The 72089-nt window shown below is 45.9% G+C and overlaps 1 protein-coding gene across 1 annotated transcript; it reads left to right on the top strand.

Moving 5' to 3' along the window:
* Nucleotides 1–13630: 13630 nt before the first annotated feature.
* On the top strand, nt 13631–53100 carry LOC138798685 (pulmonary surfactant-associated protein A-like). The gene is made up of 6 exons (XM_069979227.1): nt 13631–13953; nt 16266–16355; nt 16462–16506; nt 25149–25196; nt 32672–32758; nt 52534–53100. The coding sequence occupies exons 1-6, from the start codon at nt 13788–13790 to the stop codon at nt 52905–52907; spliced, it is 810 nt and encodes a 269-aa protein (XP_069835328.1). The 5' UTR covers nt 13631–13787; the 3' UTR covers nt 52908–53100.
* The last annotated feature ends 18989 nt before the right edge of the window (nt 53101–72089 follow it).

The following is a 72089-nucleotide window of genomic DNA, read 5'->3' as shown; positions in this document are numbered from 1 at the left end:
TTCCTGATGGTATCCTGAAGGTAAAAACGGACTACTGTAAGGAAATGCGGATACTTTCCTAATAGTTTCCTGCAGCCTTTTGAGGCCTCCTGATCAGGATTTCCTGACAGTAAAAACTGACACAGATGTGTGAATGGGGCCTAAGCAAAGAAAGTTAAGCAATATCATATGCTCCTTCAGCATTGCTGCGACTTCACAACTCTTTCAGTGATTAAGTTATTGTTACATCACTAATTGGGTTGAGGCAGGTAAAGATGCTGACATCACAACTGTTGTTAGACAGGTAAACTACTGTAACATCACAAGAAATTTTTGTCTGGTATGCCATCCACCAAATTAGAAAATGGGGTCCTTTAGTGTTTTTGCATGGAGATCTGCTTGTTATGACCCCCTAAGTTAAAAACAAAGGGGAAGATTTATCAAAGGGTGTAAAATTTAGACTGGTGCAAACTGCACACAGCAACCAATCACAGCTCAGCTTTCCTTTCAGCACTGCCTAAAGCTGAGCTGTGATTGGTTTCTGTGGGTAGTTTGCACCAGTCTAAATTTTACTCCCTTTGATAAATCTCCCCCAAACTGTAAAATAGTTAAAGGACAACTCCGGCGAAAATTTTTTTTGGCTTATTTAACACACATTACAAAGTTATATAACTTTGTAATGTGGTTAAATACCCGGTCTGGCCCCCTTCCCCCACTTTCCGACCCCCGACCCCCCACCCCGGAAGTTAAAGAATATATACATTACCTATTACGGTCGTCACGGTCCTCTTCTCTGGTGTCGGGTGATGTCAGAGCTAAGGGCGGTCCGGGTCTTCTTCCTCCTCGGCGTCTTCATTGAGAGTGAATGGGAGAGAAAAGGCTGCTGGTGCACATGCGCACCAGCAGCCTTTTCATTGGCTGGAGCGCATCACATGGCTTCCAGCTTGCTCAGCCCTGATTGGCTGAGCTTGCTGGAAGCCATGTGATGCGCTCCAGCCAATGAAAAGGCTGCCGGTGCGCAAGCGCGCTTGCAGCCTTTTCTCTCTCATGGACCCGGAAGAAGGAGACATCGCTGGACGGCGGACGCAGGTGACGGTGAGACGGACGGCGGGCGAATGGAGTGGCGATCGTCACCGGAGGGATGGTGAGTATGGTGTCTGTGTTTTTTTTTTTTGGGGGGGTCCCGCGGGAGTTGTCCTTTAACCCCTTAACGACATCGGGCGTAAACTTACGCCCTCGCGCCCTGGTACTTGGCGCATCAGGGCGTAAATTTACGCCCGATGTTTCCCCGATCGCTGCGTGTTCACACACAGCGGTCGGGGAAGATGGCCTGCTATAAATCATAGCAGGCCATCATAGCTCCACGGCACGGGGGGTGGTTAACACCCCCCGTGCTTACGATCGCCGCTATAGGCTGATCAATTCAGATCAGCCAATAGCGGCGATCGGAACCTTTCCGGGTCATCGGCGACCCGATGACCCGGAAAAAAACTGTAAAAAGTAATGGTGATCGCCGTGCCACCGGCCCGATCGCCGTGAACGGGGCCGGTGGCACGGCGATCAGAGCCCCACAAAATAGTAAATACCTGCCCTGGACCCCTCAGCTAGGTAGCCAAGGGGTCCAGAGCAGGTATTTGTACATTACTCACCTGTCCCGGGCTCCTGATCGGCGTCTTCCGGGTTCGCTGCGTCCTCGTCTTCGTTCGGGTCTTCGGCTTCTTCCGTGACGTCACGTTCGGCTTCTCTCGGCTATTTTCGGCTCCAGCGTCGGCCTTTTCCGTATTTTGCGCTCTGCTGCCCTCTAGCGGCTGATATGTGTAATACACTTATCAGCAGCTACAGGGATGTTCAGAATGTAGAAATTTTTTTTTTTTTTTTTTCAAATTTTTTTTTTTCTATTTTCCGCACCCTATCGCCGCTGAGTGTTGATCAGCATCGCAAGAAAGTGCGCTGCTAATCAGCAACTCCTCCTTTTTGGCGTAGGGTGTTTTTTTTCTATATTCTACTGCCACGGTCTGCTGATAAGTGCCGCACATAAGTGCGGCATTTATCAGCAACTCCTTTGTTGGCGTAGGTTGTTTTTTTATACTTACTGTAAAAAAACACGTAAAAAACACTACATTACACCACACTACATTGAATAAAGTTTGACACTACACCACTACATACCCCATATACCAATCCCCGTATAAAGATGGCCCCCAGGGTGTTTTCGGCGTCAGAGGGATATGTTATTATTGCCTCCGACACCGAAACAGCCAGTAAGGATGAATGGGGGGATCCTTCTTTTCTCCATTCATCCTCATCATCCTCATCATCCAGTGACGTGTCTGGGGGTAGCGTAGTGTACGCTGCCCCCCAGACACGTCTTTTCTGCCAGTACCGTCCCAATAAGAGATGACGGTATGGAGTGAAATTCTACAAACTCTGTGAGAGTACCTCAGGGTACACTTACAGATTTAGGGTACGTGCACACTGCGGAATGGCGAAGGATAACCCTTTGTGCATTCCGCAGCTGGAACCCGCCGGCGGACTGATGGTGGCGCATGTCTCCACCCATGTCATAGACTCCATGTTATGCATGGGCGGATTCCATCGTCCGGCCAAAGAATGAACACGTTGGACAGAGAGCGGAATCCGCCCGTGCATAGAATGGAGTCTATGACACGGATGGAGACGTGCACCTGCATCAGTCCGCCGGTGGGTGCCAGCTGCGGAATGCACGAAGGGTTATCTGTCGCGATTTCGCAGTGTGCATGTACCCTTAGAATGTATGTAGGAAGGGACACCCGAATCCAGCCCCAGATGCCCCCTCCCCCCCCCCCCATCCTCGGAGTTAGTGGGAAGATCGTCCGGGAACTGATCTTCCCACTGCTGGATAAAGGTTACCACCTGTACGGGGATAACTTTTATACCAGCGCCCCCTTCTTCCGCTCCCTCGCTGCCTGAGCTACTGTAGCTTGCGGCACGATCCGGACATATCAGAAGCCGTAATAGAGCCCTAATATTTAGCAGCCATGGAGCGGACCCTGCCCTTCTGGATATGAAGGACCCCGTATCGCACCAGGACAACATTTTCCAGGTGACGTCCCCCACACTGGAGAAAGGGAGACCCCAGAATATGTGCAGAGTGTGGCGTAACAGGGGGATCAGGAAGGACACCATTTACCAGTGTGACACCTGTCCTGATCCCCCCGGCCTCTGCATACTGGATCGCTCCAAGGTGTACCACACGTCATTGGGGTTCTACATTATCTAAATTCTGTCCCTTATTCCTATTTCAGGGGTCACGTTGATCCGGGGATTATTCTGATCGCCAATATGGAGTCGGGAAGGAATTTTTCCCCTGTGATGAGGCTACTGTCGTCTGCCTTACGAGGGTTTTTTTTTGCCTTCCTCTGGATCAACACAGGTTGAATTTGATGGACACCTGTCATTTCCAACCTTATAAACTAATAATTGCCCTAATACCCCCAAATAAATTAGAATTGTCCCTTTTTCCCCAGCTAAATAGGTATGGCCGCCATTCCCATTAGAGGATGCCATGATGCAATTACAAAGCCTCTGTGCGGCCAGGACAGTAGAAACCCCCCACAAGTGACCCCATTCTGGAAACTACACCCCATAAGGAATCTAACAAGGGGGGCAGCAGGGATATGGCCCCCTGGTGACGGCCACGTTTGGGACGTGAAAATGAAAAAAATTGTATTTTTTATTTTCTCGGCACATGTTCTACGTAAGTGCCCGTCACCAGTGGGGTCCATATGCTCACTGCACTCCTTGTTAGATTCCTTATGGGGTGTAGTTTCCAGAATGGGGTCACTTGTCGGGGGTTTCTACTGTCCTGGCAGCACAGGAGCTTTGTAATTGCGACGTGGCCTCCATCCTCCATTCCAGCCTCTAAATGGCGCTCTGTCCTTTTGGTGACTTGCCCTGTGCCCATATGGCACATTATGCCCACATGTGGGGTATTTTCGTACTCAGGGGACACTACCCTACACGTTTTGTGTTCATTTTCTTTTTTAACCCCTTGTGGAAATGGAAAAAAATCAAGGCTAGACCAACATTTAGTGTAATTTTTGTAAATTTTTTACTCTAAATCATTAATCTTGTCATGATTTTTTCATTTTCACAAGGGGTTAAAAGATAAAAAAAAATTTAATGTGTAGCGCAATTTCCCCTGAGTACGGAAATACCCCACATGTGTACATAAAGCGCCATTCGGGTGCAGGGTAAGCCTCCGAAGGGACGGAGCGCCATTTGGTTTTTGAAGGCTGGATTTGGATGGAATGGATTTCGAGGGGCCATGTTGCATTCAAAAGGCCCCTGTGTTGCCAAGACAGTTGAAACCCCCCACAAGTGACCCCATTATGGAAACTGCACCCCTCAAGGAATGTAACAAGGGGTGTAGTGAGCATATGGACCCCACTGGTGACTGGCACAAATGTGGAACAATGTGGCGTGAAAATGAAATATTACATTTTTTACACTATAATGTTGGTTTAGCCTTGAATTTATCATTTTCACAAGGGGTTAAAAGAGGAAAAAAAAACAAAATGTGTAGAGCAATTTCCCCTGAGTCCATAAATACCCCACATGTGGACATAAAGCGCCGTGCGGGTGCAGGGCAAGCCTCCGAAGGGAAGGAGCGCCATTTGGATTTTGGAGGTTGGATTTGGCTAGAATGGATGATGAACGCCATGTCGCATTTACAGAGCCCTCATGCTGCCAAAACACTGGAAACCCCCCACAAGTGACCCCATTCTGGAAACTGCACCCCTCAAGGAATCTAACAAGGGGTGCAGTGAGGATATGGACCCCTTGATGACGGGCACATTTGTGCCATGAAAGTGAAAAAATGAAAATTTTCCCTTTCACGTCACATTGTTCCACATTTGTGCCCATCACCAGTGGGGTTCATATGCTCACTGCCCCCCTTGTTAGATTCCTTGAGGGGTGTAGTTTCCATAATGGGGTCACTTGTGGGGGGTTTCCAGTGTCTTGGCAGCACGAGGGCTCTGTAAATGCGACATGGCCCTTGAAATCCTTTTCAGTGAAATTCAGCTTCCAAAAGCCAATTGGCGCTCCTTCCCTTTGGAGGCTCGTCCTGCGCCCCCTTGGCACTGTATCGCCACATGTGGGGTATTTCCGTACTCGGGAGAAACTGCGCTACACAATTTTTTGTCTTTTTTTGCCTCTTATCCCTTTAAGAAAATGAAAAATTGAAGGCTAGAACAACGTTTTAGTGTAAAAAATAAATTTTTCTTTTTTCACGCCATATTGTTCGGAAAATCTGTGAAGCACCTGTGGGGTCCAGATGCTCACCGCACCCCTTGTTACATTCCTTGAGGGGTGTAGTTTTCTAAATGGTGTCCCTTTAGGGGTGTTTTTTAGGTTTTGGCACCCCAGAGCCTCTGCCAACCTGAAGTGGTACAGTCAGAAATGACCAAATATAACGGAGGCGTTGTAATTCACTAGGCGCTCCTTTATATCTGAGGCTTGTGGTTGCGTCAAATAGCGCAATAGGGTCACATATGGGGTATTTCTATAAACTGCAGAAACGGGACAATAATTATTGGGGTGAATTTCTCTGGTAATAGGTTTATAATTATGAAAAATATTGGATTACAATAAAATCTCTGCACAGAAAATTAAAATTTTCAAATTCCTTACACACTTAGCTTTTATTTCTGTGACTCCCCTAAAGGGTTAAAACACTTTCTGGATATGCTTTTGCAGAGTTTGGGGGGTGCAGTTTCTGAAATGGGGTGCTTTGTGGGGCTTTCTAACATACAGGCCCCTCAAATACACTTTAAACCTGAACAGGTCCCTAAAAATATCTGATTTTGAAATTTTACTGAAAATTTGGAAATTTGCTGCTAATGTTTTAAGCTTCCTATTGTCTAAAAAAAATGAAATATAGTTTAATAAATGCCGCCAACATAAAGTAGACATGTTGCTAATGCTATTTAATATATAATATATGTGGTATAACCACTTTCTGTATACGCAAAAAAGTTTCAAAGTTGGAAAAATGCATTTTTTCACATTTTTTCACATTATTTGGGTTTTTTTCATAAAGATTTGTTATGAGTATCGACTCCAATTTACCAGAAATGTAAAGTACAATATGTCACGAGAAAACAATCTCAGAATCAGCCGGATAAGTAAAAGCATCCCGAAGTTATTAATGAATAAAGTGACACTGGTCATATTCATAAAATTTGTCTCTGTCATTAAGGCCATTTCAGGCTCTGTCCTTAAGGGGTTAAGGGGTTAAAACAACTATTGCATTTGTTAGTTTAATTTATTTTGAAAGCATATAACAAAGGAGAGAAACTTAGAACTAAACAGATATTTAAGGTCAAGTTACAAGGTTTTCCTTAAAAACCCTGACATTACTGAGTAATGAACTCTTGTCACCTGTATGCAATTGTTACACAACTATTTAAACAATTGATATGTTGTCTTCCAGTAAGTCAGATTCAGCTTCCCGTAATACAATCATTGGCACTTTACATAGTTACATACTTTAGACTATAAAATACACATGCACAACAAGGGCAAGCATGGAAATTAACAGGGATGGGTGGGTATACTGTAGATAACTTTGGACCCCCAGATGTTTTACTGTTTTTTTTTTTTGTATTGCAACTTGGATGTAATGGTAGTACATGGGAAAGTGCAGTCCTAATCTATGCCTCTACCCACTTGGAATATCTGCTGAAAGTTATGGCCTCCAACCTCGGTAATTTTCCCTTTCTAAGTGCTCAGGGAAAGTAGAATAGTCAGCAAGCCTTACCAGAACTGGGCATGTCAGTGACGAAATCACAAGCAAAACCATAGTCACTAGTCAGAGCCAACATCAAAGCCAGGAGATATCAGGGAAAAAGTTATAAAACTAAACCAGATGTTAGATGCCATAATCAGATCAGGTCAGAATACTGTAAATCCTAATGACAGGAGATCAATGCCTGTGAAGTACAATCACAGATGACTGTGGCCAGCAGTTGCCTCTTTTGATTTGGCACCATAAGTGTGAAACACTGGTGGTGAATATGATTGGCCCTGTGTCTTTGCTCTATGATGTCATGAAAGTTCAAATCTCGGCACTCACCATTTTCATGCTTCCAGAAATATTTTATTATAGAAAATCCATCAGATTTTTTTTTACAGCGGTAAAAAACAGGACGTTTCGGCGTCAAGCCTTCCTCAACTGTCTAAAAAAAAAACCTGATGAATTTTCTATAATAAAAGATTTCGGGAAGCATGAAAATGGTGAGTGCCAAGATTTAAACTTTCATGATGCTATAGGAATTTTTTCCTACTACGAGCATCACCCTCGACAAAGACGTGCCGCCCAAAAAGAATTTCTTTGCTCTATGATGGTCTAAACAGACTCATTGTCAGCAGGGCTGGTTTATATAACTGCAGAGTTACAGTGTTGGCACCATAAAAAAGAGGAGACAAGAAATCTTGCTAGAATGTGGCCATCTAAGTATGTTACAGTATCCATCCTTCTACAACAGTCCAGACTTGGCAGGATGTAGCTTATAAAATCTTGAAATGAATCTGCCCTTATAAATGAACCTTGCTGGCATGCACACCCTCAAGAAGATAGCCCCTCCAATGAACAAGATAATGTAGGGACCCCTGTGCCCTTCTGGAATACAGGATTCTGGAGACCTCAAATCTGTCTCTGTTGTGGGGCAACAGTAGTAACAGATGTTATTGTGAAACCTACTATTAATTTTAAAAGTGGACATGTGGTGACCCCAACCTGGAGGTGCAGCCGGTCACTTGCCAGATAGTTAAGTGTGACGCCAGTCCTGTGGTGGTTGGCCGAGGTATAGCTTTGCACAGTGGTAGTTTGTTTTGACACCAGTGCCGGTTGGGCACACAGGTATGGTGGCACACCTGCTTTTATTTTAGTGGGCTGGCTATACCTTGTTCCCCTGTGGACAGTGACCTGCCAGGTTGTTGCGGCGTCTCTTGGTCTGGAGTGAAATAGTGACCCACCTGGACTATTGGCACTGCCACCCACAGAAAGGGGAGATGACCCAAGGAAGGTGTGTGTGCTAAGTTGGTGCTTAATAAGGAATCACAGAGTCCCTTTAGCATAAATATAATACTGTTTCCTCTGAAGATACTTGAGGTAGGCAGTAGATTATACAGCTTTGCCTTGGTACAATTCTTTACATTTGATACACTAGTTAATTAATACTTTAGGCTATGTTCACACTACGTAAAACTACTTGCCGCAGAACTACGGTCGTAGTTTTGAGGTGTGTGACATAGCTTTATGTTCAATGGGATCCCAGCCGGAGCGTACACACATCGTATACACTCCGGCCGGGATCCCATGCGGCGCAGGATAAAACTGACGTCAGTTTTCTGCGTCCGGAATTCAGTGAATTCCGGCCGCAGAAAGACCTGTCAGTTCACACAATGAAGCAATCGGCTCCGGCCGCTTGCTTCACTGTGGGCTATGGGAAGCTCTGATGCGGGCGCACGCTGATGATCCGGGCTAAGACCGGCCGTTCCGTGACCGTGTTCCGTGGGTGTTCACGCAATGTGAACATAGCATGATGAGAGGTAGGTGAGAGGATCAGAAAAGCGGCGAGGAGGATGTCGAGAGAGTCCCAACCCAAGTAGTATTGTGCTCTGCTGTAACTTCAGACGTAGAAATAGATGAAAACTTGAGAGTAGAGAGAATACTTGTGCCTGTGTTTTGACTCTTTGGTCTTTGCACCACCTATTGCCCACCAGTGTTGAGAGACTGTCCTAGAGGGTGACACAAGCCCCAGACCTTGTTATCTGGGAAGAGCAATATGCTGAGGGGTTCCTACTTACACCCGCGCTGCGAGATAGAGGACACAGGCAGACAGAGGGCAGTTACTGAGGGGGCACAGCAGGGAAGGGGGCATTATTACTGTATGGGTGTACATCAGGGCAGGTTATTAGTATATGGGGCATGGCAGGGCAGGGGGTATTACTTCTAAATGTGGGAGCACAGCAGAGCAGAGGAAAGTATTACTATATAGGGGCACAGCAGGGGATCCTACATACACGGGGCAAATACCTACTGACTTGCACATGACACAAAAAAAAGTGGAAGAAAGTTGTTGGAAGTGCGGAGCCTAAGATGTTTGTCTGGCAGGTTCACAAGAGAACAATTGTAGCTGCAAGAAAGCATCCAAATCATTATGGTGGTCTGGGCCATATGGAGAGGGAAAGGAAAGTGACGCCTCAGAGCAAAGAAGATGTCACCTGTGAGTAACTGAATGATGTTTTTAGCATTTTAAAATAATACTGGAAAACACTGCTCTATGCCACGCACACTTCTTCTTCCTAACAACAGTGCCATTTCTAGGGCCAGGCGAGTCGGGGCACCGCACGGGGTGCCCACAGCTAGGGGGCGTCCTGCGGCATCCGACAGTACCCGGCCCGCAGCCCCTGCATCCTCAGGACTGGCCCGGGGATCTGGAATATAAGTTCCAGATCCCCTGGCCAGAGCAACCTTTACCTGTGCGTACGCATGCACAGCTAAAGGAAACAGCAGCTTGGGCAGAGACAGAGGGGCTTCCTGTGTAGGCGGCCTCTGTATGACAGGTGACTGCCTGCATCGGAAGCCAGAAGAGGACGGACTCACCAAGAAGAGGGAGCACAGCAGAGCAGAGGAAAGTATTACTATATAGGGGCACAGCAGGGGATCCTACATACACGGGGCAAATACCTACTGACTTGCACATGACACAAAAAAAGTGGAAGAAAGTTGTTGGAAGTGCAGAGCCTAAGATGTTTGTCTGGCAGGTTCACAAGAGAACAATTGTAGCTGCAAGAAAGCATCCAAATCATTATGGTGGTCTGGGCCATATGGAGAGGGAAAGGAAAGTGACGCCTCAGAGCAAAGAAGATGTCACCTGTGAGTAACTGAATGATGTTTTTAGCATTTTGAAATAATACTGGAAAACACTGCTCTATGCCATGCACACTACTTCTTCCTAACAACAGTGCCGTTTCTAGGGCCAGGCGAGCCGGGGCACCGCACGGGGTGCCCACAGCTAGGGGGCGCCCTGCGGCATCCGACAGTACCCGGCCCGCAGCCCCTGCATCCTCAGGACTGGCCCGAGGATCTGGAATATAAGTTCCAGATCCCCTGGCCAGAGCAACCTTTACCTGTGCGTACGCAGACACAACTAAAGGAAACAGCAGCTGGGGCAGAGACAGAGGGGCTTCCTGTGTAGGCTACCTCTGTATGCCTGCATCGGAAGCCAGAAGAGGACGGACTCACCGGTCACCCAGATTTCCCAGCATCCTGTATGTCAGTGTAATTGAGGTCACACAGCTTTCCCAGTATCCTGTATGTCAGTGTATAATGGAGGTCACCCTGCTCTCCCAGCATCCTGTATGTCAGTGTATAATGGAGGTCACCAGCTCTCCCAGTATCCTGTATGTCAGTGTTTAATGGAGGTCACCAGCTCTCCCAGCATCCTGTATGTCAGTGTATAATGAAGGTCATACAGCTTTCCCAGTATCCTGTATGTCTGTGTATAATGAAGGTCACCCAGCTCTGCCAGCACCCTGTATGTCAGTGTGATGGAGGTCACACAGCTTTCCCAGTATCCTGTATGTCAGTGTATAATGGAGGTCACCAGCTTTCCCAGCATCCTGTATGTCAGTGTAATGGAGGTCACACAGCTTTCCCAGTATCCTGTATGTCAGTGTATAATGGAGGTCACCAGCTTTCCCAGCATCCTGTATGTCAGTGTAATGGAGGTCACACAGCTTTCCCAGTATCCTGTATGTCAGTGTATAATGGAGGTCACCCAGCTCTCGCAGCATCCTGTATGTCATTGTATAATGGAGGTCACCAGCTTTCCCAGCATCCTTTAGGTCAGTGTATAATGGAGGTCACCCTGCTCTCCCAGCATCCTGTATGTTAGTGCATAATGGAGGTCACCCAGCTCTCCCAGCATCCTGTATGGCAGTGTATAATGGAGGTCACCCAGCTTTCCCAGCATCCTGTATGTCAGTGTAATTGAGGTCACACAGCTTTCCCAGTATCCTGTATGTCAGTGTATAATGGAGGTCACCCTGCTCTCCCAGCATCCTGTATGTCAGTGTATAATGGAGGTCACCAGCTTTCCCAGCATCCTGTATGTCAGTGTATAATGGAGGTCATACAGCTTTCCCAGTATCCTGTATGTCAGTGTATAATGGAGGTCACCAGCTCTCCCAGCATCCTGTATGTCAGTGTTTAATGGAGGTCATACAGCTTTCCCAGTATCCTGTATGTCAGTGTAATGGTGGTCACCCAGCTCTCCCAGCATCCTGTATGTCAGTGTATAATGGAGGTCACCAGCTCTCCCAGCATCCTGTATGTCAGTGTATAATGGAAGTCACCAGCTTTCCCAGCATACAGTTTGGGACCTTATAAGTGGGAAAAGGGGAAGTTGCTGGAAATGTGCAGAGCCTGAGATGTCTGTCTGGAAGGTCCTAAAGAGATGAATTGTAGCTGCAAGAAACCGTCATGGAGGCCGGGGCCGGATGGGGAGGAAAAGGGACCCGTCAGATCAAAGAAGACGTCACCTGTAAGTCCCTGTATAATGATTTTGTGTCCAGTGGAACATTATTTGGCAGGGGTGCAACACTGTTCTATGCAACAATACACACACTGCTTCTTTCTAATAACCCGAATCTTGATAAAAGCCCCCCTGCCTTCCCCAGGCCTGAACTGAGTGGGGTGGGGGTGGGGGCGCTTTTATCAAGATTCGCCCAGTTGCCGAAATGACCTAGAAACTGCCCTGCCTAACAACAACCCAATAACCCCCCGGACATCACTCAAATTGGGGTGGGGGTGGGGGGGGCTCCTGTGTCAAGATTCGCCCTGTAGTGAAACGGCTCTTATAGAGTGCATAGGCTTCTAGCAACTTTGTTCTATCCGGATCAGTTCCTTTACTTCCCTGGGATACTGTCCTGCACTGTGTTCCTCTGGTCCATGGCATGGGTTAGGATGATCCCTGACTTGTCTTCTCTAGCAAAAGTTTAATACTGCATATAGTGTGGAGTGAGGATGCTTGAGAGAAAACTGTGTCTAGCTGCATGTGTTGTCCGTCTAGACCACAACTTAGACTGGGGACCTGGCAGGAGCCAGGTCCCAACTTCACTGCTGTAAGGAGCATTCTAGCTTGCGTCCTTCCTCTACAGAATCCAAAGGCAAAATAACCTACACTTCCTCTACCCATGTGACCTCCTTTTTACAACGCATGTAAGGTGTGCTGTGAGTGGGGGAGGAGTGCATGTGAAGAAGCAAAGAGAGAGATGATAGGTGAAGAGAATAAAGAACTCTCATTGGTGTGCAGATCCATGTGATACACAAACAATAACCCTTTGGTTCCTACAACTGTGCAATATCTGAATACACATTGTTATAACAATGACATTTTGAGCCAAAACTCTGGTACTACTACATTACCACTAACACTTAACAGTACAGGCTTTTACGAAGGGTGTAACCAATAGCAACACCCGTGGTTTAGAACAGAAAGAAGAATAAATAATATCAGTAACAAGTAAAAAAAAGTTTCACTAGTCCATTCAGCATAATATGGGGTCTCGGACATTGCATACTGGCAAAGGATAATAATCCCGAAACAGCTGTCTGCAGATGTGTATTCTTTCTTTTTACAAATATTTGTGGCTTTATATATATCCCCAGTCATGGTCTAGGACCGATAGTTGCAGGGAAATACGGACTTGAAGGGAAAGCCACTGTAACTCACTGGCTCTAGCTCAGTTCTGACCACTCCTTTGCCCAACTATAGGTTCTGGGTCAGCTTGTGTCCTCGCCAGGGGCGTAACTAGAAATGGCTGGGCCCTATAGCAAACTTTTAATTGACCCCCCCCCGACTGACCACTAAACGGTCAAGTGAAGCCATAACTACATAACTGCTAGCTCTGGTCAGGAGTGCTTGCAGTTAAAGGGATATTTGCAAAACCCAGGAGACCAGCAGGGCCACCCGGTGCTGCAAATGATGACGGCTCAGGGGGCCCAGTGTATTGCAGGAGCAGGCCATGGGGCCCCCTGATGCGGCGGGCCCTATAGCAGCCGCTATGGCAGCTATAGTGGTAGTTACGCCCCTGGTCCTTGCTTCTTCCCAGTATTTGCTGCTACCTTCCACCACTGCAATGCCACCTCTGCCTACCTAGGGTGCATGTTGCAGTTTATTTTCGATTTAAAGGCCCAGTTAACCACTTTACAATTAAACAAAAACAAATAAAACACATCACAAAAACATTCTCCGAATCACTTGAATTACAGTATACGTCAAAACTAAAAACTGGTATATGTTCTCCAGAGCCAGTCAGCTTAATTTTTAAGGGGTGCACAATATATCATTGTATGGAAAACAGTTATATCCCATTTTAAGCTTCACCTCATTTAAAAAAACTGTATGATTTTACAATCACATACAATATTTTATTGTAACAAATAAAAAAAAAAATATTGACCTTTCCAGTTTAACGTTAACTAAGATACGATATCTCTAACTAATCAATGAACTGCCGTATAAAAGGCAACGCACTTACTGCTACTGACATAAATGAGGTTACTACAGGCTATTTTCTTAGCTAAAAACTTGCATTATTCTCATTTGTTGATCATTTGAGGCAGTTTGTGAATTTGTGAATGTGTATATAGTGAATATATGTAGGTGAAGCAGGCTAGTGGACACATAGTTTACTGTTGGAAAATAGGTTCTAAAATAGGTTTTAAAATATATATATATATTTTTTAAGGTGAGATGTTTTTCCCTACCCAGACCATCAGCTTCCTAGCTGTAATATTTATAATGTTATTCACTTTGACTCTGTCTGACACATCACCTGCATGCTGTGCAATACAAGGACTTCCAGGTCTCAATGGACGGGATGGAAGAGATGGTGTTAATGGATTAAAAGGCGATCCAGGTAAGAAAAATTGAGATTATTTTTACTCTTTGTGTCTTTCTCTGGCATTCACTAATATAATTACATGTTGGATTTTTTTTAAACAGAATGGAAAATTAAAAAAAAAATATATTATTGCTTTACAATAACATTGGTTGGTAAACTAAATTTACAGATTACAGTCCTAAGCAATTCTGAGATATTCTAAGAAATTCTGTGCTATCCATTGTTAATACTTTCTCTGTATAGATTTATTAAAAAAAAAAAAATCTGAATAAATAGCTTTCAATTTATCAAGCAAAGGAATAGTTAAGATACTTCAAATTATAGATAAATTTATAGATAATATAGAAAAGTAGAAAGAGTGCACCAGCACTACAGGTCGCAAATCACGCCACTGATATCATGTGTAGGATACTCTCACCTTTTTGGTGTATTGGTGGTGCTCTGTTCAGAACAGTAGTCCATGGAAATCACATATAGAAGAAATAGGCGAACGGCACATCACCTTAAAACGAATCCACCTTTATTATTCCATTAGACAGCACAAAAGTCGGAACATCTGATGTTCCGACTTTTGTGCTGTCTAATGGAATAATAAAGGTGGATTCGTTTTAAGGTGATGTGCCGTTCGCCTATTTCTTCTATATGTGAAATTTATGGATAATCTATATATAAAACTTGTCTCTACATAGTGAGGTAATTGTTGTAAATCAATTAAAATTTAACTATACTTGAAATAGTAGTAAGAAGGTAAATTGTATCCCTCCCACTGCTGCAAGATGATCATACAGGACTCTGGTCACCATATAAAAATGTGTCAACAGATATTCATACTGTGTGCAATAATGTGTTGTGATCCAAGCACTTTGGATCTTTACCAATCTGGTTTATTGCATGCAATATCTATAATTGAAATACGTATGAACAAAGCTGAACTTACCAGAAATCCAGGTCGAGGTCTCCTGAAGGCACATTTTCTGGTTGAAAAAAAAGAGACTAAACACAGGTATTCTGGCCAGTACAGAGATGCACAGCTCAATGTGTCCATCAGTCACATGACTGCCTTCTCTCTGTGAGTGCTCAGATGGCCTGGGATACACAAGAATTCCTGTTTTTTGAGGGGAAAAAAAAGAGTCCGAAAACAGGAAGTACCGTGTTCTCCATGATAGCAAAAAAAAAAAAAAAAAAATTATGAATGTAAATTGCAAACTTGTTTTCATATCACGTCTACTGTTGATTTAGAATATGATCACTGTTAAGTGTCAGACAAATTCTCATATGCACACAAATAAAATATAGGACTTAAATATGTAAAATATCAAGTGCTAAAATATTAACAATAGGCTATATACTCTGCTGAAACAGGTCCACAATGCAAAAAATATGACTTTTGTCTTAAAATGCGTCCCCCTGTAGTATCTCTACTAGATGTTACTTGCCCTGCTCTGTACATTAAAATCTGTTAAAGTTTTTGTATGGAAGTTTATGTAAAAAGGTTGGTGACAAACACTAAATTATACCACCAACATCAAAAACCTCCACTAATTGATAAATCATCAGTCCATCTAGTCTGCCCTTTAAGCATTTCCTTTTTTATTATCTTAGGATAGATGTATGTTTATCCCAGGCAGGTTTAAATTCTGTTATTGGTTTAATGCAAATGTATTATCAGTACATTCGCTTTATGTCTTGCATATGGCTAGAATGACACAGGTGGGAAAAACCGGTGCCGTGGTCCTTTTTTTTTTTTTGAACCACAGGTTCAAAAAGAGGACCGTGGATTTAGCTTCCCTGCGCCAGTGCGCCAGTGTAGCTCATTAGTCCATTTTTCCTGTAAAATCCCTTTGAAGCCATGATCACACACTGTATTGAAATTATTGAAATGTAAAATAACATTATTTTCTATGGAACAAGGGCAGTAGTGTATACACACTGTATACACTGCGGCTGCTGTTCTGTGTGGCTGCACAGAAAACTCACATGTCTATTTTGTGCGGCCGATATTCAGAGAACAGCGGCCGCACAAAATAGCCTGTGCACACAGTGTAAAAGAAGGCTCCGGCCATACTATGGTTAATTGAAGCACCCAAATGTGCCCACATTCCAATTCAAATAAAGTGATGTTTATCCAGCTGCTACTGCAGTACCAGCCAGGTGAGCATCACAGACAGCGGCCACTGTGTGACACGGTCGTGTCACAAAGCAGTTGCTTTTTTTACAGCATGTGAACCTAGCCTAAATCTTATTCTACTTTTAGTTGACTAAACATACTGTATAATTAAAACAAATCTTAGAGCAATAGGTGAAACATGAATATCTGCTTTCTTTAGGTCCTCCTGGTGAGGTAGGAAAACCAGGAGTGAAAGGCAGCAATGGGTCACCGGGAAAACAAGGACCTATAGGAAAACCTGGGTCTAGTGGTAATGTCTCTCAATTTTTTTTTATACTTTATACTCTATAATTTATCATTACATTGCATATGCTGAGTAATTTAATCATTATGTTTACTTTTGTTTATCTGCTAAGGATTACCTGGTCAAAAAGGTGAAAAAGGAAATATTGGATTGCAAGGTAAGTATTCTTGGCAACAGATTTCCTTCTCTGGAGTAATATCTGACTATTCCTGTGTTTTGAGACTCCCAACTGAGGCTCCACAGATCCCTTTCTTGTATATTCAAATTTTATAGGGGGCAATGTTTCATTGGAGACTCTTGAATAAGTACGCCAGTGATTTTTATGTGAAAAAGGAGAAATATTGGAACACCACATATGTATAGCCAACTATATTAATACAGAGATACATCAGTCAGAATAATGATGTTGTTGCTAAACCAGATGGTATGTATTCAACCAGCTCTGACCCCAAGCCACAACATGGCCAGGCATAGTAAAGAGAAATTTGTCAGATTTATTTGTTGCTTAGCTACAGACACCATGGGATAGCTGTTAGAGTATACAAGCAAACTGTACCTTCACTAGAGATGACGGTGGTTGCAAAACTTATAAAGTTTCCTTTTTCTCAGCCGAGTGTCAAAGAGGTGGGGCCCACCACCCTCTGCCTTACCTTCAAGCCCCTCCTCAATTTATGTACAGGGTTTGGTAGGTCTGTCAAGGAGGGTCTGGTTGGTTGAATGAATACCTGCAGCCATAGTGTGGATTCAATAATTTCTTTGTATACACATGAGAAACAAAATGTGCATGCAGTTCATGCAGTAACCTAATAGGGTAAATAATACAAGAAATCTGGCCCTAACCCCCTATAAATGTATATAAACAACTGAAACAGAATGTTCGCACATCTTAAAGGGTATTTTAGGGGCACTTTGTGCTATTAATAAATTATATGTATATGAGCCTTGGCTTTACAAAAACTAACAAAAAATTATTAAACTAAAAATAACGTATCACAGAAAGGGGGCAAAATTTCTTGAATAACAGAATGAGAAGAAACTTTACAATGTCTAAATCTGCATGTATAAAAAAAAGTGGACAGGGACTAGGAACAAGGACTATAGTAGCCTGCCCTCCCCAATAGTTTTATATAGTGGCCAGCCCTCTCCAATAGTCTTATAAATTAGCCAACCCTCCCTAATAGTGTCTTGTATAGAAGCCAGTCCTTATGGCCTACGAAATTATAATATGGGCAGTCTGAGTGGCCATCCGGACCACCCATCTTATAATCTGCTGCGACATCAGGAGGGCCAGATGTAACACAGCAATGGAAAAGCACGGCGGGCCAAAAAACAATGGCACCACGGGCCAGATTTGGCCCGCGGGCCAGAGTTTGACATGACTGGTCTGGATGACATGCAGAAACCGAGAGGGAGGGATTTATTAGGACTGACATTTTCTGTGCTGGTCTTTAATATTCCCCCGTGGTGCACAGCCTCACTGGATTTATGTAGAGATGAAATGTCTCTATAAAAATCCAATCCACATGTGGTGATCAATATCCCCTGTGAGCTCAACATTATGAACAGAGGTCACTGATCCAGCCCTTCTAGTGTTCCTAATTCCTAATGTGAGGAATATCTAGTGTCCAGACCTGAGACCAGGAACTAAGTGGGTCATAAACACCAGGACCCATTAAACTTGTTTACAGAAACAATCCACATCCTGGTCTGTCACAAGCCAGAGACCCCGAGAGGTTAGGTAAGGGACACCGGAGGTCACCCATAGAACACCATTCTGGCATCTGAACCCTCCAGAAATATGGAATTCACACATATTCTAGAGGTATGCTTTTGCAGAGGTACACAGGACACTGATACAAACCTACAGTATTAAAAGTGGCCTTATTGTCTGTAATGCCTGGAGTCGTAGATCCACTGAACCGTCACTAGTGATGGTATTAACCGCACCAGGGAGCGGAGTCTAAGGGGCCGCTGGTTTTCACCAGAGCCCGCCGCAAGGCGGGATGGACTTGCTGCGGCAGGCGACCCCCAGGTCACTACCACTGGCTTGGTTGCTAGTGACAGCAGGCGAGGCGTGGCAGGAGAAGTAGGCAAAAGATAATGCAGGCAGAGGTCTGTAGGCGTAACCGCAGGTGGCAGGCAGTGCTCAGGAACAATGGGTAAGCAGCGGACAGGGACTAGGGACCGGGACAGCGGACAGGGACTAGGAACAGGGACTGAGGTCAGGAACAACAGGGAGCTGGGCCAAACGCTATGGGAAGCATGTAGAGGCTCCAACAGGGACAGGGCATGCTTGGATTTATAGGGAGTGATTGTGTGCATACACCAATTAGAGGCGGACTGGCCCTTTAAATCTGAGACAGCCGGCACAGACGGAGACTGGAGCGGGACGAGGTAAGGCGCCCTCCCGGGCCGAACAGGCGGCAGCGTCGGGTCCCTGCACATGGACCCCGGCGGCTGCATGGGGAAGAGAGAGGTCGCGGCAGCGGCCCGGATGAGATCTTGGTCCAGGATGTTAGTCTCGGGTTCCCAGGACCTCTCCTCAGGACCAAATCCTCTCCAGTCCACTAGCAAGAACTGTCTTCCTCTGACAGTTTTCATGGCCAGAATGTCTTTATCAATGCAGACATCGTCTGAGACGGCTTGTGGAGCAGTGAACGAAGACTTATTGGAGAATCGGTTGAGGACCACTGGCTTTAAGAGGGAAACATGGAAGGCGTTTGGAATCCGCATAGTAGGGCGTAGACGGAGTTTGTAGGTGACTGGGTTGATGCGTTCTAGCACCGAGAAAGGACCGAGGATTCGCGGACCCAACTTGTAGCTGGGAATCTTGAGTCAGACATATTTGGCCGAGAGCCAGACTTTGTCACCTGGGAGAAAATTTGTGGCAGGTCTTCTTCTCTTGAGCAAAGATTGTCGAGTCTGTTCCCAGATCGACTGCAGGTCAGACAACAATTCCTCCATGGCTGGGACCTCGGAGGATGGAGAGAGAGGCAAAGGAGGACGAGGGTGACGCCCATAGACCACATAGAAGGGTGACTTGCCTGTGGAGTCCAGATGGTTGTAGGAGAACTCTGCCCATGGAAGCAGACTGGACCAGTTGTCTTGGCGAGCAGAGATGAAGTGTCGTAGATAATTGCTAAGGACTTGATTGATCCTCTCCACTTGCCCGTTGGTCTGGGGATGATAGGCTGCCGAGAAGTCCAGCTTCACTTGGAATTGAGAACAGAGAGCACGCCAGAATCTGGAGACGAATTGTGATCCTCTGTCGGACACAATATGAAGAGGAAGACCATGTAGGTGGAATATATGCTGAAAGAACAACTGGGCCAGGCAAGGAGCAGATGGTAGTCCAGGAAGAGCCACGAAGTGGGACATTTTGGATAAGCGGTCTGTAACAACCCAAATGACAGTGTTACCCGCGGAGGGAGGCAAGTCTGTAACAAAGTCCATGCCTATATGGCACCAGGGACGGTCTGGAACTGGCAAGGGCTGAAGTAGGCCGGCAGGTCTTAGACAGGAGGACTTGTTCCTGGCACAGATGGTACAAGAAGCCACAAAGTCCTTGACATCTTGGAGTAGGCTGGGCCACCAGTAGTGGCGGGAGACCAGTTGCCCGGTCTTTTCAACTCCCGGATGCCCGGCCACCACAGAGGAATGACCCCACTTCAAAATACGTCTTCAAAAGTGCAGGGCGCACGTAGGTTTTTCCGGGAGGCCCTCTCTGAAGAGTAGAGGTGGCGACTGGCACTAGGCGATCGGGAGGTATAATGTGGCAAAGGGATTCCTCTTGTCCCATAACATCAGATGCTCGGGAAAGTGCATCGGCTTTCACGTTCTTCTCAGCAAGACGGAAATGAATGATGAAATTGAAACGTGAGAAGAAGAGCGACCACCTGGCCTGCCGAGGATTGAGGCGTTGGGAAGATTCTTGTGGTCCGTATAAATGTTGACCGGATGCCTAGCCCCCTCAAGGAGATGACGCCACTCCTCCAGTGCCAACTTAATCGCCAAGAATTCTCGGTCACCAATGGTATAGTTCCTCTCAGCAGGGGAGAAAGTCTTAGAGAAGAATCCACAGGTTCTGGTCTTGCCTGATGCGTCCTTTTGCAAGAGGACGGCTCCAGCGCCCACTGAAGATGCGTCGACTTCAAGTGAAAATGGCTTGGTGGCATCCGGGCGGACTAGAGCAGGAGCAGAGGCAAAGGCAGACTTTAGGCTAGTGAAGGCTTGCTCGGCCTCAGGTGGCCAATGGCTGGGATCCGCCCTCTTCTTAGTGAGAGCTACGATGGGTGCGACCAGGGTTGAGAAATGTGGGATGAACTGCCGATAGTAGTTGGCAAATCCTAGGAGACATTAAATAGCTCTGAATCCCACAGGACGTGGTCACTGGAGAACAGCTGAGAGTTTGGCTGGATCCATCTGTAGACCCCGATCGGAGACAATATAGCCAAGAAATGGAAGGCTGCGCTGATGGAAAACGCATTTCTCCAGCTTGGCGTACAAATGATTGGCCCGTAGTCTTCGTAGGACCTGACATACTTGGGTCACGTGAGTCTGCTAGTCAGGGGAGAAGACCAGAATGTCGTCAAGATAGACGATGATGCAGACATAGAGGAGGTCACGGAATATGTCGTTAACAAATTCCTGGAAGACTGCTGGGGCATTGCATAGGCCGAATGGCATGACCAGGTATTCGTAGTGCCCATCTGTGGTGTTAAAAGCGGTCTTCCATTCGTCTCCTTCACGAATACAGATCAAATTGTACGCTCTCCTGAGATCCAGATTGGAGAAGATATCCCCGAATAGTTCGGGGATAAGCGGAAGAGGATAACGGTTCTTGACAGTCACCTTATTAAGGCCCCAGTAGTCTATGCATGGGCGGAGAGAACCGTCCTTCTTCTGCACAAAGAAGAATCCTGCGCCAGCAGGGGACGTAAATTTACGGATTAAACCCTTCTGTAAGATTTCCCAGATGTAGGAGGACATGGCCTCAGTCTCGGGTACGGAGAGAGGGTACACCCGACCTCGTGGAGGAGAAGTTCCAGGAAGGAGGTCTATGGGACAATCGTACGTCCGGTGAGGGGGTAGAGAGTCTGCCTCCTTGGCAGAGAAGACATCAGCCAAGTCTTGGTATTCTGCCGGTAGGCCGGGTAGAGGGCTGACGAAGTAAGGTGACATTATAGAGCACTTGGGCTGAGGAAGCTTCAGATACCGGTTTGGACAGTCCAGGCCCCAACTGAGAATCTCCCCGGTTCTCCAGTCTAGCTTAGGGGCATGTAATTGCAGCCAACGAAGGCCCAGGAGGATGTCGGAAGAGGACTGGCGCAAGACGTAGAAGGAGATTTTCTCCTGATGTAAAGCGCTTACCTGGAGGACTAGAGGTGCAGTCTGGTAGTGTACAGCTTCGGTGAGAGTCTCGCCCATGACCGAGGAGATAGACAGGGATCGGGCTAGCTGGGTCACGCGTAGCCGCAATCTTTGGACCAATGTGTCTGCAATGAAACTGCCTGCAGACCCAGAGTCAATGAAGGCAGTAGTCTGGTGAGTTTGTCCCGAGGGCGTTTGGATGGAAACGGGCATAGACAACCTTAGAGAGGTGGCATTCACACCTAGGGAGGCCTCTCACACCGGACCTAGGTGCGAGCGTTTCCCGGACGCTGAGGACGTTGGGGACATCTCTGCTGGAAGTGATCAGATCCACCGCAATAGAGACAGAGATTCAACTCCAGTCGGCGAGCTCTCTCATCAGAGGTCAGGCGAGATCGTTCTACCTGCATCGGAACTTCAGGAGTTAACTGGGGTACCGGTGTGACTGGATTCTGGAAAACCGGTGCCAGCCGGTGATGGCGACGGGGCAAACTTAGTCGCCGTTCTTGCCGGACCTCCTCCTCTCTCTCGGAAAACCGGTTGTCGACTCTGGTAGCCAGTAGAACGAGATCGTTCAAGGAGGTAGGAAGGTCTCAGGCAGAGAGCACGTCTTTCTGCTGACTGGACAGGCCCTTCTTGAAGGTGGCTATTAGAGCGGCCTCATTCCAGTCTAATTCTGCAGCCAGGGTGCGGAACTGGATGGCGTAGTCGCCAACAGAGGAACTCCATTGAGAGAGATTGAGAAGCGCAGTCTCAGCCGAAGATACACGGGCAGGTTCCTCAAAGACGGAGCGAAACTCGGCCAGGAAGGTTCAGAGATTGGCAGCAACAGGATCATCTCGGTCCCACAGCGGCGTGGCCCAAGCCAGAGCTCTACCCTCCAATAGGCTGATGATGAAAGCCACTTTAGAGCGCTCGGTGGGAAACTGACTACTTAAAAGTTCAATGTGCATGGTGCATTGAGTCAGGAATCCTCTGCACAACTTGGGATCGCCTCCGTATTTACTCGGGAGAGCCAGTCGAAGTCTCGAAGAGGCTGCAGGAGGTGATGAGCGCAGGGCTGTAGTATGCTGCTGTAAGGCGGCCGTCAGTTTCTGGATCTGCTGAGACTGTTGCTGGATTTGTTGAGCCTGTTGGGCGACCACCCTGGCACAGTCACAGACATCAGGCACCTCGCCGGGATCCATGGTTGGAGCCTACTGTAACGCCTGGAGTCGTGGATCCACTGAACCGTCATTAACCGCACCAGGGAGCGGATTCTAAGGGGCTGCTGGTTTTCACCAGAGCCCGCCGCAAGGTGGGATGGACTTGCTGTGGCAGGCGACCCCCAGGTCGCTACCCCTGGCTTGGTTGCTAGTGACAGCAGGCAAGGCGTAGCAGGAGCAGTATGCAGAAGCATGTAGAGGCTCCAACACAAGGGACAGGGCATGCTGGGATTTATAGGGAGTGATTGTGTGCATACACCAATTAGGGGCGGACTGGCCCTTTAAATCTGAGACAGCCGACGTGCGCGTCCCCGCCTCCTAGGAACAACAGGGAGCTGGGCCAAACGCTATGGGAAGCATGTAGAGGCTCCAACAGGGACAGGGCATGCTGGGATTTATAGGGAGTGATTGTGTGCATACACCAATTAGGGGCGGACTGGCCCTTTAAATCTGAGACAGCTTCACAGACGGAGACAGGAGCGGGGCGAGGTAAGGCACCCCCCGGGGCCGAACAGGCAGCAGCGCACATGGACCCCGGCGGCTGCATGGGGAAGAGAGAGGTCGCGGCGGCCGTGACATTGTCCCATGGGAACAGGAAGCATTTGGATAACTCCCACTGTATTGTATGTCTGGTACGTTCGCGTGCGGGAGGTGATGACACCTGCAGAAATATTGGAATATGAACATCTTGAGGCAAGTGGTAGAATACCATGGGTGTCATAAACCCAGGGTTGTAAAAGGCCATTACCATATTTCCTGGCCTCCTCTGACATCAGAGAAAGGAGGGTGGGGAGAGGGTCTCTCACAGTCCTTTTAAGACAGAAATGGCTGATAGAAAATCGTTATTCTTTGGGGATCCCTTGTTGGATGGACTGGCCTATATTATGCTTCCCCAGGCAACTGGACTAAAACGTTGCGTGACGTATTAAGTTCTGTTTTTTCTCCCTTTTTTTTTTAAGAACTGCATTTCACTGTGTATATATATATATATATATATATATATATATATATATATATATATGTCTGTGTATTTTATCGTGTTTCAAATAACTCTTTTGTTGTATGCACTGTCCTTTTTTATGATATTAAATTTCACTTTAATAAGAGCCTTCTTGTGTTCTAACGATCCTATGACCCTAGGAGGAGCGTTACCAAGGGTGAGTTGTTAATCTGTTAAGGCTATAGCGTATAGTCTGTTGTAATTGTGTTAGGTGGGTTTAAGGTGAGGTGTCACGTCAGCCCTATATGATGTGTGGTGGCAGCGACAAGATTTGAGGAGGTTCTGGTTGGCAGCTGACAGAGGGGGGTCCAGTGTGACCTTGTAGGCTATCATCCAGAACCTAAGTCACAGGGATCGTGACAGCACACCAGAGCCTTTCCATGCGCATGCAGTAAAACCTACACCAGCACAGAGCTGGCATAGATTTCACTGACACTTCTTGGCCTAAATAATGGTAAATGTGGCACAAATAGAGGCCGCACCCCCTCTGCACATGGCTATGCCGCCCTATCCCCACCCCTTTGTCGCAAGCAGCGCAGATGGGCCACATGCAAATAATTTATTTGAAATACAAGAGTTTGCAAATAAATTATTTGCATCTTGGTCCTCTGCGCCAGAAAATTCCTGCCTGCATCACCTGAATCGACAATAGTGACACAAGGTTGGTTGGTGATGCTGAGTGCTTAGGATGAGTTGGAACACTCCCCCTCGACTAACCAGTATCACTTTTCTGCAGCCTTAGGCTGGGTTCACACTACGTATATTTCAGTTAGTATTGTGGTCCTCATATTGCAACCAAAACAAGGAGTGGATTGAAAACACAGAAAGGCTCTGTTCACACAATGTGATGCCATATAAGGGCAAATATTTGCTGTTATTTTAAAACAACGGCTGCTGTATTGAAATAATTGCAGTTATTTACTGTTATATGGCGGCCATCCACTCAATTTCAACATTGTGTGAACAGATCCTTTCTGTGTTTTTAATCCACTCCTGGTTTTGGTTGCAATATGAGGACCACAATACTGACTGAAATATACGTAGTGTGAACCCAGTTACTATGTCTTTTTTTTTTTCTTTAGTCTGCTTTGTTTATAATTATAATTTCATTGTAGTATAATATGCTAAGTAATCTCAAGGCATTCCAACCACATCTTGTTCATTGATGCTACAAAATAAGGTACTTTATATTAATCTGACTAAAAATATTGTTATGTCATCTAGGATTGCCAGGTGTAAAGGGAGAAAAAAGTGACAATTCTGGACAACTGGGTAAATAAAAAAATTAACAAAGTGAACAATTTTAGAGGATTTCAGTTTTGCATTTGAGTACCTTGTACCTGGAATAAAACTGCAGTAATAATAACATCTGTTTTTGTCAATTTTTATGGTGTATTTACATGGACAGATATATCTGAAAGATATCTAAAAGATCATTAAAGCCAAACCATTCTTTGATTTTTGACCCGTTCTCTGTTTATAGTCTGTTCCTGGCTTTGGCTTCAATAATTTGTCAGATATCTGTTTAAACTGAAAATAAATCAGAACATTGTAGTGTACTGTTCACATTACTCAGCACACATTGTAGCCTTCGATTCCCACTTACTAGTGTATTCTCTTATCATTTGCATGGCTAATTGTGTGTCCAATTAAAGGGCACTTTTTCAGCTGGTTCATACTATACTATCAGAAGCCAGAAAAAAAGACAACCCCTGCCCTGTATTACCCACAGTAGGTGGCAGGTACTAACTTTCCTCATCCGGGCACTCGGCCTAAAAAGATCCACCCCCTGCCCTGTAATAGCCTAACAATTAGCCCTGTATTCTTCCAAGTACACTTCTAACACATTCCATACAGTAACTTCTGGTCCTTTGGTACCCAGTTAATTGCAAAAGTGTGACAGCAAATTAAACTAAGTATACTTTTATTAAGAAAATAAACAGCTGATAAAAACAATTAAAATTATAGGAATGTGGAGGTAACATGAAGGATGAGGTATGTCAATACAAGTACAGGTGGCTAGGCAAGTAAAAAATACTAAGTACTGATAAAGAATTGATTTAGAAATTAGGGCTATGTTCACACTATGTAAAAATGGTTGTATTTCATAAGAACGGCTATCATTTTTTAAACAAAGGCTGTCATTTGCACAATAATGGCCATTGTTATGAAATACCGCCATTGTTTTTACATAGCCTATGGTGTGTCTAAGGCTCTGTTCACATGGAGTAAAACTTGCTGAACTCCACTACGGACAATTCCTCCGGGGAATTCTGCCAGTTTTACTCCATGTGAACGGAGCCTTAGACACACTGTATTTTTGCTCAGTATTTTGGTCAGTATTTTTCAACCAAAACCAGGAGTGGATTGAAAACACAGAAAGGCTATGTTCACACACTGTTGTAATTGAGTGAATGGCCGTCATTTATTGGCAAATGCTGCAACAAAACAAAAAGAAAAAAGGTAGAGCGCCTTGTAAGGTGATAAACTTCAATATCCCACAAAGGGAATATTCCTGGAGACTGCTCACCTATTAGGTCCTATTAATCTGAAGAAGTCTAATGACTTTGAAATGCGTTATTTGTAAGGACCAATAAAGTGTGTGTCAATAATGGCCTGCGCAGAAGGACCCTTTCTTTTTCCATCCTTTTGGCTATTTATTGGCAAATAACGGCCAATTATTTCAAAACAATGGCAATTAATTGGCTATCCACTCAATTTCAACAGTGTGTGAACATAGCCGTTCTGTGTTTTCAATCCACTCCTGGCTCTGGTTGCAAAATACTGACCAGAATACTGTAAAAAAAAATACTGTTTGGGAACATAGCTTAAAATGCAGTATGAGCTGAGGAAGTGGTATGAAATGTACGTTGGGGAAGTGGAGGAACAGTGGATATAAGTAAGTCATACTAAGCTATTAAAGGGCATTGTATAGTGTTTGTATCATTTTTCTTGCACTTTAGCTTGGTCTTTTTGGCAGCTATTCCCACTGGCGCTTTGCACTTTTTTTCTTGGTAGCTGCTATTTGTGTATTTGATTATATATTATTTGTATTGCACGTACTGCATTTTCAATTTGCATTTGCATTCTTCTTTTTTTGCGCAATGAAAGTTTATTTATTAAGTTTGATCTTTTCTCACACTTTTGCAGTTAATTGGGGACCAAAAGCTTTTGTAGGTGTGTAATATATTTTTGTGGGCTGAGATTCTATTTAATAATTTCGGAAAGACTGTGTCCTCTGGAAATCTGTAGGTGTTAATGCCATTTCATACAGTACCCTGAACACATTAGTGGAGTTAATACATGCTAGACAGTGCAAGACAAAAACATTTTGGGTTGAATAGGTCACAGCTTAGTTTCTTGGTGTCTTGTATCATAATAGTATAATACAAACAGGAGAGGGTTCCTGTACAGCTCTATACCATTACAGAGCTGACTTTGCATAGGCACAGGACCTGTCCACATGGGCTAAACAGTTGGTAATGTGACCATTTTTCAGTTTACAAATGTTATTTAATTTACTGAATGAGGTATTTACTGTAAATCCAATATCTTAGATTAATCCAGAAGGATTATACCAAGAGTAATTTCCTGGACTGCTTGCCAGTTGCCACCCATGTACACTGCACTTCATTTATCCGAGTACAATGTCAGGATCTGTAATGGTCCCAGTGGTTGGCCCAGGACTGATAATTTTTATAGTGCTTGAAAAGCACTATATTGTAATCCGTATTCTTCTTCTTCCGTTTCTTCTTCTTCCAGCCATTTGTCTGCGCGTAATACAGCCCGACCCGCTTTGCGCACACACTCCATTCAAACTGCGTTTCGAAGCCCTCGGCAGTGTGAGGTGTGCTATCTATTTTTCGTTTCGATCGGATTTGTCGTTTTTAAGAAATTCACGTTAAACGACCCCAAATTTCCCATAGAAAATAATGGCCCATTGCAAATAATGGCCACACTCTAACCGCTGACAGCCAATCACAGCACATATGCAAATAGCTGAAAAATAGCAGCCAATTAGGAACTCTAAGGTTTTGTCAGGCAATGTATCACACCATCCACAGTCACATGTCCACTATTGGCCAATAGAAGATGTAATATATGGAAGGTCCTTAATGATTTTGTCTCACTGACATGAGTAAGATTGTCATGGTAACCGAGCAATGATCTTTACCATTATAAGTACCCAGATTGCTCTTAAAGGGACCCAGGTCGCCCTTAAAGGAACGCAAGTCGCTCTTAAAGGGACCAAGTCGCTCTTAAAGGGACGGGAGCCATGTCGCTCTTAAAGGGACCCAAGTCGTTCTTAAAGGGACCCAAGTCGCTCTTAAAAGGACGGGACCCAAGTCACTCTTAAAGGGTCCCATGTAGCTCTTAAAGGGATCCAAGTCGCTCTTAAACTGACGGGACCCAAGTTGCTCTTAAACGGACGGGACGCATGTTGCTCTTAAAGGGACCCAAGTCACTCCCAAGTCACCCAAGTCACATGTCGCTAGAGGGACCTGGGTCCTTTTAATAGCGACCCGGGTCCCTTTAAGAGCGAACTGGGTCCCTTTAAGAGCCACCTGGGTCCCTTTAAGAGCGTCCTAGGTCCCTTTAAGAGCAAAATATGTCCCTTTAAGTGTGAAATTGGTCCCTTTAAGAGTGAAATTGGTCCCTTTAAGAGCGACCTGGGTCCTTTGAAGAGCGACCTGGGTCCCTTTAAGAGCAAAATATGTCACTTTAAGAGCTAAATATGTCCCTTTAAGAGCAAAATGGGTCCCTTTAAGAGCGACCTGGGTCCCTTTAAGAGCGACCTGGGTCCCTTTAAGAGCAAAATATGTCCCTTTAAGAGCGAAATATGTCCCTTTAAGAGCAAAATCTGTCCCTTTAAGATCGAAATATGTCCCTTTAAGAGCAAAATGGGTCCCTTTAAGTGTGATCTGGAACCAATTAAGATCGACCAGGGTCCCTTTAAGAGCGAAATGGATCCCTTTAAGAGCGAAATGGGTCCCTTTAAGAGTGACCTGGGTCCCTTTAAGAGCGAAATTGGTCCCTTTAAGAGCGACCTGGGTCCCTTTAAGAGCGATCTGGGTCCCTTTAAGAGCGAAATGGGTCCCTTTAAGAGCAAAATGGGTCCCTTTAAGAGCGAAATGGGTCCCTTTAAGAGCGACCTTGGTCCCTTTAACCCTTTAAGGACAGAGCAAATTTCGATTTTTGCGTTTTCGGTTTTTCCTCCTTGTGCATAAAAGGCCATAGCACTTGCATTTTTCCACCTAGAGACCCACATGAGCCCTTATTTTTTGCATCACTAATTGTACTTTGCAATGACAGGCTGAATTTTTGCATAAAGTACACTGCGAAACCAGAAAAAAATTCAAAGTGTGGTGAAATTGAAAAAAAAAACGCATTTTGTTTATTTGAGGGAAATGTGTTTTTACGCCATTCGCCCTGGGGTAAAACTGACTTGTTATATATGTTCCTCAAGTCGTTACGATTACAACGATATGTAACATGTATAACTTATATTGTATCGGATGGCCTGTAAAAAATTTAAACCATTGTCAACAAATATACAACACTTAAAACCGCTCCATTCCCAGGCTTATAGTGCTTTTATCCTTTGGTCTATGGGGCTGTGTCAGGTGTCATTTTTTGCGCCATGATGTGTTCTTTCTATCGGTACCTTGATTGCGCATATACGACTTTTTGATCGCTTTTTATTACAATTTTTCTGGATTTGATGCGACCAAAAATGCGCAATTTTGCACTTTGGGATTTTTTTGCGCTGACGCCATTTACCGTGCGAGATCAGGAATGTGATTAATTAATAGTTCGGGTGATTACGCACGCGGCGATAGCAAACATGTTTATTTATTTATTTATTTATTTACTTTTATTTATAACCTGGGAAAAGGGGGGTGATTCAGACTTTTATTAGGGGAGGGGGCTTTTTACTAATAATGACATTTTTTTTTTTACTTTTACACTTATACTAGAAGCCCCCCTGGGGGACTTCTAGTATAAGTGCTTTGATCTCTCATTGAGATCTCTGCAGCATAGATATGCTGCAGAGATCCATGAGATAGGCACTCGTTTACTTCCGGCTGCTGCAGCCGGAAGTAAACGAGTGCCGAGCCGGGGACGGCGCCATCTTGGAGCGGTCCCCGGCCGGCTTCATTTACGGAGATCGCTCCTCCGGGATAACATCCCGGGGGAGCGATCTCCGCCACTAGACACCAGGGAGATGCTGGATCCGGTAATCGGATGCAGCTGTCATGTTTGACAGCTGCATCTGATTACTGTATTAGCGGGCACGGCGATCGGACCGTGCCCGCTAATACCTACGGTCCCGGGCTACACGCGGCACCCGGGACCGGCCCCGCTCTGAACTCCCTTACCGGCATCAGGGCGTAAATTTACGCCCGATGTCGTTAAGGGGTTAAGAGCGAAATATGTCCCTTTAAGAGCGACCTGGGTCCCTTTAAGAGTGAAATATGTCCATTTAAGAGCGACCTGGCTCCCTTTAAGAGCGAAATGGGTCCCTTTAAGAGCGAAATGGGTCCCTTTAAGAGAAAAATTAGTCTCTTTAAGAGCGACCTGGGTCCCTTTAAGAGCGACCTGGGTCCCTTTTTAGAGCGACCTGGGTCCCTTTTTAGAGCGACCTGGGTCCCTTTAAGAGCGACCTGGGTCCCTTTAAGAGTGACCTGGTTCCCTTTAAGAGCGACCTGGCTCCCTTTAAGAGCGAAATGGGTCCCTTTAAGAGCGAAATGGGTCCCTTTAAGAGCAAAATCGGTCTCTGTAAGAGCGACCTGGGTCCCTTTAAGAGCGACCTGGGTCCCTTTAAGAGCGAAATGGGTCCCTTTAAGAGCGACCTGGGTCCCTTTAAGAGCGACCTGGGTCCCTTTAAGAGCGACCTTGGTCCCTTTAAGAGCGACCTTGGTCTCTTTAAGAGCGACCTTGGTCCCTTTAAGAGTGACCTGGGTCCCTTTAAGAGCGAAGGGACCCAGGTCGCTCTTAAAGCGACCCCGATCGCTCCTTAAGGGACCCATGTTGCTCTTAAAGGGATGCGACCCAAGTTGCTCTTAAAGAGACGGCACCCAGGATTAAAGTTTCTCTTAAAAGGAAATCACTGGTAAAGGGGCGCTCTGGAAGTCACTGGTAAAGGGGCGCTTTGGAAGTCACTGGTAAAGGGGCGTTTTTTTCAAGCACTATTTATTTCCCTGGAAATGCAAATCTAGTATTATATTGTAATCCGTATTCTTCTTCTTTCAGCCATTTTTCTGCGATTAATACAGCCCGAACCGCTTTGCACACAGACTCCTTTCAAACTGCGTTTCAAAGCCCTCAGCGGTGATAGGTGTGCTATCTATTTTCGGTTTCGATCGGATTTGTCATTTTAAAGAAATTTACATTTAAAGAACCCTAATTTCCCATAGAAAATAATGGCCCATTGGAAATAATGGCCACATTGTAAACGCTGACAGCCAATCACAGCACATATATGCAAATTGCTGAAATATAGCAGCCAATAGGAACTCTAAGGTCGTCAGGCAATGTATCACAACATTCACACAGTCACATGTCCACTATTGGCCAATAGAAGACGTAGAAGATGGAAGGTCCTTAACGATTTTGTCTCACTGACATGAGTAAGATTGTCATGGTAACCGAGCAATGATCTTTACCATTATAAGTAGCAGAGTTCAGTCAGTAAAATAGCAGAGCTGAGGGGACGGTACCCAAATCGCTCTTAAAGGGACGGTACCCAAGCTGCTCTTAAAGGGACTGTACCCAAGCCACTCTTAAAGGGACGGTACCCGAGTCGCTCTTAAAGGGACGGTACCCAAGTCGCTCTTAAAGGAACAGTACCCGAGTCGCCCTTAAAGGGACGGTACCAGAGTCTCTCTTAACAGGACGGTACCCGAGTCGCTCTTAAAGGCACAGTACCCAAGTCGCTCTTAAAGGGACAGTACCCAATTCGCTCTTAAAGGGAGGGTACGTAAGTTGCTCTTAAAGGGGCATTACAAAAGTGGCTCTTAAAGGGGCATTACATAAAGGAGCACTTAAAGGGACGTTACCAAGTCCCTCTTAAAGGGACGGTACCCAAGTCACTCTTTAAGGGGCATTACATGAGTCGCCCCCGTTAAGGGACGTTACCCAAGCCACTCCTTAAGGGACGGTACCCAAGCGCTCTTAAAGGGACATTACCCAAGCCGCTCTTAAAGGGACGGTACCCAAGCCGCTCTAAAAAGGACGGTACCCAAGCCGCTCTTAAAGGGACGGTACCCAAGCTGCTCTTAAAGGGTCAGTACTTAAGCTGGTCTTCAAAGGGTGGTACCTAAGTCACTTTTAAAGGGAGAGTACTTAAGCTGGTCTTAAAGGAACAGTATATAGGTCATGCAAAGTGTTGTCACCAAAGTCCCTCCTTAAGGAACTGTACCAAAGTTGCTCTTAAAGGTACTATACCAAAGTTGCTCTTAAAGGGATTGTACCAAAGTCATTCTAAAAGTGAGGGTATCAAGGGTTAAAGTTTCTCTTAAAGGGAAGTCACTAGTAAAGGGGCGCTCTGGAAGTCACTGGTAAAGGGGGGCTCTGGAAGTCGCTGGTAAAGGGGCGCTCTGGAAGTCGCTGGTAAAGGGGAGCTCTTTTCAAGCACTATGTATTTCCCTGGAAATGCAAATCTAGTTGATCTTGTGATAACCCATAGGAGGTGTATCTAAAGATATTAACGGAAAAATAAACGTAGTTTGCATCTTCTTTTTCAGCAATGCTTTCAACTATCCAAAGCAGATTATCATCCCTTGAAGCAAGGTTGGATAAATTACAGCGCAGCATATTAACAAGGACAAAAGGTTTGATCAGTAGTGTACTCTTATCAAGGAAAAATGTATCTGTGTGAACGACGTTCACAATCACATGTATATCTCTCTCACCGGTATATATGAAACAATGTGCTCCCAGTAATTCAGGCTGCCACTTGCCTGTTAGTATACGTCTATGTCAATGTTTTCTGGTGCACGGTACTTAATGATTATTTGTCTTGTAACTTCTGATATATCCAATAAAGAAAAGCTTTTCACTCACATTTTGTCGTTCTGTTTTCTATTTATCCTTGGATATTTTCAGTTGCTTTATTTCACAATGGTAGCGTGGGCTCTCTCAAGCGTGCATAAACCGGAGTGGGCGTTCCTTGCAGCTGTGACGCGACGTTTCGGGGTCGCCCCCTTACTCATGCGTGAGTAAGGGGGCGACCCCGAAACGCCGCGTCACAGCGATATCCAAGAATATCCAAGAATAAATAGAAAACAGAACGACAAAATGTGAGTGAAAAGCTTTTCTTTATTGGATATATCAGAAGTTACAAGACAAATAATCATTAACCCCTTGCAGCATATGGACGTACCGGCACGTCTAAATCTGCATACAGTTCCTGCAGATGGACGTGCCGGTACGTCCACAGGATGACAGGGGCGCAGGAGCTGCACTCCTGTCATCCCCGGCGGGGCCCGGCTGACAGTGATAGCCGGGCACCCGCCGCAACTGCCGAGATCCGTGCCGTGCCCGGATCCCGGCAGTTAACCCCTTAGTGACCACCGATACGGCGGTCACTAATGGGCCGGCGCTGCAGTGCTTTTCATTCAGATGAAATAGGTGAATCAGACCCCAGATCAGCCCCCCCCTCCTAGTAGCCAGTCACTAATCCCCCTCCCCCGGCGGCCATCGGATCCAAGATGGCCTCCGCCATCGCTGTGAATAGAGTATATCTGTTCACAGCGATGGAAATGTAAAAATGAATTAAAACCCCATGCTCTCCGCCACCTGAGGTAGCGGAGAGCATGGGGCAGTGATCGGGGACCTCTCTGTGGGGTCCCGGAAAAGGCGATCGGCGGTATATACTATATACCGCCGATCGCCTGTTCACAGTGCAGGGATGCACTTTTTATCCCCTGTCACCATCAATGATTGGTGACAGGGGATAAAAAGTGTCAGGGTCCGTCCCCTAAGTCGCCCCCCACCCCCCCAGTCACCCCCCTACCCCTAATACGTTACCTGATCCTGGAGCTCCTTCCTCCTCAACGTCCTGGCTGGTTATGAAGTGCGCATGCGCTCCACAACCAGCCAACTCTGAAAATTTAAAGTGACAGAGACCAATTTGGTCTCTGTCACTGAACTATGATTACTGTGATGGAAAATATCACAGTAATCATAGTAATACAGTGAAAATGAATGTATAAAGTACAAAAAGTGACAAACACACAAAAAAATAAAACACACTTTTTATTATAGTAATAATTGCAGTTTACTCCTAAATTACCCCTAACCCCCCCCCAGATTACCCGTAACTACCGCAGGTTGCCCGTAACCCCCCCAGGTTGTCCGTAATCACGTCAGATTGCACATAACCCCCCAGATTACACGTAACCACCGCACGTTGCCCATAACCACCGCACGTTGCCTGTAACCACCGCACGTTGCCTGTAACCACCGCACGTTGCCCGTAACCACCGCACGTTGCCCGTAACCACCGCACGTTGCCCGTAACCACCGCACGTTACCCGTGACCCCCTCCAGATTGTCCGTAATCACCCCAAATTACATGTACCCACCCCAGATTACCTATAAGCACTTCAGTTCATCCGTAACAAATCTAGATTGTCTGTAACCCCCCCAGGTTGCCCTAACCACCGCAGGTTGCCGTAATCATGGCAGATTACATGTAACCCCCCCCAGATTGCATGCAACCATCGCAGGTCGCCTCTGACCACCGCACCTTGCCACTGACCACCCCAAATTGCCAATGACCCCCTCCAGATTGCCCGTAACCATGCCAGATTACAGGTACCCACCTCAGATTACCTATGAGCACTTCAGTTTATCCGTAACCACCCCAGATTGCCCGTAACCACCCCAGATTGTCCGTAACCACCCCACGTTGCCCGTAACCACCTCATGTCTACCGTAACCACAGCAGGTTGCCTGTAACCACCCTAGATTGCCTGTAACCACAGCAGGTTGTCTGTAACCACAGCAGGTTGTCCGTATCCACGTCAGGTTGCCTGTAAACACCCCAGGTTGCCTGTAACCACCCCAGGTTGTCCGTATCCACGTCAGGTTGCCTGTAACCACCCCAGGTTGCCTGTAACCACCCCAGGTTGTCCGTATCCATGTCAGGTTGCCTGTAACCACCCCAGGTTGCCTGTAACCACAGCAGGTTGTCCGTATCCACGCCACGTTGCCTGTAACCACCCCAGGTTGCCTGTAACCACCCCAGGTTGCCTGTAACCACCCCAGGTTGTCTGTAACCACAGCAGGTTGTCCGTATCCACGTCAGGTTGCCTGTAAACACCCCAGGTTGCCTGTAACCACCCCAGGTTGCCTGTAACCACCCCAGGTTGCCTGTAACCACCCAAGGTTGTCCGTATCCACGTCAGGTTGCCTGTGATCACCCCAGGTTGTCTGTAACCACAGCCGGTTGTCCGTATCCTTGTCAGGTTGCCTGTAACCACCCCAGGTTGCCTGTAACCACCCCAGGTTGCCTGTAACCACCCCAGGTTGTCCGTATCCACGTCAGGTTGCCTGTAACCACCCCAGGTTGTCTGTAACCACCCCAGGTTGTCCGTATCCACGCCACGTTGCCCGTAACCACCCCAGGTTGCCTGTAACCACAGCAGGTTGTCCGTATCCACCCCACGTTGCCCGTAACCACCCCAGGTTGCCTGTGACCACCCCATGTTGACCATATCCACCCCAGATTGTCTGTAACCACAGCAGGTTGTTTGTAACCACAGCAGGTTGTCTGTAACCACAGCAGGTTGTCCGTATGCATGCCACGTTCCCCGTAACCACCCCAGGTTGCCTGTGACCACCCCATGTTCACCGTAACCACCCCAGGTTGTCCGTATCCACCCCAGATTACCCGTAACCACCCCATGTTCACCGTAACCACCCCAGGTTGTCCGTATCCACCCCAGATTACCCGTAACCACCCCAGGTTGCCCGTAACCACCTCCAGATTACCCGGAACCACCCCATACTGTCTGTAACCACCCCACTTTACCTGTAATCTCATTTTCTTTATTGTATTTTAGTAACTGCGCTATTCTAATAACTGTTACTAGCTGCGGTTTTGCTCCAGCAAATTGGCGCTCTTTCCCTTCCGAGCCCTGCTGTGTGCCCATACAGTGGTTTATGCCCACGTATGGGGTACTGTTCTACTCAGGAGAACCTGCGTTACAGATTTCAGGGTACATTTTTTCTTCTGTTCCTTGTGAAATTTTGAAATTTCAAACTGAATGAACATATTATTAGAAAAATTCGAGTTTTTCATTTTTACTGGCCAATTTTGAATACTTTCCTCCAATACCTGTGGGGTCAAAATGCTCACCACACACCAAGATGAATTCTTTGAGGGGTGCACTTTCCAAAATGGGGTGTCTTATGGGGGGGGGGGTTCACTCCGCTGACACTACAAGGGCACTGCAAACGCACCTGGCTCTCAGAAACCTCTTCAGAAAAATCTGCACTGAAAATGCTAATTGGCGCTCCCTTCCTTCTGAGCCCGGCTGTGTGCCCATACAGTGGTTTATGCCAACATATGGGGTACCGTTCTACTCAGGAGAACCTGCGTTACAGATTTTGGGGTACTTTTTTTTTCTTGTTCCTTGTGAAATTGAGAAATTTCAAACTAAAAGAACATATTATTTGAAAAATTCGAGTTTTTCCTTTTTACTGTCTAATTTTGAATACTTTCCTCTAATACCTGTGGGGTCAAAATGCTCATCTTACCCCAAGATGAATTCTCTGAGGGGTGTACTTTCCAAAATGGGGTGACTTATGGAGGGATTTTACTCCGCTGGCACTACAGGGGCACTGCAAACGCACCTGGCGCTCAGAAACTTCTACAGTAAAATCTGCATTGAAAAAGCTAATTGGCGCTCCCTTCCTTCTGAGCCCCGCTGTGTGCCCATGCAGTGGTTTATGCCCACATATGGGGTACCGTTGTATTCAGGAGAACCTGCGTTATACATTTTGGGGTAATTTTTTCTCTTGTTCCTCGTGAAATTGAGAAATTTTAAACTAAGCGAACATATTATTGGAAAAATTCGAGTTTTTAATTTTTACTGTCTAATTTTGAATACTTTCCTCTAATACCTGTGGGGTCAAAATGCTCATCCTACCCCAAGATTAATTCTTTGAGGGGTGTACTTTCCAAAATGGGGTGACGTTTGGGCGGGTTCTATTCTGCTGCCACTACAGGGGCTCTGCAAATGCACCTGGTGCTCAGAAACTTCTTCAGCAAAATCTGCATTGGAAAAGCTTATTGGCGCTCCCTTCCTTCTGAGCCCCGCTGTATGCCCATACAGTGGTTTATGCCCACATATGGGGTACCGTTGTACTCATGAGAACCTGCGTTACAAATTTTGGGGTGCTTTTTCTCTCATGTTCCTTTTTAAAATGAGAAACTTGAATCTAAACGTATATATTATTGGAAAATTTAAATTTTCCATTTTTTTTACGGCCTAAGCTGGGTTCACACTACGTATATTTCAGTCAGTATTGTGGTCCTCATATTGCAACCAAAACCAGGAGTGGATTGAAAACACAGAAAGGATCTGTTCACACAATGGTGAAATTGAGTGGATGGCCGCCATATAACGGTAAATAACGGCCATTATTTCAATATAACAGCCGTTGTTTTAAAATAACAGCAAATATTTGCCATTAAATGGCGGCCATCCACTCAATTTCAACATTGTGTGAACAGATCCTTTCTGTGTTTTCAATCCACTCCTGGTTTTGGTTGAAATATGAGGACCACAATACTGACTGAAATATACTTAGTGTGAACCCAGCCTAATGGTGAATACTTTGCTCCAGCCCCTGTAGGGTTAAAATGCTCATTATACCCCTAGATTAATTCTTTAAGGTGTGTAGTTTCCAAAATGGGGTCACTTATGGGGGTTTCCAGTATACAAGCCTCCTAAATCAACTTAAAAAAAGAACTGGTCCCTAAAAAAATCAGTTTTGGAAACTTTCACAAAAATGTGGTAATTTGCTGATAAATTTCTAAGCCCCGTAACACCCTAAAAAAGTAAAATATGTTTATGAAATGAAGCCAGAATAAAGAGGACACATCGGTAATGTGACTTAGTAACTATTTTATGTGCTACGACTTTCTTTTTTTAGAAGCAGAGAATTTCAAAGTTCATAAAATGCTAATTTTTTTAATTTTTCATGATATTTTAATGTTTTTCACAAAAAACACACAAAGTAGAGACCAAGTTTTGCCACTAATATAAAGTGCCATATGTGACGAAAAAACAATCTCAGAATCGCTAGCATACGTTAAAGCATCACTGAGCTATGAGCGCATAAAGTGAGACAGGTCAGATTTTGAAAAATGAGCCTGGTCATTAAGGCCAAAATAGGCTTAGTCTTGAAGGGGTTAAGTACCGTGCACCAGAAAACATTGACACAGTAGTGTACTCTTGTCATACTATTACTAGTACAACATTTCAGTTAGCAGATTAGAGACATTTTTAACCCTTTCCTAATCGATAATGATATGTCATAAAGCTGTATGCAGTGCTGGGTACCTTGGGAATTTGGTTCTAGGGGCTCACCCTTTATACACTAGAGATAACCAACACCAAACCTTTCACATTAATATAGTGACTTTGCACAGAGCTGTGTATGTGACCAGCAATGCTAGCTCACTGCTAGTACAATAACTTGTTAGTCACTCTATGCAATATGCAAACAGCATAATGCAACGACACAAGGCTCATGGTTCGCCTGGTCAGCCATTTAGTGACTGGGGTGGGAGACACTGTCAGTGACTGGCTGAGCGGGCAATCCATCAGCCAGTCCGTGTCATTGCAGCAGGGCTGTTTCTAGGAAATTTTGACTACAGGGCGAATCTCCCCCCCTCCCAAAAAAAAAAAAAAAAGAAAAGTCATTCAGTGATTCACAGATGACGTCTTTTTTGATCTGAGGCCTCACTTTACTTTTCCTCTCTTTCTGGCCCAGACCACCATGATGATTTCTTACAGCTACAATTCATCTCTTGTGAACCTGCCAGACATGCATCTTAGGCTACACACTTTTACAACTAAACTTTTGTGTGTGTCTTGTGCAGTAAAGTCAGTAGGTATGTGGGTTGCCCCCTGTATATAGAATCCCCTGCTGTGCCCCCATATAGTAATAACGTCCCCCTGTGCTCTTCCACCATAGTAATATCCCCCAGTGCTCTGCCCCATAGTAATAATCCCCCTATACTGTCCCCATAGTAATAATCCCCCCTGTGCTGCACCCCCATAGTAATAATCCCCCTGTGCTCTATCCCCATAGTAATAATCCCTCCTGTACAGCCCCCATAGTAGTAATGCCCCCTGTGCTCCCCCCATAATAATAATCCAACTGTGCTGTCCCCATAGTAATAATCCCTTTGTGCTGCACCTTCATAGTAATAATCCCCCCAGTGCTCTATCCCCATAGTAATAATCCCCCCTGTGCTCTATCCCCATAGTAAGAATCCCTCCTGTGTGTTTCCCATAGTAATAATTTCCCCTGTGTAGTCCTCATAGTAATAATCCCCCTGTGCTGTCCCCACAATAATAATCCCTCCTGTGCTGTCCCTATAGTAATAATCCCCCTGGAAAGTCCCCACAGTAATAATCCCCCCTATGCTGTCCCCATAGTATAATCCCACCTGTGCAGTCCCCATAGTAATAATTCTCCCTGTGCAGTCCTCACAGTAAAAATCCTCCCTGTGCAGTCCCCATAGTTATCATCCCTCCTTGCTCCCCCATAGTTATAATCCCCCCTGGGCTGCCCCCATAGTAATAATCCCCCCTGTGCAGTCCCGATAGTAATAATCTCCTCTGTGCTCCGCCCCACAGTAATAATCCCCCCATGGTTTGTTCACATACAGTAATAATCTCCTCTATGAAGTCCCCATAGTAATAATCCCACCTGTGCAGTCCCCACAGAAATAATTTCCCATGTGCTCCCCCATAGTAATAATCCCCCCTGTGCTCCCCCATAGTAATAATCCCCCCTGTGCTCCCCCCATAGCCCATAGTAATAGTGCCCCCCTGTGCTCCCACCAATAGTAATAATCCTCCCTGTGCTTCCCCATAGCAATAATCCCCCCTGTGCTCTGCCCCATAGTAATATTCGGCCCTGTGCTCCCCCATAGTAATAACCTCCCTGTGCTCCTCCCCATAGCAATAATTCACCCATGCTTTGTTCATATAGTAATAACCCCCTGTGCTCTGCCCAATAGTAATACTCCCCCATAGTAATAATCCCACTTGTGCAGTCCCCATAGTAATAATCCCCCCTGTGCTCCCCACCATAGTGATAAGCCCCCCCCTGTGCTCCCCCATAGTAATAATTCCCCACTGTGCTGCCCCATAGTAAAAATCGGCCCTGTGCTCCCCCATAGTAATAACCTCCCTGTGCTCCTCCCCATATTAATAATTCACCCATGCTTTGTCCATATAGTAATAACCCCCTGTGCTCTGCCCCATAGTAATACTCCCCCATAGTAATAATCCCCCCTGTGCTCCCCCCATAGTAATAATCCCCCCTGTGCTGCCCCCATAGTAATACTCCCCTTGATTGCCAAACACACACACACAAAAACCCAACAACTTTATACTCACCTTATTATAGCGAGGAGCAGGCCGCCGCTGCCCCTCACACACATCTTTACCCTCCTGCAGGCGCAGTGATATCAGGTCATTGGGCCTGTTGGAGGGAGAAGATATGTGCGGGGGCGGCCTCGCCGGTGCTGAGCGGCTGAGCGTGGTCCCAGGCGGGGTGATGGCAATATGGGCAGATAATTTGTTGGGTGGAGGTGCAGATGATGGGGTGGGCGGGGCGGCCACTAGAAACAGCCCTGCATTGCAGCATGAGATGTCAGGGCCATGACATACATAGAATCTGGCTCTGGGAGAGACCTGAGAGAGAGGCGCTACAGGGAGACTGGGACTAGTAAATATACTTTCCTTATCATCTTCCTGCACCCCACTGTCTGCCTGTCATTGTTAGTTTCTGTATGAAGACTTCTCTACACAGAAGCCTAAATTCTGCAGTTTTCATACATTACTTTTTTATAGATTTCTTTATGCTGGGTCCATAAAAAAATGCTTTTTTTTATCGTTGGTGGAGTGTGCTACCTGGGCGGGCCTTCACAGCTACAGCTCCACTTGGCCCCGCCCAGATAAGCTCCATAGGCCCCGACCCTCTCTGACGTCATTGTTGTTTAGATCCCCTTCAGTGTCCATTGGAATGGGCTGACCTAGAGGGCGTGGGCCCTAGATTTCTATGCCAACCCATTCCAATGGCCGCTGAGGAAGAGGGACCTAAATGGCAATGACGTCTTGGAGGGGTGGGGCCTACAGAACCAATGATAAAAAGCATTTTTTACTGGACCAAGCACCAAGAAATCTATTTTAAATAAATGATTGAAAAATGCTGAATTTAGGATTAACAGCTGTGTAGAGAAGTTCTCACACAGAAAGGGGGTGACAGGGTCACTGTAAAGGGAAACTGTCAGCTGTAATTCATGTTCCAAACTGACACAATTAGATAGCTGTTAGATACAGAAGACACATGTTACCTTAAATATATTTGTCTGTGCTTCCATAGCATAGAAAATGCTTTTATTCTCTGGTGCAAAGAGTCAAAGAGGCTTCTCTAAGCTCCTAAATAGCTGAAAGCTGGAATGTCTCCTCTCTCTTCCATCCTTGCTTAATTGACAATGAGAAGCCCCAGCAGATTTAGGTATGGGAGGGGGAATTACAAATGAGTGCAATGATTGTAATATGTACATAGATATCACATACAAATATGCACAATACACACATCATACACAGATATAAAGAAATGTACATTACCTATATGCGTACATACACACATCATGCATCATCATATACACACACACACACACACACACCATACATACATACATACATACATACATACACACAAACAAACTCACATACATAAAGTTTACCTGTTGCTAAAACTTTTAAAAACTAAATAAACAGTAGATGTGATATAAGTACAAACTTGCTTTATTTCACATATACTGTTTATTTAGATTTTGAAAGTTATAATTACAGTGACACTATACTGCACACTAGTAACGGATTATAATAGGCCCGTTTCGGGCGGTAGCCCGGGGCCCTGAGCTCCTGGGGGGCCCATGGCCATCCTAAAAGACTTTATACTTTCAGTGGTGTATTGTCTCCTGGATACAATTCTGCCATGAATTTTGCAAAAAAATTGCTGCTTTTTTACAAATCATCAATGCCGTTCTATGAACACCATGCTAGTGCGGCCATAGTTACAGTGGGTTGGGGGGCCCAGTCTTGGTGAACAGCCCGGGGCCTATTGTGAAGTTAATCAGCCCCTGATGCACACACACATATTAACCTCTTGTACATGAAAGCTCCAGGCGCAGCTCACATGCTGTCAGACCTTTTTCATCGCTGCTTCAAGGCCACACTGTGCAGGCTGAAGCGCCTCACCCTCCCCACTCCTGAATCTCCACTGCTAGCAGCAACACAGACAGCAGATGGAGGCAGCCTGACAGGAGGAGGTGGGGGAGGGTCTCAAGGGAGAAGAGAGGGGCTGCGCTGATTCTGCACACTGCATGCTTCTGCCTGTCACCCTGGTCACTCCCTGCCTCTATATAATAAGATGAAACCCTAGGTTATTATATAGAGGCAGTGAGTGACCAGGTGACAGGTGTGTGCAGCACTGCTGGGAGACTATATGTCCTCCTGAAGCTGCTAAAGAAGGAGGCCCTTTATCTGTTTAGGGGCCCATCAAGGGGCCTGGTAATATGATGTGCCATATCTGGTGGGCGCTGCCTTGTATGTGTAGCTGAGACCTGTCGGTAATGACCAACATCACTTTGACTAATGTTAGAGATAGTGGCGTCTAAACAGTTTTGACGGTTGTCATTGGGGATGTAATTGCAGGGTGCTTACCAGTAATGACAGTTGCCATGACTGATATGTTGGTACATTCGGCTTGTGGCACGCTGTACCAGCAAATCTCTAATCTAATAGATCAGTGTAATGTAATCAAATGAAAGTAAAATAAATGTTTTACATTTTTCAAATAAAAAAGTACACACACTAAAAAAAAAAAAATTGTCTGAAATAATAAACTAATAAAATAATAGAATAATAAATTTCTGTTCCTGCATAAATGCCAAAAACCACCAAGGTCCAACATTACTGATTTTTTGTCACGTCTCATTTCAGAAAATGAAAGAATAAAAAGTAATTAGAAAAAATATTACATAAAATTGTGGCACCAATTAAAACTGCAGATGACAGAAAAAAGGTAGTTTTCAGTAGGTGGAAAAAAAAAGTTATAGTTATAGGAGTCAGAACCTGACAATGCACAGTTTCGTTTAGAAAAACAAAGTGTTTTTCTGTTTGTTATTATAAAGCAAATAAAATTTTTTGGGGGATACCTACTAAATAGAGATGAGCGAGTACTACTCGATTGAGTATGTATTCGATCGAGTGGTACACTATTCGAGTATTCCCACCTTCCCTGGTGTTTTTTTTTTACCAATAACTATGCAGAGGGGGTGGGAAAGGCACTAGGGGCACACAGGCAGTGAAAAAAAAGCATCTGCATTAGCAATGAGCGAGCATGCTTCATGCGATACATGAGAAAATTGCATCATCCTTTTCCTGTAAGTTTGGGCGCAATTTCTCAGCCAATCAACATGCAGGAGACTATTTGGTACATCGTGCGATGACGTGGGACCCATCCATGTCGATAGCAGCTATTGGTTGGCCAGATCCGATGACCCGGGCATATAAAAATCTGGGCCGGCGTTGGTCGCCTCACATGCATGCTCTATGAGCATAGGGAGAGGGCTGCTGATTGTCAGGAAGAGCGTTAGGGAGGGAATTAGCATTCCTAAAGATACTAGAGAAAGAACCCAACAGCCCTTGTAAGGGCTTAAAATCTTTTTTTTTTTGTTTGAGTACTCCTGACTGCTGGCTGGGACTTGCAGTGCAACTCCCAAGATCTTAGCTGCACACTGTGGTGATCAACTGCTGGCAGAAAGTGGACAGCAGGTGGTGCATAAAGACCCCAAAGAAGTCCTCAGTACTATTATTTTTTTTTTGTGGCTGGTGCTGCTGCTGTTGTACATTGTATTGCTGTGATTTGTAGTACAGCTGCATAGAACCTCACTGCTCATTGTCCTGTGTAAGAGGTGCTATACACCATAAAGCACCACTTACACACAGACTATACGACAACCTCCAAAAACTAGTCTGACCAGTATCTTTTGTCATCTGCAGCTAGTCTACAGGGTTGCTTTCTTTTGTTAGTGCAGCCATATCCAACCTCACTGCTCATTGTCCTGTGTAACAGGTGCCATACACCATAAAGCACCACTTACACACAGACTCTTTACGACAACCTCCAAAAACTAGTGTGACCAGTATTTTTTCTCATCTGCAGCCAGTCTGCAGGGTTGCTTCCTTTTTAAGTTCAGCCATATCCAACCTCACTGCTCATTGTCCTGTGTAACAGGTGCCATAGACCATAAAGCACCACTTACACACAGACTCTATACGAAAGCCTCCAAAAACTAGTGTGACCAGTATCTTTTGACATCTGCAGCCAGTCTGCAGGGTTTGCTTTCTTGCGATGCAGTGGGCAGAGACCATGGTTCTTGGCAGGGTGACACAGCACCCCTTGAAGAGGGAGCAGTGGCACACCACAGACATTCACTCCCTAGCTTATTCTCGCAACTTACGGGGTCTCAGGGTACACCTCTATTGAAACCGCAGCAGTGTAAACAGGTGATGACGTTGATAGCGGATAATGTGATCAGTAACTTATCCACCACCCAGGGTACCCATGCTGAATTCTTAGCTGTTGAGCGTGTATGACCTGCAGAGAAGGGATTGGTGGAGAAGGATTAAATTGAGAGTCAAGTTATTAAGGAGAGGGAATTCTTGCGTGTTGGGACCCTGGCGCACATGGCTGACTTTATGTTAGGCTGTCTTTCCCGTGACCCTCAGGTTAAAAAAATTTTTGACAACACCTATTCATGGCTGTTCACCCTCCTGGACCCTCGGTACAAGCGGAACTTTTCCACTCTCATTCCTGCCGAGGAACAGAGTATGAGTGAATCAATATCAACAGGCCTAGGTGCAGAAGCTGAAAGGCTGCCTTATCCACCTTGTTCTTACCGCAATGCTGCGTCATGCATAATTTTTGAGAGGTTCCATGCCTGCCTCATCTACCTTGTTCACTGAGTTCTCACCGCCATGCTGTCAGGCATAATTTTTGAGAGGTTCCACACCTGCCTCATCTAAAGGCCGGTAAAGGCCACTTTATGGCCTGTTTTTTTAATCTTCGATTTTAAATTTCAAATCAAATCAACTTCAAGTCAAGTGCTATTTTGCAGGGCTGTCAGGTCATCTATTGTATCTCCAAGATACACACCACAGCTAAAAGGAACAGACAGTGAAAATGGTGGATCCTAATTTAGGATCCTTGTGTTGTCCATTTCGAACCATATAATTAGTGGATGACTTGCGAGTGTCCTCTGCCGTCCTTTCATTTCGTAGCTGTTTTAAAGGCAGTAGTCAGCAGCTTGGTAAAGGCTACTTTATGGGCTGTTTTTTTAATCTTCAATTTAAATTTTCAACTCAAATCGACTTCATTTCAAATGCTATTTTGCAGGGCTGTCAGGTCATCTATTGTATCTCCAAGGTACATGCCACAGCTAAAAGGAACACACAGTGAAAATAGTGGAAAAAGTCCACCTACTACTACCGCATTTGCCCTCTCTTTGATACTCTTTAAAAGATTAAGGCTATGTTCACACTACGTAAATCTACGGCCGTAGTTCTCGCCGCAGAACTACAACCGTAGATGTGTGGGGTGGAACATCGTATACGCTTCGTCCGGTTCCCATGCAGCGCCGCAAACAACTGACAGGTCCATTATTTGCGGACGGAATTCAATGAATTCCGTCCGCAGAAGGACCTGGCCGTTCACACAGTGAAGCGAGCGGCTCCGGACGCTTGCTTCACTCTGTGCTATGGGAAGCTCTGATGATGATCCGGGCTGAGACCGGCCGTTCCGTGACCCGGCCGGAGTCACGGAACGGCCGGTCTCATCCGTAGTCTGAACATAGCCCAAAAGTGTATTCATTTGAATTCCGGGGCCTCTTGATAAGACTGTATTGTTATTTCTTTGTTCATACCTCCAATGATTTTGCCTCTGCATGAGAGTGTAAGGTGAAATCAAGCCATAATCCGGCTATTTTTATTGGATGATTGTCCAATTTCATACCATGTTATTGCTGGATACAAACTTAATAAAATAAATTTACAAATAAACAACAAATAAACAAATAAATTAAAAAATCAAACTTCAAACTCTAAATTAAAACTAATTCGAATTCAAACTCAAATTTTAATTCAAACTTAAAATCAAATTATAATTCAAATTTCGAAAATATATAAATAATTTTTTTTTTTTTTAATTCGGTCGCCAGAACAGAAGCGGTGGGGAGAAGTTGTGAGTGACATGATACTGGGAAAATTACCCCAACTTCTAAAGTATTTAGGGGGTGTCATGCCCCAGCCCTGGTCAGTCTAGTAAATTAAAAAGACAAGTTATAAAGGGTGGGAGGAAGGGAGCTTTCAGCTTGTCAGGCACTGGCAGGGGAACACTCTCCAAGGCCTTTGACCTTCAAAGTGACCTTCAGGCTATTGACCTTGGTTGCATGTGCCTTGCCCATCTTGGTGTTGGGGTCAGCACTATTGTCTTAAGGTTGACCACCAGGCTGTTGCCCAGAATTTGGCATAATGGTGCAATTAGGCAGCCTCAGAGGCATCCATGCATGCTGCCGAGCTTGGGTCCCCTGCAAAAATGCTTGAGTCTCCCATTGAAACGCGTTGTGTTTTAATAAATAATCTTTTATAACTACTTTTATCGCTTATCTTGGACCTGCGCCCGATGTCATCCAAGGTTTGGAGTGGAGGTATCTGTTGCTTTGAGTAACTAGTTTGGTTCCTGGGAGTGGCTGCGGTTCATTTACCTACATACCATTGCTGAGAGTTGTGCCTTGCATTTACACAACTCATTCAGGTGAGAGTCTCCAATTTCTCTCGCACTAGTTTTTACTGTGGAAATCACACTATGGAGCACTGTTCACATTTGTATTTACAGTGAGTCTCCCATTGACTTCAATGGGGTTCGTTACTCGAAAAGAGGACCCGAGCATCAGGAAATATTAGCATTAGCATTTTAGTACTCGTTCATCACTAATCTGCATTCATTGGCTGGCTAAACCATGACACCTTTGCAGTAATAGAATAGTAGATTTGAGATTCGTTTTCAGATGCTGCTTGGAGCTAGAGAGGGAGACAGTGTGTAGCCAGGGCCGTATTAAATCTACTCTGTACCCACAATCTGACCCTCCCCCCCCCCCCCCAAACCGCTTGTACCTTCGGATAGCTGCTTTTAATCCAAGATCTGTCCTGGGGTCCGTTCGGCAGGTGATGCAGTTATTGTCCTAAAAAACTACTTTTAAACTGGCAGACCCATGCCCAACGTCCGGGGCTTAGATTGTGTATGCATTAGGCTGGCACACCCTCTCTGTCCCTCCTCCCCGCCCTCCTCATCATTAGGAATGCTCCAGGCAGATTGTCTCCTATTCCCCACCTGTGTCAGCCCGGCACATGGGCTGGATCGTTAAGGCGCCTGTGCAATGTTCAGACAGGAGAAAATATTCCAGTGGCATTCCTTTTTTTTTTTACTCGTTTTTATTAGGAGATACACAGTAAAAATATCATGGATACAAATTCACACAATATATCCATCACAGGAACTTTCACAGTATAGAGAACAATAATGTCTATTCTGTTGAACTTATCCATGTATAGCGTCCAGGATATCATCCAATAAAATGTTGATACTATCCATCTCAGAATATCAGTACAACCTGAAAAATTACATATTAGAATAACAACGAAGTCAGGTGTTTTACAATCACAACATGCAGCTTTAATCATTAATAGGGATTTCACCTTTTGGAGATGAGTGAGGGGGATTTGCACCAGGAGTCCCATACTTTCCCAAATTTAGCGGGACAACCTCTATGTTTAAAGACTAAACGCTCAAATGATACAGCAGTATTGACCATGTTTATAGGGCGGTCTCCTATTAATCCATCGCATGGCTATGGCTTTGCGGGCAAGAAAAAGGGTCTCACGTAGAAAGATGATGTTGTGATGGAACCACACCTCCTCACTTAAAGAACCAAAGAGGCACAAAGGAGGATCAAAGGGCACTTGCATGGGACACATGGTTCTGAGGGTATTTGCTACATCTTTCCAGAAAGATTGTAAGCAAGGGCAGGCCCATATCATATGCCAAAAATCAGCTGGCTCTGTCTGACACTTCGGACACAGTGAAGCAGGGATCCTACCCATGCGGTGTAGCCTTATTGGAATCACATTGCTTTGGTGTATGATGTATAGTTGTGCAAGCTTGTTATTTACTGAGGGTGAAACTTTTAGGTGAGATTCCAGCATGACGGCATAAGTCTCATCGGACATGGTGGGATATGCTCTAGCCATCTGTGTAACGCTGGGAGAGGTGTAGAGGCTGCTTTTAGGCGAATAAGATGGGAGTATATAGAAGATATCAGGCCTCTAGGGCCTTGCGATCGTAGGAATCCTATGAGCGGATATACAGAGATGGGGTGATCTTGAGGACCAAATTGTGTTAGTAAAGAATGTCTCAGTTGCAAGTATTTATAAAAATGGTAAGTGGGAAGGAAATATTCATATTTTTGTGTGTCAAAAGAGACAATAATATTTTTTATAAAGTTGTGTTACGCTGCAAATACCCGTCCTTTACCAGTATGCAGCATCATGAAAAGTGAGTAGGTGAGGGAAGGAGCTATTATGCCATAGAGAGGACTTAGCCGGGATATCTGTGTACCTGGATATAACAGCTGCTGCTTGCCACACCTGTCAGGCAATTCTATGAATGGGCAGTAATTGTCTATTAGGGACTCCATCAGCCACTAACACCAACCACAAGGAGGGCTGTCTGGAGTAATCAAGAAGATGACCTTCCGATCCATTTATAGGTTCTGTATCTATCCAACTAGCGAGGTGTTTTAGTTGGCCTGCCAAATAATACAGGTAGAGATCAGGGACCGCAAAACTAGCTAAATCCTTAGGCCTCTGCAATTTAGCTAATTGTAGCTTAGATCTGGATGCACCCCATATAAAACAAACAATATGGTTATATTATATGGTTTTAACCCCTTAATGACCGCGGGCGTATATTTACACCCTGTGGTCGTTAAGGACGTTCAGAGAGGGGCCGCGCGGTGACCGCGCTCTGAACCGTGGCGGTCCCAGGTGCCGCTTGTAGCCCGGGACCGCGGGATGCCGATGCGTCCGGTAATCGGATGCAGCTGTCAACTTTGACAGCTGCATCCGATTACTGTATTAGCGGGCACGGCGATCGGACCGTGCCCGCTAATACAGTAATCGGATGCAGCTGTCAAAGTTGACAGCTGCATCCGATTACCGGACGCAGCATCATCTGTGGTGTCTAGTGGGGAGATCGCTCCTCCGGGACGTTGTTCCGGAGGAGCGATCCCCGTGTCTGTGCCGGCCGGGTGTCAGAGCCGTAATGGCGCTGGTCCCGACTTGGTACTCGTTTACTTCCTGCTGCAGCAGCTGGAAGTAAACGAGTGCCTATCTCATGGATCTCTGCAGCATATCTATGCTGCAGAGATCTCTATGAAAGATCAGTGCACTTTTACTAGAAGTCCCCCAGGGGGGCTTCTAGTATAAATGTAAAAGTTAAAAAAAAGTTGTATTATTAGTAAAAAGTCCCCTCCCCTAATAAAAGTCTGAATCACCCCCCTTTTCCCATGTTATTAATAAAAGTAAATAAATAAATAAATAAATAAACATGTTTGCTATCGCCGCGTGTGTAATCGCCCGAACTATTAATTAATCACATTCCTGATCTCGCATGGTAAACGGCGTAAGCACAAAAAAATCCCAAAATGCTAAATTGCATAACGACTTGAGGAACATATATAACAAGTCAGTTTTACCCCAGGGCTAACGGTGTAAAAACACATATCCACTAAATACACAAAATGTGTTTTTTTTTTTATTTCACCACACATTGAATTTTTTTCTGGTTTCGCAGTGTACTTTATGCAAAAATTCAGCCTGTCATTGCAAAGTACAATTAGTGAGGCAAAAAATAAGGGCTCATGTGGGTTTCTAGGTTAAAAAAAATGCAACTGCTATGGCCTGTTATGCACAAGGAGGAAAAAACAAACGCAAAAATCTAAATTGCCCCGGTCCTTAAGGGGTTAAAAAGGCTTTGGGGATGGGGACAAATATGTACTGGAGGACACACAGGCATTTGGGAAGGACTACCATCTTAGTCAGATTTATTCTGCCAGCAACAGAAAGAGGGAGGGTACTTCATATTATATTAAATTTGTCACTAAAGTATCCAAGCAAGGGGTCTACATTTATAGTTACCATGTCTGAGGGATTAGAACTGATTTGGATTCCAAGATAACGAAATTGGTGAACTATGGAGAGGCCCTCTATGGAGGTATTCAGGAGAGGGAGCCTTGATGTGTGCATATATAAAAGAAAGGACTTAGTCCAATTCATCAATAAACCAAAATAAGTACTAAATGTATCGATAAGTTGTAGGGCTCTGGGTAGGGAGGCATCCGGGTCAGATAGAAAGAGTAGGAGAGTTCCAGTGGCATTCCTAATGATGAAGAGGGTGGGGAGGAGGGACGGAGGGGTGGTGCAAAGTTAGGGCACAGATATTCTAAGCCCCGGCCATTGGGCACAGGGCTGTCAGTTTAAAAGTTGTTTTTTAGGACAATAACTGCATCACCTGCCGAACGGACCCCAGGACAGATCTTGATTTAAAAGCAGCTATCCAAAGATACAAGTGGTTTGGAGGGGTCAGATTGTAGGTACAGAGTAACTTTAACAGCTTCTGCTGCCCTAGGCACTAAACCTGAAGATGCCCTATCTTGGGGAGTGTGGGGGAGCATGGTTTCGGTTACATGTATTTCTCAACATACATAAACATTGTATGAATTGCGTTTTTCATGGTTTTAACTGCTTAACCCTTTGAGGACCAAGCCCAAAATGACCCAGTGGACCACGCAAATTTTCATTTTTGTGTATTCGTTTTTTCCTTCTCCCCTTTTAAGAGCTATAGCAATTTCATTTTTCTATCTACAGGTCTTGTTTTTTTCAGGAGTAGTTGTACTTTGTAATTGCGTCTTTCATTCTACCATAACATGTATGATGGAACCCCCAAAAATATTATTGATGAAGATATAAATTGTTGAAATCGTAAAAAAGAATTCAATATGGTAACTTTTGTTTTTTTTTTGTGTCTATGTAATGCACTATATGGTAAAAGCGACATGATACCATTATTCTATAGGTCAGCCCAAACACAATCATATGCGGGTTTACACAGATTCTCTAATGTTATATATATATATTTTTTATTAAATCCTTTTTTTTTTTGCAATTAATTCTTAATAAAGTGGCCCTATTGTGACGCTTATAACAGTTTTAGTTTTTCACCTATAGGGGTATGGGGAATTATTTATTGCGCCATGATCTCTAGTTTCTAGTAATACCATATTTGTGTAGCTCGAACGTTTTGATCACTTTTTAATACATTTTTTATGTATAATGTAACAAAAAATTGGTAATCCTGGCGCTTTCTGATGATGTTGATGATGATTGTTATATTTTAATAGATTGGACAATTACACACAATGTTTTTTTATATAATGGGAAAGGGGGGTGATTTTAACTTTTATTGGGGAAGGGGCTTTTTTTAAAGTTCCCTTGGGGGACTTTTACCTGCAATACTTAGATTGCAGACACTGTACAATGCTATGCCATAGGCATAGCATTGATCAGTGTTATAGGCATGTGAACATAGCCTTAAACTTATCTGCCCAGAGCACCAAAATGCCTTGTTCCATCTCTGCATTTATATATGACACCACAGATACCCCATATAATATTGACAGAAGTATTCTTTTTTCCTCTCTTTTCTTAGGGATACACTAAAATGTAAATGACGTTTTTGTGTACGCTAAAAAACAGATGGGTTTTAATCCCCATTTTCATTCTTTTATTTTTTTTTATAATGGAAGTCTGTGGAAAAACGGATCAAAAAGAATGCATCCGTTTTTTTCCATCCATTTTTTTGCATAAATGAATGAAAAATACAGACTGCAATATGAACCAAGCCTTACTATTCCGTTGATGCTTTGCTGCCCAATGTTTTTGTTATAGGAGTTAGTTATTCAGTATGTAAATCAATTCATCCAAACCCCATTAAGGTAAATGAAGTAGTAACAGACATTTTTGTGAAAAAATCTGCATTGCTTGGTGTATAGTAATTACATTTTTTTTATTTTTTTTTATTTTAGAGAATTTAGAGACAGTTTTAGAATTTTAAAACATGACATTAATTAGTAAATATTCTGAGCATTTTATTTGATTTATTTCAGCCTTACTATTTGCTAGAGGTGCCTCATCTGGTGAAAAAACATTTGTTACAAATGGGGAAGTATTACCTTATGATCAGTTAAAAGCATTATGCCAGAAGGCTGGAGGTCATTTAGCTTCACCAAGAAATATGGAAGAGAACCAAGCTGTTTTACACATTACACAGTTTTACAAAGTGCCTCCATTCCTGGGAATTACTGACATTCAAACAGAAGGCACTTTTCGTTACCCAGATGGAAAACCAATTACTTATTTAAACTGGAATCGCGGAGAACCGAATCAAACAGGAGAAGAAGACTGTGTTGAAATGTTCTCAGATGGGAAGTGGAATGATAAATCTTGTCAAGAAAACAGATTGGTCATATGTGAATTTTAACAGCAACCTACAGTAAATGTTACAAAAATAACTAAGAGTAAAAACGTGGCTATAATATGTGTGATGGTGGAGGATGATGACATTTTACTTTTGGTCTGGGCTATATAATAAAAAGAAAATCCAATTTTTTTCTAACAATTTAGACAGTTCTTGTTTTAAACTTTTTTTTTTTTTGTTGCTATATAAAGCAAACATTTTTCTACATGAAGGCTGCCTTAAATCCACAACAGTGTGCAACTGCAAGTGACCTGTAGAAGCCACCCCATGAAATAGTCATGCCTAATTCAACCGTAGGTTATCCCTTGAATATCACTTATACCCCTTCCTAATTCATGTACCTCAAAGGCAAGATGAGGTAGTATGTCGGGGGTAGGCCCGTATGATAAGATTTTCTCTATTGTGTGGTGTTTTTTTTTATTTTTTTACAGGCTTAGTAGTGGAAGTTATCTGATAGATGGCATCCATTACTAAGTTGGCGCCTAGTGTTAGCCAGTAAAAAACGGCTATCACTAACCCCCCAATATGCACCAGGGGTACTGGAAAGAGCCAGGTACCAGTAGTCAAAATTGGCGTTCTTGTTTGGGCTGTAGCAGGCTGGTATTATTAGGCTTGGGAGGGCAAAAAAATGGCCCTTCCCACCCTGGTACTACTAGGTTGCTGCTGTTGCTGCCGAAACTGGGCCCTGTTGCTGCTAACACTGGGAACTGACTTAGTAATGGATGCGGTCTATTACACAGCTTCCACTACTAAACCTGTAATAAAATAAAAGTAAAACACCACACAATAGAGAAAAATCTTTTATTCTAAAAATAACACCTCCCGTTGACCATCTTATTTAAAAAAAAAAAAAAAAAAGGCAGTCATCAACGTAGTCCACAGAATCTGACTCAATCCTCTGCATACCAATATTTTCGCAGTTGCTGCTTACAGTCTGCCACACAACGGTTTAAGTGAGGATGCATGGCATCCGCACTTAAAGGGGTACTCCCCCCAAGAGCTAAAACAATGAAATGCTCCCAAACCTGGCCTTACTCACCAAGTCTCCCTGAGTATTTTGAGCCGTCTCCCGTCTTTCTAGCTGCTGCCGTTCCTGAGTTACAAGTTTTTCTAAAAGCCAATCTATATCCAAGATAGGAAACTACATTTCCCATCATGCAATGCTTCTGCCTGATGATGGTGAAGTAGCAAAGCTGAGACAATGAAGGAGATGATGCCAGTGTAGCAGAGCTGAGATGGCGGTGTCCGTGTAGCAAAGGTGAGTTGGAAGAGACGTTGTAGCAGAGCTGAGTTGGGGGTCACATTGTAGCAGAGATGAGTTGGGGATGGCGGCGTAGCAGAGCTGAGTTGGGGATGACGGCGTAGCAGAGCTGAGTTGGGGGCGACGGCGTAGCAGAGCTGAGTTGGGGGCGACGGCGTAGCAGAGCTGAGTTGGGGGCGACGGAGCAGGGAGCGTGTCGGTGTGGACTGAGGTCTGATGATTCTATGCAATCCCTGGAGGTGAATGCAGCTGGATAACAGCAAAACTGTGCAGAATCCATACTAACTTTATATTGGAAAGAGGAGGATGGAGATAAAATCTCCCTATACGCTGATGATCTATTATTGTTTCTTAAAGACCCGGCTATTTCCATACCAATAGTGATGAACTTGGTAAAAAAAGTAGGTAAATTTTCAGGGTTGAAAATTAATTGGACAAAATCGGTGTTGATGCCGCTGGAACGGGGAAGTCAGCTATCTTTTCCTTTGTTACGGGTTTTGGAAGAGGGGGGGAGTTTTATGTATTTGGGAATACGTGTCTCAAGGAGACTGGATGAATTTCACACCCTTAACACCACACGTTGTGTAATAGAGATGGAGAAAAAAATTAATATGTGGCAATCTCTCCCTATCTCTAGAGCTGACAGAATAGTTCTCTTAAAATCCATCTGTTTGCCTAAGTTTTTATATATTTTTTGTGCTTCTCCTATATGGATAGAGAATAGGTTGTTTAAGAGAATTAGGGCTTTGTTCAACTCTTTAATTTGGGGACGGAAGAGAATCAGGATGAAGTTAGAAGGGTTATGTGCCCCGCTAGAGAGAGGGGGTTTGAATGTTCCTGATATGAGTAAGTACTTTTTGGCTTCGCAAGTGTTTTGGCTGTTGAAGTGGGAGAGCAGTATGTTTTTTAAGTTGTTAGGGATGAGTAAAGATGGGGAGGAGAGGGATATTTTTTGTGTGTTGGAATCTGGATGGTTGGAAGAGAATGAATGGAAAGAATGTAGTATGGTGGTATTACTGGTTAGAGTGTGGAAGGAGGTGAAAAAGGTGTTTGGAATAGATGGTTTTTTAGGTTTTGCTCCCCTGTGGGAAAATAGTTATCTTGGTGAAGTTAAAAAAATAGGGATACTAAAAGGTTTGAAAGAAGGTGGAATTGTTTGTGTCGAGGATGTTTGGGATGTGAATGGGATGAAAAGTTGGGGTAGGCTAATGAATGAATTTAGGGTGAGTCAGAATGATTGGTTTGAGTATGTAAGGCTGAGACATGCTCTTCAGGGTATGGGGTTGGTTGGGAAGCTTAAAATTGGGAATAGTCCCATGATAGATAAAATTAGAAGGGAGCCCTTTTCAAAAAAATGTATTTCCAGGATTTATAAAAGCTTAGTGGATGTGAGTATGTGTACGATAAATAGTAGACAGAAATGGGAAGCAGAGATAGGGGAACTTGGGGAAGGCCAATGGTCTACGATATGTGGAAATTTGAAGAAAGTCTCTCCCGTTGGTAATCATAGGGTGATACAGTTTAATATCATACATCGCCTGTACTACACCCCCGTCTTGTTGGCCAGAATTAAAAGGAGGAAAGAGGATAATTGTCCTAGATGTGGGGTAGGGCAGGCGGGGTTTGGTCACATGATGTGGGAGTGTGGGGAATTGAGTACTTTCTGGGAACAAGTTTTTGTTAGAACCTCGGGGAAGGTGGGGCTGGATTTACAACAGTCGATTGGGTTGGGGGTTTTGGGGGATACCTCTAATATCAAGGTGAAGGAGAAGGTTAAAGGGAAAATCATTAGGTATCTATTCTATGCCAGATTATTAGTTGCTAGAAGATGGTTTGCCCCCAAGGGACCGGTGATCGAAGAATGGGAGGGTTGTGTTAAGAAATTTGAGAGACTTCGGGGTAAGGTTACTAGAAGATAGGGAGGTTTTTTTTTTTTTTTCTCTTCTTCTTCTTCTTCTCTTCCCCCCTTTGAATATATATATATATATATATATATATATATATATATATATATATATATATATATATGTATATAGATATGAAAGTATTATTGAGTTGGGATGATAAGGGGTTAAGAAGTTTGTAACCCGAAAGGGGTGACCCCCGGATGCTCGTCTAAGTAGAAGAGTAGAAGAGTAGAAGATGGGGATAAAAATTCTAAGATTCTCCTAGAGTATAGTGATAAGGGGGGGGAGAGATAAGGTTTCGCAGAAGGAGTATATTGGAAAGGACGGATATCGGGTGGGACACCCCTTGAGGGGGGGAGGTTAAATTTGTTTGTGAATATTGATTAAAAGGGGAGTGGTGGGATTGGGATGGGGGGGCGGGGAGGGTATGGATGAATTAACCTGTGGTATGCTTTCTAATTGATTTTAAATATATATGGTTGTATTGTTATACTGAAGTTAAATAAAAGATAATTAAAACTTAAAAAAGAAAAAAAAAAAAAGGAAAAAAATAAATCATGTTTTATCTGACATTCTGAAAAACAAAAAGAAAAGGAAAAAAAAACAAAAAACTTTATATTGGAAAGATGGAAATCTACGGGTGGGCAACGTATTAATGCAAAAATAATTTTGGGGGGAATACCCCTTTAACCCTGTGCATGCCAGATTGAACAATGAGGCCCCCAGAGGGTTAAGTGAGGATGCATGCCATCCTCACTTAACCCCATGGGGGTCACATTGATGTCACAATGTACACATCCCAACAAGTAAAGGGGTTAATTACCCACCTTGTCATCTCAGCCAATCAGCGGCTGCAGTGATGTCCCTGTTGCAGCCATTGATTCAGTGTCTCCATCTCTAAAGAGGCAGAGCCTGGCACACTTGTAGCTTAGCTAAAGAAAGAAGATGTCGGGGTGAGTATCAATAGGGCCCCCCCTTCTCCTCCTTACATCTTTCTTTAGCAGAGCCTGGCTACACTAAACATATTAGCATCCCTGTCTGTCTGTTCTCTACCTATGACTTTTCACCTCACTCTCTGATGACCCTTGTGGCTTGTCATCTCAGCCAATCAGTGGCTGCAGTGATGTCCCTGTTGCAGCCACTGATTCAGTGTCTCCATCTCTAAAGAGGCAAAGCCTGGTACACTTGTGGCTTAGTGTTCCAGGCTCTGCTAAAGAAAAAACATGTCGGGGGAAAAGGGGCCCCTATTGATACTCACCCTGACATCTTCTTTCTTTAGCAGAGCCTGGCACACTAAGCTACTGAATCAGTGGCTGCAACAGGGACATCACTGCAGCCACTGATATGACAAGCCACAAGGGTAATCAGAGAGTGAGGTGAAAAGTCAGAGAGAGATAATAATGCACTTCTTGATAACAACTACCCAACTTTCCCAGGTGCTAAAAGACCAAGTGTAGAAAGTAGTCAGAACATCAGCCACTCACAGGAATAAGGATAAGTTGAAGATCTGTCTGCACCTAGGAAAGCAGGGTAATGTACAGTGTGCACCAACACCTCACTCGGTCTCTTTCTCTCGAATGTCCCCCCTTCTCTGTCTCCATTTCCTGCTATCTCTGTATATGTCATCCTATAAACCTTCCCCCCTCACACCAGTTCAGTACACATATTGTTATGAGATCAAAGATGAAAGCCTGTGCAGGAATAACATATAAACTTAGTTGTGCAAATAACAGTCAGTAATAGACTGATATATGTTAGGTAATTCCACTGGCCCATAGGAAAGTAGAGGACCTGCCTGTGTGAGGAAACAGCAGTATATTGTGGCTGGGAAGGTGCACAGCCATTACTGAGATCATATATGAGAGATTTCCTTAGTTCAGGGGTGGGGAACCTCCGGCCCATGGGACGCATTCGGCCCCTGAGACTTACTGATGTGACCCCCGGCTCTCCTGTTTCGTGCGCTGCCCTGGTGGGGCAGGAGTAACGCACAGCATCCTCCTGTGTCTATGAATGTGACGGTTGCCAGACACAGGAGTATGCTGTGTGTGCCAGCTTCTTCCTTTCCAGAGTGGCACACCTCTTCTTTCTCCTGCGGGCTGTGCGCAGGCTACAGGAGAGAGAAGAGGACCTGGGCAGCGTGGGAGCAAAAGAAAGGTCAGTGGGATGTTTATTTTTTATTTGGTGCAGACACCGGGGGCTAAGTACACTACCAGAGACATCACTGGGGGTTAACTAGACTACCAGGGGCATCACTGGGGGGGGGGGTTAACTAGACTACCAGGGGCATCACTGGGGGGTTAATTAGTTAACTAGGATTACCACGGACATCACTGCATCACTGGGGGGGGGGGGGAACTAGACTACCAGGGGCATCACTGGAGGCTTAACTAGGACTACCAGGGGCACCACTGGGGGTTAACTAGGACTACCAGGGGCATCACTGAGGAGTTAACTAAGACTACCAGGCGCATCACTGGGGAGTTAACTAGGACTAACTGGGGGTTAACTATAACTAACAGGGTCATCATTTAGGGCGGGGGGTGGTGGTGGTGATGTTGTGTTTACTATGGTTACATGGTTACCAGAGGCATCACTGGGCAGTTAACTACAGCTACCAGGGGCATCACTGAGAGTTAACTAGGACCACCAGGGACATCACTGAGGGTTAGTTAGACTACCAGGGTCATCAATAAGGGGTTCACTACAGCTACGAGGGACATCAATCGGGGTTAACTCTGGCTGACGGGCATTAGTAAGGATTCACATTAGGTAACAGGGGTACCACAAAGGGTTAACTACAATAGCAGGGGCATTAGGGGAACAATACTTTGCCTTGCCCCAGTTGCTGCCAACCCATGCTACTTCACTGCAGCACACATTATAACATTGAGTGCAGCATCCCTCAAATCATTTTATTAATGGCCGAATGGCCCGCAACAGGGAAAAGGTTCCCCACTCCTACCTTAGTTCAACATGAGCATGTGATCAGTATCACAGACTTCCTGGTTATTAGCCAGCAAGCACCATGTGACAGGCCAATCAGAATCGACAGGTCAACTGATGCAAATTAGCCATGAAGAAGTGGCGTGGTTTACAAACCAGGACAGAGAATATCCAGCCTAGTGCAGTGATGCTGCACACTGACAGGCTAACACAAAATGGCAGCAGCTAGAGATAAGAGGGGGTCAACAGTAATAAAATATATAACATACAGAACTTCCTGGGCAGCAGCTGAGAGCAGAAAAGTGGCTGTAAAAAACGGAGCAGATTAAGCATCCGTATGTGAGTAATGTATATTTTGGGGAAAGGAATAGAAATGTGGGTAAATGTTTTTTAGTGGAGTACCCCTTTAAGGACGCAATGTTATCCTTATAGTGGGGATTCAGCAAGGTGGCCACACAGTACTCAGCACTAGAGATGAGCGAACCAGGTTCGGGTTCGAGTCGATCCGAACCCGAACGTTCGGCATTTGATTAGTGGGGGCTGCTGAACTTGGATAAAGCTCTAAGGTTGTCTGGAAAAATGGATAGAGCCAAGGACTATATCCATGTTTTCCACATAGCCTTAGGGCTTTATCCAAGTTCAGCAGCCACCACTAATCAAATTCCGAAAGTTCAGGATCGGATCGACTCGAGCATGCTCGAGGTTCGCTCACCTCTAGTCAGCACTCTTTAGGATTCTTGCAACACAGAGGGTCATTTCTCAGCCACAGCAGCATATAATGGCTCATATGAGCCAGGCTGCCCTTGTGGTGAGCCCCCACGGTGCTATGGTGGAGGAACGGCCAGTCACTTGCTAGGTGGTGAGGTGTGACGCCACTTCTTTGGTGGTTGGCCGAGATGTAACTGGACCCTAGGGTGTTGTGTTGTGACGCCAGTGTCGGTTGAGCACACAGGTATGGTGGCACACCTGCTTTTATTTTAAAGGGCCAGTTACACCTTGATCCCCTGTGGTCAGTGACCTGCTGGGTTGCTACAGGGTCCCTTGGGTTGTTATCACGGTGGTCCAGAGTAGTGACCCACCCAGACTATTGGTACTGCCACCAACAGAAAGGGGAAATGTCCCAAGGAGTGTGTGTATACTGTGTTGGTGCAGGGCAAAGAATCACAGAGTCTCTTTACCATAAATAAAATCTTGTTTACTCTGGAAATACATTGGTGCAGCAGAACATACAGCTTTGCCTTGACAGTATTAATCACGCTTGATAACACACTTGATGTTACACTTGATAATACAGGATGCAGATCTGTGACAGGAGTATAGCGAGGAGTACAGTTGTGCTGACTTAGTTGCGTGCTAAGAGATGCAAAGAATCAGAGTAGCAGAGAGGAGGATGTTGTGAGAGTCCCAACCCAAGTAGTTATGTGCTCTGCCGGGATGTTGTAGGATGAGGTAGAAGAATACTTGAGAAAGAAGAGAAAATACTTGCACCTGTGTTTTAAATCTTTGCACCAACTATTGCCAACTAGTGTCGGGAGACCTGTCCTAGTGGGTGACACAAGCACCAGACCCTGTTACGTGGGATGAGTGGAATAGGCCAGGGCCCAAAAGGACCTCTGTAGGGAGCTTTCTAGCTTGTGTCCTTCTCGTACAGAGTCCAATACGAAAAAAAACCCACTTCCTGTCACCCATGTCATTTTCTATCTACAGCTACTGTAAGGAAAGCTGTGAATGGGTGAAGAGTGCAAATAGAAGAAGTAAAGAGAGAGATGATAGGATAGAAGAAGAGTGAGACTCCCATAGGTTCACAGATCCATGTGACACACAAATAAACAATAACCCTTTCCATAACACCTTGAGAAAAAGACTTGATGTTTGGTTAAGGCACAGCATGCGTTATAAAATACAGATATATATATATATATATATATATATATATATATATATATATATAGTAAAAACTTTAAGTGCACACAGTAAAACTTTTCCTGTTGTTTGGGCAATAATACAATTGTGACAGTAGATGCATCTGTCCATATACACCCTGGTTGGTGCTATGATGCATCAGTTCTGTAAAACAGCGAGGCTTGTTCCTCACAAGAAAGGGGGGAAAAAGAAAAGGGAATCACTGCTAGGCCAGGTGCAGTGTGTTGAACAGGGATGTTGCAAACTGGGGACACACAAACAATGGGGAGCCAACGTGGCTCAACAGAACAGCTCAGCCGAACTGCTCAAGGGACAACAAAGCGTCCTTTTCAGTGCCTTTGGGGGATACTCTTTCATGGTCTTTGAGAGCGTTGATAGGCCAGAGATGCAGCTGTGGATGTCATTCTAGGTTGAGCCGGATGAAGCCTCCTGGGTCCCTGTCTCTTGCAGCAGATACATTCTTCTGTCCTAGTGGAAGCTGTGGTGGTGGTTGTTACTGGTGTTGAAGCTGTGGTCACAGCGACATTGTAAGTGACCTAAGGCTGTACCTGGGACACGGTGCATACTTCTGTCACAGCTGCAGCAGAAGTGGCAACAGTACCTGTAGCAGCGGGTCTCCGCCTGACATCTTGTTTTGGGGTTGAAGAAGCTTTGAGGACTGCAGTGGTAGCCATAACAACTTGTTCCTCCATGGCTTTTCTCCTGTGATAAGCTTTCTAGGTTTCATTTCAGTCCTGTGATGTAGTGGGCTTAAAGCCTCTTGAATGTACTGCCGGGGTCTAGTGACAGCTGCTGCCCATCTTTCTCTTTCAAAGGTATATGGGGTATAATTAGTGATGAGCGAATAGTGAGATATTCGAATATTCGATATTCGTACGAATATCCCGCGAATGTTCGAATATTCAATCAAATATTCAATCCCATTAAAGTCTATGGGAACAAGTATTCGATTAGTGAAAAACATCTATTTGACCATTTGGAGGGTGAAACCGGAAGCTGGGGGATTTGAACGCTTATCGAATATTTATCGAATATTTGCGAGATATTCGTACGAATATGGAATATTCGAATATCTCACTATTCGATCGAATATCTATTCGGGTTGCAGGAATGTAAGACCTCTTAACTGCCCGATGAATCACATGGATATGCTTACCAGTGTAGGAATCATGGCCAGACTGGCCATTGGGCAGTTCTGGCAAATGCCAGAAGGGCCGGTGGCCTTTGTGGGCCGGTCCCGTGCTCCTCCTGACCCGGCGACTCCTTCCCCCTTTCATAGGGAAAGGGAGTCACCGGCCAGAAGGAGAACGGGACCTGTCCACAGGGGGCCAGTGACAACAGGAGCGTGTGACAGATGAGTTGTTGTGTTTTTTTTCCCCCTACACTTTTAAATCTCGAGACTGATAGGGGGGAGGGGGCTGTCAGCTACTACTATGGGGGACTACATGAGGGGCTGTCAGCTACTATGGGGGACTACATGGGGACCTGTCATTTACTATGGGGACCTGTCATTTACTATGGTGGACTACATGGGGACTTGTCATTTACTATGGGGGACTACATGGGGACCTGTCATTTACTATGGGGGACCTGTCATTTTCTATGGGGGACTACATGGGGACCTCTCATTTTCTATGGGGGACTACATGGAAACCTGTCATTTACTATGGGGGACAACATGGGGACCTGTCATTTACTATGGGGGACAACATGGAGACCTGTCATTTACTATAGGGGACTACATGGGGGGGGGCTATTATCTACTATGGGGGACTACATGGGGGGGGCTGTCATCTACTATGTGGGACTACATGGGGACCTGTCATTTACTATGGGGGACTACATGGGGGGCTGTCAGCTACTATGGGGGACTACATTGGGACCTGTCATTTACTATGGGGGACTACATGGAGACCTATCATCTACTATGGGGGACTACATGGGGGGCTGTCAGCTACTATGGGGGACTACATTGGGACCTGTCATTTACTATGGGGGACTACATGGAGACCTATCATCTACTATGGGAGACTACATGGGGGTCATCTACTAAAGGGGACTGCATGGGAGGCTGTCATCTACTATGGGGGATTACATGGGGGTCATCTATTAAAGGGAACTGCATGGGGGGGCTGTCATCTACTATGGGGGGCAGCATAGGGACCAATACAGATGTGAGGTTTTTAAGTGGATAAAGGATCGTACGAGATTGAGGAGCCTAAACTTTTTGATTGGCAGATGGGAGAAGTCCTCATGATGGCGGGGCTGGAATGAAGAAGAAAAGATAAAGTGAGAGACTCTGATTGGAGAAGACGTCCCCTGTGGTTAACTCAAAGAAGACATCCCGTGAGTGATTTAGAAAAGACGCCCCCTGTGAGTCATGGGGTATAGTTGCACTGCACTTATATGGTATACAGGGCCTGTGTAGAACTGCTATATGGTCACTGTATAAGGTGATATTGGTCTTTGTACAGAGGTTTTTTTCAGTAGCAGTGGTGGCGTTTGTCAGTATGTGGTGGTATTATTCAATATGCTGTGGCATTATTTGTCCTTTTTAATCTGGTGCTGTTGGTATTGTTGGTCTTGGTAAACTGGATTTAGTTAGTAACAGTATGGTGGTAAAAGTAGTGGTCATGGTGTAGCAGTAATATTTGCCTATCCTATACTGGTATTATTTGTAATATTTATCAGTATACAGGATCTGGTCAGTAACAGTATGGCAGTAATGTATATGGTGATATTTTCTCTTTATATACTGCATGAAATATTGTCTTCCCTATGTGAACATAGAAGACTGGTTGTGGTGGCAGAAAGGTGGGCCCAAGGTGCTCCAGTCTGACAATGTCTCTGCCTACACCGGAGCCACAAATCCTTCTATAGGAATCCAGCCTCCTGCACCCAGCTCTCTCCAGCCTACTGCACCCAGCTCCCTCCAGCCTCCTGCACCAAGCTCCCTCCAGCCTCCTTCACCCAGCTTTCTCCAGCCTCCTGCACCCAGCTCCCTCCAGCCTCTTGCACTCAGCTCCATACAGCCTCCTGCACCCAGCTTCCTCCAGCCTCTTGCACTCAGCTCCATACAGCCTCCTGCACCCAGCTCCCTCCAGCCTCCTGCACCCAGCTCCATACAGCCTCCTGCACCCAGCTCCCTCCAGCCTCCTGCACCCAGCCCCCCCAGCCTCCTGCACCCAGCTCCCTCCAGCCTCCTGCACCCAGCTCCTCCTGCACCCAGCTCCCTCCAGCCTCCTGCACCCAGCCCCCTCCAGCCTCCTGCACCCAGCTCCCTCCAGCCTCCTGCACCCAGCTCCCTCCAGCCTCCTGCACCCAGCCCCCTCCAGCCTCCTGCACCCAGCTCCCTCCAGCCTCCTGCACCCAGCTCCTCCTGCACCCAGCTCCCTCCAGCCTCCTGTACCCAGCCCCCTCCAGCCTCCTGCACCCAGCTCCCTCCAGCCTCCTGCACCCAGCTCCCTCCAGCCTCCTGCACCTAGTTCCCTCCAGCCTCCTGCACCCAGCTCCCTTCAGCCTCCTGCACCCAGCTCCCTCCAGCCTCCTGCACCCAGTTCCCTCCAGCCTCCTGCACCCAGCTCCCTGCAGCCTCCTGCACCCAGCCCTCTCCAGCCTCCTGCACCCAGCTCCCTCCAGCCTCCTGCACCCAGCTCCTACTGCTCTGTCCTTCCCCACTAGTCCTGTTTAGTGGCAGTGGGATCAGCAGAGTAGGCAGCAGCAGTAATAATACTGGTAGCTCTATAGGTTGTACCACTAATAGCACAGGAGCAGGTAGATGCAGTCCACACCCCCAGAATGATGTAGCCTTAATACAAATGAGTAAACTCATTTGGAACTACAACACCCAGCATTCCCTGACAACTATAGACCTTCAGGAACTGCAAGGAGTTTTAGTCCTCCCTACAAATTACATTGCAACAATATGTTAGGCTGGGGTTATACAGTGTTATTGCTGTGCAAACTCAGTCTTACCTTCTTGAAGGTGTTTTCAGCCAAAATAGACTGATGAGCTATACACGGGATCTACAGGATAGCTCATCGGTCACTGATCACTGAGGTGCAACCCCCGGCACCCCCACAATCAGCAGTCTGTCTCTGTACACTGTATATTGGTGACAACCTGTAACTGCAGCTCAGCTACACAGTACAGAGACAGAAGCTTCTGACCCCATTTACTGTTTTATTATCTGTAATTCTAGTCATGGCCGTGATGATACAACATGTAGCTATGCTGCACTCACGACATCCTCTCATAACTTTTCACCGTGCGGCAAGTGGGCCTGTGTGTTCTGAAATGCCAGGGCTGATTTTCAGTCCCAGTCCGGCCCTGGTAGGAATCTTGGATTACCCCGAAGGCTTTCTCCTTGTCAAAGGACAGTACAGTGGCTCTCCGCCTCTCCAAGGGTTTTTCACCTGGACGCAGTTAGTCAAATTGTCTGATGGACTCTTTTTTTAAGCTCTGATGCAGTCACCTGCCGGATAGCTGTGTCGCTCACTTGTGGAAGAGCGGTCACTGCCAGTGTCGTCTTTTTTGGTGCATCATCCCGTTCTGCTGCCAGATGACAGAAGGGTAGCTGCTTAGCCGGGACAATGTCTCTTAGAATGTCCAGGAGCTGCGGGGTCCTGCTGTGGCGGACCCTCTGTGGCAGCGGAGGTAGTGGAGGCGGTCCCGCCTCAGAAGGGTTGCGGCCTAGCGGCTCTGCTAGGGCTGGAACCTTAGAGCAGGCAGTGGCATTGGGATAGCCACGCACTCATCATCATCAAAGGCAGCTTCTGCCGTATACTCATCCTCATCAATGATGGTAAAGTCAAAATACGGCTCACTGTCTTTTTCTTTTACACCAATATGATACCAATAAAAACTAGAGATCATGGCGCAAAAATCTTGCCCCAACCAGCCCTGTAGGTAAAAAAATAAAAGCATAATGGCTCTTTGAAGGCCAGGAGGAAAACTGCTTCAATTCGACCTAGACATCAGTGCATCAATGACGTTTGGCATGAAAGAGTTAAAGGGGTTGTCCAGCGCTAAAAAATTATTCACAGAATAACACACATTACAAAGTTATACAACTTTGTAATGTATGTTATGTCTGTGAATGGCCCCCTTCCCCGTGTCCCACCACCCCCACCCGTGTACCCGGAAGTGTGGTGCTCTATACATACCTGTCACGTGCCGACCACGGTCTCCGATCTTTAGTCAGTGACGTCTTCTTCGGGAGGCCGGCGGATCTTCCCGAGTGCCGGCCGCCCTCTGCAGCGTTATCCGAAGCTCAGCCGCGATTGGCTGAGCATAACTGTGCTCAGCCAATCGCGGCTGAGCGGCTGATGACGCGGCCACGTCATCAGCTGGATGTAAACCAAAGGAAAAACAAAAATTTTATGACTTGAAGTGTTAGCAGACTGCATGCACCACAAGGTTAAATATTGGTATCAATATTAAACATTTGGGCACAGTGTGGACATATTTATTATACCTTAAGAAAAAGAGGAGTGCCTAGACCTCTAAGTTGTGATAATAGTTATATTATCAGAGATGTAAATGAATGTGATCAGTATATTACCAGAGATGTAGATTGATGTGATCAGTAGCAGTGTTTAGCAATAGCAATAGCAATATAGCAATAACAAGATAAATGTACGAAAAAATTAATTATGAATCAGTGCTGATACAATAAAATCATCTCATACGATATAATAATTATAGTGCTTGAAAAAGCAGTATATTGTAATCCGTATTCTTTCCGTTTCCGTTCTTCCATTTCTTCTTCTTCCAGCCATTTTTCTGCACGTAATACAGCCCGAACCGCTTTGGGCACAGACTCCTTTCAAACTGCGTTTCGAAGCCCTCGGCAGTGACAGGTATGCTATCTATTTTTCGTTTTGATTGGAATTGTTGTTTTTAAGAAATTTACGTTTAAAGACCCCTAATTTCCCATAGAAAATAATGGCCCATTGGAAATAATGGCCACACTCTAACCGCTAACAGCCAATCACAGCACATATGCGAATAACTGAAATATAGCAACCAATAGAAATTCTAAGGTCTTGTCAGTCAATGCATCACAACATCCACACAGTTTCATGTCCACTATTGGCCAATAGAAGATGTAATATATGGAAGGTCCTTAAAGAGGACCTGTCACCCCCCGTGCCAGGGTGACAGGCTCCCGACCCCCCATTACAGCCCCCTATACTCACCTGATCCCACTGGGTCCCGCTTCCTGATCCGGTTAGGTCACGGAGATATCAGCTCCCGAAGCCCGGCGTGCGCGCTGACAGGAGAGTCCGATGCCCATAGAGAATGACGGAGCATGGGACTCCCGATTCATTCTCTATGAGCGTCGGACTCTCCTGTCAGCACACGCCGGGCTTCGGGAGCTGATATCTCCATGATCCGACCGGAGCAGGAAGCGGGACCCGGCGGGATCAGGTGAGTATAGGGGGCTGTAACGGGGGGTCGGGAGCCGGTCACCCAGGCACGGGGGGGTGACAGGTCCTCTTTAAGGACCTTCCATATATTACATCTTCTATTGGCCAATAGTGGACATGTGACTCCTTTAACGATTTTGTCTCACTGACATGAGTAAGATTGTCATGGTAACCGAGCAATGATCTTTACCATTATAAGTAGCAAAGGCACTCTTAAAAGGGACCCAAGTCGCTCTTTAAGGGACCCAGGTCGCTCTTAAAGGGACGGGACCCAAGTTGCTCTTAAAGGGACCCATTTAGCTCCTAAAGGGACCCGGAGCGCTTAAAAAGGGACCCGGGTCACTCTTAAAAAGACCCGGGTCGCTCTTAAAGGGACCTGGGTCGTTCTTTAATGGCCCTATTCCACCGGACGATTATCGTTCGCATAATTGTTAACGATTAACGATCTCAAACGACCGCTATTGCGAAAGACCTGAAAACGTTCACTCATTTCCATGGAACAATAATCGTTACTTATGATCGTAATTGCGATAGTTTCTCCTTCGCTATTTATTCGCAATTGCGTTCGTATCTATTGTGAACGACCGAACGATGTCTTATTCAATGCGAACGATTTGCGAACGTTTTGCGAACGAGCAACGATAAAAATAGGTCCAGGTCTTATAAAACGATCAGCGATTTCTCGTTCGGTCGTTAATCGTTAACTGCATTTCAACCGAACGATTATCGTTCAGATTCGAACGATTTAACGATAATCTGAACGATAATCGTTCGGTGGAATAGGGCCCTAAGAGTGACCTGGGTCCCTTTAAGAGCGACCCAGTTCCCTTTAACCTCTTAAGGACCCATGACGTATGGGTACGTCATGGATCACTGTCACTTAAGGACCCATGACGTATCCGTATGCTGGTCCTTTAAGGGGCCACCGCGAGCCGCCGGATCGCGATCACGGTTAGATGGCTGCTATTTACTATAGCAGGCATCTTCCTGTGTCACGTAGGGGGCATCATCACCCCCCCCCCCCCCCCCCGTGACAGCGATCACTGTGATTGGCCGTTCAATTCTGAACGGCCAATCACAGTAATATTCTGGTATACCGGGCGGGTATACGGGAATTGAGCGGTGATTGGTGCTGTCCAGCACCAATCACCGCCGTGTCTAGGGGTCAGGTGCCTGTGGCACCGTGCCCCGATCACCCGTGATTGGCTGGTAGCCACCGGCCGGCCCATTACAGGTGAATCTCCTTCTCTGCTTGCCGAGAATCGGCGAGCAGAGAAGGATCGTGTGCCTCCTGTGCCACCGCCACTGCCAGCCTCTTACCCTGCTGCCTGGCCGCCTCCTCGGTGTGTGTCCCGGCTACCCCCGCCTCCTCCATCTGTTTCCCCGGTTGCCCCCGCCTTCTCAGCTGACGCTGCAGCTGCTGCCTCCTCCCCAAGTGCCGGCCTGCTCCCTGATCCATTCCGCCTCCTCCTCCTCCGTGCTCCCGCCGCCTCCTCCCTCTCCCTGCCACCCTCTGTCCCACTCTTCCTGCTGATGCCACCCTCCCACCCTCGTCCTGCTGCCGCCATCCTCCCTCTCTCCCTCGTCCTGATGCCACCCTCTCACCCTCGTCCTGCTGCCGCCATCCTCCCTCCCTCGTCCTGATGCCACCCTCCCTCGTCCTGATGCCACCCTCTGTCCCACACTCCCTCTCCCTGCTGCTGCCACCCTCCCTCGTCCTGCTGACACCCTCCCTCCCTCGTCCTGCTGCCACCCTCCCTCCCTCATCCTGCTGCCACCCTCCCTCGTCCTGCTGACACCCTCCCTCGTCCTGCTTCTGCCACCCTCCCTTGTCCTTCTGCCACCCTCTGTCCCACCCTCCCTCGTCCTGCTTCTGCCACCCTCCCTCGTCCTGCTGCCACCCTCTGTCCCACCCTCCCTCCCCCTGCTGCTGCCACCCTCCCTCGTCCTGCTTCTGCCACCCTCCTTCGTCCTGCTGCCACCCTCTCTACCACCCTCCCTCGTCCTGCTGCCACCCTCTGTACCACCCTCCCTCCCCCTGCTGCTGCTGCCACCCTCCCTCGTCCTGCTGCCCCCCTCCCTCGTCCTGCTGCCACCCTCTCTCCCACTCTCCCTCTTCCTGCTGCTGCCACCCTCCCTCCCTCCCTCGTCCTGATGCCACCCTTCCTCGTCCTGCTGCTGCCATCCTTCCTCCCTCGTCCTGATGCCACCCTCCCTCTTCCTGCCACCCCCATCCTCCCTCCCTCGTCCTGCTGCCACCCTCCCTCGTCCTGCTGCCACCCTCTGTCCCACTCTCCCTGCTGCTGCCATCCTCCCTCGTCCTGCTGCCACCCTCTGTCCCACTCTTCCTCTTCCTGCTGATGCCATCCTCCCTCCCTCTTCCTGCTGCCGCCATCCTCCCTCCCTCATCCTGCTGCCACCCTCTGTCCCACCCTCCCTCGTTCTGCTGCTGCCACCCTCTGTCCCACCCTCCCTCGTCCTGCTGCTGCCACCCTCCCTCCTCCTGCTGCCACCCTCTGTCCCTGCTGCTGCCAACCTCTCTCCTCCAGCTGCTGCCATCCTCCCTCCTCCAGCTGCCATGCTCCCTCCTCCTGCTGCCACCCTCTGTCCCACCCTCCCTCCCCCCGCTGCTGCCACCCTCCCTCCTCCTACCACCCTCTGTCCCACCCTCTCTCCTCCAGCTGCCACCCTCTCTCCTCCTGCTGCCACCCTCTGTCCCTGCTGCTGCCAACCTCTCTCCTCCAGCTGCCATGCTCCCTCCTCCTGCTGCCACCTTCTGTCCCACCCTCCCTCCGCTGCTGCCACCTCTCTCCTGCTGCCACCCTCCCTCCTCCTACCACCCTCTGTCCCACCCTCTCTCCAGCTGCCACCCTCCCTCCTCCCTCTGCCACCCTCCCTCCTCCTGCTGCCACCCTCTCTCCTCCTGCTGCCACCCTCTCCCCCTGCTGCCACCGTCCCTCCTCCTGCTGCCACCCTCTGTCCCTCCCTCCTTCTGCCACCTTCTCTCCCCCTCCCTCCTCCTGCTGCTGCCACCCTCTCTCCTCCTGCTGCCATCATCTCTCCTACCCTCCCTCCTCTTGCTGCCCCCTCCCTCCTTTCACCCTCTCCCTGTTGCCACCCTCTCTGCTGCCACCCTCTTCCTGCCACCCTCCCTGTTGCCACCCTTTCCCTCCTGCCACTGTCAATGGGGCGATTTTTTGGCTATGTGCTAGAAATGAAATGCAGTGCGGATTGGATGACAGGCACCCTAGGCACCCAGGATCGGCTTTAGTTTCACGTGTATCTCTTAAGCCGGCAGAGAAAACCCACCTGATATGCGCTCCACACAATTGAATTAGAGACGCCGTTGATTTTCTATGGGAATTGCAGAAATGACTTCTAAGCCTCAAAATAATGACTTTTTTTCCTAAGGTGGTAGGAATGAAACTCAGTGCGGGCTGGATGGGGTCCCCCCTGGGCACCGCAGACCTAAGCTTGTTTAACTCCTACCTCTTAAAGGGACCGAGAAAAAATGACCTTTTCTGCACTCCAATGTAAGTCAATGGGGCGATTTTTTGGCTATGTGCTAGAAATGAAATGCAGTGCGGATTGGATGACAGGCACCCTAGGCACCCAGGATCGGCTTTAGTTTCACGTGTATCTCTTAAGCCGGCAGAGAAAACCCACCTGATATGCGCTCCACACAATTGAATTAGAGACGCCGTTGATTTTCTATGGGAATTGCAGAAATGACTTCTAAGCCTCAAAATAATGACTTTTTTTCCTAAGGTGGTAGGAATGAAACTCAGTGCGGGCTGGATGGGGTCCCCCCTGGGCACCGCAGACCTAAGCTTGTTTAACTCCTACCTCTTAAAGGGACCGAGAAAAAATGACCTTTTCTGCACTCCAATGTAAGTCAATGGGGCGATTTTTTGGCTATGTGCTAGAAATGAAATGCAGTGCGGATTGGATGACAGGCACCCTAGGCACCCAGGATCGGCTTTAGTTTCACGTGTATCTCTTAAGCCGGCAGAGAAAACCCACCTGATATGCGCTCCACACAATTGAATTAGAGACGCCGTTGATTTTCTATGGGAATTGCAGAAATGACTTCTAAGCCTCAAAATAATGACTTTTTTTCCTAAGGTGGTAGGAATGAAACTCAGTGCGGGCTGGATGGGGTCCCCCCTGGGCACCGCAGACCTAAGCTTGTTTAACTCCTACCTCTTAAAGGGACCGAGAAAAAATGACCTTTTCTGCACTCCAATGTAAGTCAATGGGGCGATTTTTTGGCTATGTGCTAGAAATGAAATGCAGTGCGGATTGGATGACAGGCACCCTAGGCACCCAGGATCGGCTTTAGTTTCACGTGTATCTCTTAAGCCGGCAGAGAAAACCCACCTGATATGCGCTCCACACAACTGAATTAGAGACGCCGTTGATTTTCTATGGGAATTGCAGAAATGACTTCTAAGCCTCAAAATAATGACTTGTTTTCCTAAGGTGGTAGGAATGAAACTCAGTGCGGGCTGGATGGGTTCCTCCCTGGGCACCGCAGACCTAAGCTTGTTTAACTCCTACCTCTTAAAGGGACCGAGAAAAAATGACCTTTTCTGCACTCCAATGTAAGTCAATGGGGCGATTTTTTGGCTATGTGCTAGAAATGAAATGCAGTGCGGATTGGATGACAGGCACCCTAGGCACCTAGGATCGGCTTTAGTTTCACGTGTATCTCTTAAG

This window comes from Dendropsophus ebraccatus, chromosome 8 (genome assembly GCF_027789765.1).
Source record: "Dendropsophus ebraccatus isolate aDenEbr1 chromosome 8, aDenEbr1.pat, whole genome shotgun sequence".
Taxonomy (NCBI): Eukaryota; Metazoa; Chordata; class Amphibia; order Anura; family Hylidae; genus Dendropsophus; species Dendropsophus ebraccatus.
This window is presented reverse-complemented; position numbering and strand designations above follow the sequence as displayed.

Coding starts and splice junctions, on each gene's coding strand:
- LOC138798685 (XM_069979227.1), top strand. CDS start 13,788: ATGTTTTTCCCTACCCAGACCATCAGCTTCCTAGCTGTAATATTTATA. Junction 13,954..16,265: donor TGGATTAAAAGGCGATCCAG/GTAAGAAAAATT, acceptor TGCTTTCTTTAG/GTCCTCCTGGTGAGGTAGGA. Junction 32,759..52,533: donor CATATTAACAAGGACAAAAG/GTTTGATCAGTA, acceptor GATTTATTTCAG/CCTTACTATTTGCTAGAGGT.